This window comes from Bemisia tabaci, chromosome 3 (genome assembly GCF_918797505.1).
Source record: "Bemisia tabaci chromosome 3, PGI_BMITA_v3".
Classification (NCBI taxonomy): Eukaryota; Metazoa; Arthropoda; class Insecta; order Hemiptera; family Aleyrodidae; genus Bemisia; species Bemisia tabaci.
Window position 1 is genome coordinate 11,460,695 of NC_092795.1, and position 72,089 is coordinate 11,532,783.

At 39.8% G+C, this 72,089-nt stretch overlaps 1 protein-coding gene across 1 annotated transcript; it reads left to right on the forward strand.

The window, feature by feature from the left end:
• The first annotated feature begins 10,250 nt into the window (after nucleotides 1-10,250).
• Nucleotides 10,251-27,721, forward strand: LOC109044224 (uncharacterized). Its single transcript, XM_019061811.2, has 7 exons — nucleotides 10,251-10,535; nucleotides 16,310-16,430; nucleotides 19,285-19,704; nucleotides 21,109-21,353; nucleotides 22,170-22,508; nucleotides 23,574-24,071; nucleotides 26,424-27,721. Exons 1-7 carry the CDS (start codon nucleotides 10,428-10,430, stop codon nucleotides 26,907-26,909), a joined length of 2,217 nt encoding a protein of 738 aa, XP_018917356.2. The 5' UTR covers nucleotides 10,251-10,427; the 3' UTR covers nucleotides 26,910-27,721.
• Nucleotides 27,722-72,089: the final 44,368 nt, after the last annotated feature.

Sequence of the window (72,089 nt, forward strand, 5' to 3'; positions counted from 1 at the left end):
TACAGCATACGACCTCTTCCAGGCCGTGCCAAACACATTTAATTTAGATGCTTCAAAAATATTCCAGCAACTGTGCAAATATTTTACCAACTGTAAGTCATTGAAAAAAACAGGCAGAAAAAATCATATAAAAAGCCGGACATATTTTAATTTTAGCGTCAGAGTGAAAGTGTACCTATCCTCTTATCTTCAGTTTCCTATTCCCACCTTGACACACTAGTCGCCATGAAGTTTTACCTGCTTCCGCTGTGCACCCTGTTTTTGGTAAGACTCACGTGTACCTATACCTAAAATCAGCTTAGGAGAGAAGCTACGAACAAGATCATAATCAGAGGGAGAGATGGGCTAAGACTGCCCCCAACGCAGAATTTGAAACTGCGCAGCGAGGTTTTAGAGCTTAGGAATTTTAAGATTTTTTTTTTTTTTTTTTTTTTTTTTTTTTAAAGGAGTTTTATTTAAATATAACGTAACTACTACAAGTATTTTCTTGTCTGTATTTAAATGGCTTAAAACTAAAACTAAACGAATTGCATTAAATTTACAAGGTAACGTTCGATAACGCGACGATGATTACCTATCTAAAAAAACAGGAATTGTAAAATTCTCTGCCTTTTTTTTTTTTTAGAGATATTAAAACATGAAGGTTTTTAGTTTAATTGTTTCACATTCTTAGTTTCGCACTCCATTCACACTCTCATTCATACCTTACAGACTACTTACAAAGTAAATCTTGATGGGAGTTCAAAGGTCTTTCACCTTTTTAATCTTTTCGCTAATATTGTACTATCTAAGAGGTTTACCTACAACCTCTTCATTGACATGTTTTTCAAGACGACATTCATATCTCTCCGTTGTCTCAGCAATTACTTGTCTAACCGTGGGTACCTACCTCCAATTCTCTCCTTATGTCTTCGTTCCTGACGAATTTTAAGATATCATGGTTTTATTTGTTACCCATGCGGTGTCATTATGCCCCTCCCCAAAGGTAACTTAAGAGAGAGGGAGAGAGGGAGGAGGGATGGGCTTTTTAAAAGAAAAAAATTATAACTAAAAAATGGACTTAAGGCTGAAAAAAAACTACATCTGCCTCCGGTTTTGGTGATAATCTTATCAGATGAGGGCAGAAAGTTCAAAGCTCTAATTCCCATAGTTTCAGTGAAAAAATGATAGGTACATAAGTATTCTTTGGTGAGTAGGTATCATGTTTTGGAGAAGGTTTTTTTGCAACTATGCTGTCTTCTCTCAATTTGGTTATTTTTCTCTTCCTCTCTCTCATTCATCAATATATTCACTTTCTTATAATCGCTTTTTTTAATTACCTAACTAGGTATTTATCATCTTGAAAAATCATCCTCAAAACTTCTGAACATTTTCAATTTTAGGAACCTGTTTATTTTCAACATAAGGTACCTGATCGGAGCAGTTGAATCTGGAGACCATGAAAAATGTTTATAGAAAACCCACTTTTTTGAAATACATAACTAATTTAAAAGTTAGAAATATTTTCAGATCTTCAAAATTCTAACGAAACTAAAAATTTTCGGAATCTTTGAAGTCTTCATAATTTAAAATAGGTAAAATTCAAAACTTTGAAAATATTAAAACATATACTATATGTTAAAACTATTAAAACAAGAGAGAGGTGAAAATACGAAATCAATTTAAAACCTGAAATCAAATGGGTTTAAAGATTCAAAATTTTCCAAAAATATACGCAAAGTGTGGAAGAAAATCGAAATTTTTCATGCAGTTTTAAGTCTTGAAAACTTAGTTATAAGCAGTGATGTAGATCGTGTCTCCTGCTTGGTGCGGTGATGTTAACTTATGGTGAATCAATTTGAAGCACTGTCTCCAAACAGGAGAAAAATAGGGAATATCTTAGTCAAATTTGGCAATGTAGCATCGCGTCCATGATATTGGACTCCATGCTCAGCTATATGATATTCGGTTGCTCATCACGTCCAAAATCTTGGACTCCATGCTCACTTTAATTAGGGATAATTTTTTCGAAAAATCGAAGTGAGCATAGCGTCCAAAATTGTGGGACGCAGGTATTCTCCGACAATATAGGAGCATGGGGTCCAAAAATGTATTAAGACAATTTTGGTGAAATAAAGACAAAAAAATGTGTTCTCGAAAAAAATTGTGCATTGCTTAGGTTGGGTTAGGTAAGGTTAGGTTAGGTTAGGTTAGGTTAGTTTAGTTCAGGTTAGATTGGATAAGCGAAGTATACGATTTTCTATCATGATGAACTTTAAAACTAAGGGAGGTCTACTTGCTTTTGGACTCCATGCTCAAGCAAAGAAGTGAGACGTTTAGCGATGAGCATGGAGTCCAAGATCTTGGACGAGATGAGCAGGTAAGTATATCAAGGATGAGCATGGAGTCCAATATCTTGGACGCGATGCTACATAATCGTCAAATTTTACGATAAAAAATTAATAAAATGAAGGCAGGTTGGTTAAGGGTCACAATAAGGTCTCACAAGGGCCATGTTTTAATAAAATCTGCACGGTTCAGAAAGAGGGGAAATCAAGCCATTTTTTGCCGAGGCTCTTTAACTTTGGATTGATCTCAAAGAAATTGCTTTTGGCTCACTATTTGCTTTTACCATGTTTTCAGATGCTCTTCTGCACATTTAGTAACACTGATGCTGGCATTTTGGGTGAAAGTGAAAGAGAAGATCGCCGTACTTTCTTGTCGCGACGATATGGCGTAAGATTTTTATTTTGTTAATCCAATTTATACTATATTTTCTGTCAAAGAAGACCACTACCCAAAAAATCAACAAAGAAGAAAGGACGCAACAAAATAATAATTTTGTAATGCCAAACCATTTGTAAAAATTTGTTTCCACGGAATAGGTACAGCGTGGTGCACCTGTTATAAGTGCCACTATATTGAGGGCAAAACTTTCCCGCACTTTATTTTTACAACTAGGACAAATTTTCACTCTGAATTTGTGTTATTCTACTTTTCTTCAAAGACATAATCTTGCTGCTCATTTTTGGGTTGATTGTATATTTCCAAGAGGATAATCCAGATTAGAGAAATTCCAAAATAAAAAAAATGTGCTTGAATTTGTGTCTGAAGCTCACTGGTGGTGATTTCTCATTTAAGCTATACGTATTTATGATAAAATGAATTTCATACTTACATTTAGCCTTGCCAAAGATGTTTAAGAAATTGTATTACTTTTACGACCAAACCAATGTATTGGTTTGCATGAAAATTTGACTAAATATTCTTCGTGCCATGGCACTAATGAAATTCAGCAATGTCTTGGCACAAATCTATTTATTGATTCATTTGTAAAAAAATAAAATTCCTATACAAAGTTTCACAATACTGAGTATGAATAGTTCCTTTTATCCTAGAAACACCCCAATGGTCTGGAACATTCTGTACTTTCAATGTGTTTTTTCTATTAATTTTTTAACGATATTAGATTTAAATTGAGTGGCTCGGAAAACAAGGCGCAGTTTTTGCTATTTCAAGAAATACTAGTTTCAAGTTTCAAAATTACATGGGACCTTATGGTGGAAAGGAAGTTTGAACTCACCTTTTGATGCTTTGAAGTTAGACTTCAGCTCTGGAATTTTCACTGAATATACTTCAAGACTGGCTTTGGTTGAAATAATCAATATCTCAATTTTTTAAAAAACTGCACCTATGAGCCTTGTCCTCCAAGCCCCTCAATTATCTGGTCAGTTTAATAAATTGATAAATTGCATCGTTTGAATCGGAACAGCATTTGTTCACAGGGCTGGCCATCTGGTTGCCCAGAGGGTGCTTCTCTAACTGTCTTGGATCCTGTCGAGGGCTGACGAGGTGCGGATGCTGAGTCCCATATCAAGCATGCAAGTAGCAACTATGCACACCATAAATTAAAAGGATGTTTAATATAACAATTGAGTTGTACATTTTCACTCTTGGAAATTTTATGAAATAAAACTGATGAAATGATGATAGATTCTTTGTTTTTCATACAGCAACAAACCAGTGGCATGGCGCGCTTTGCGATATATCGATTTATCTGCTCTTTAAACCTATGGATAAGGATCGATTGTTGAAGTGTTCGCAACAAACACCTTAATAATCGATTCTTTATCACAGCTTTAAATGGTGAAATAGCGATAATCGATCATTCATGCCACTGCAAGAAACATTTAACAGCCATATTTTACAGTAACACTCAGTACAGTAACTCTCCTCAACACCTCAACGCGCGTTGATGACGCCGCAGGGAGTTTATTACATGATGGTCGCCAATTGGACGTATTCCTACCAAACAGAACTATGTGTTGGTGGGAGAGTATGGTGAGTTCGTTAGTTCCCAGGCTGTAAGAATGAATGGGAATAATAAAGCGCCAGTGACGTCAGCAGCAACGACGGAGACGACGATCCGATTTATCCGAGTCTTCAACTCACGAGCCTTGTCCACAACGCTCTTTTGCCATGCCCACGGCTTATGAGTTCCGCATAAAGTTCACTGGGAAAAAAACACATTGTATCTAGAGTCCAGACTCTTGAAAACATTGAGAAGAAAAAGTACTCTTGATTCAATCAGATTTAAGCTTAAATCAAAAGGAAATCTGCTCAAATTAAGAGGCTGGGTTCTTGATTTAAGCTTAAATCCGATTGAATCAAGAGTATTTTTTCTTGTCGATGTTTTTAAGAGTCTGGACTCTAGATCCAATGTGTTTTTTTTTTCCAGTGTTGGCACATAGTTCCGTTTGGTGAACTTTAAAATCCCCCATTTTCAGTTCACCGGTAGGAATCCCGCACATTATTTGCATTATTTCTTATCCAGCTCACCATGAGCACACCCTTTCTTTGCCACCCGCACATAGTTCTGTTCGTTAGGAACACTGGAAAAAAACACATTGGATCTAGAGTTCAGACTTTTGAAAACATTGACAAGAAAAAGTACTCTTGATTCAATCAGATTTAAGCTTAAATCAAAAGGAAATCTGCTCAAATTAAGAGGCTGGGTTCTTGATTTAAGCTTAAATCCGATTGAATCAAGAGTATTTTTTCTTGTCGATGTTTTTAAGAGTCTGGACTCTAGATCCAATGTGTTTTTTTTTCCAGTGTTGGCACATAGTTCCGTTTGGTGAACTTTAAAATCCCCCATTTTCAGTTCACCGGTAGGAATCCCGCACATTATTTGCATTATTTCTTATCCAGCTCACCATGAGCACACCCTATCTTTGCCACCCGCACATAGTTCTGTTCGTTAGGAACACTGGAAAAAAACACATTGGATCTAGAGTCCAGACTTTTGAAAACATTGACAAGAAAAAGTACTCTTGATTCAATCAGATTTAAGCTTAAATCAAAAGGAAATCTGCTCAAATTAAGAGGCTGGGTTCTTGATTTAAGCTTAAATCCGATTGAATCAAGAGTATTTTTTCTTGTCGATGTTTTTAAGAGTCTGGACTCTAGATCCAATGTGTTTTTTTTCCAGTGTTGGCACATAGTTCCGTTTGGTGAACTTTAAAATCCCCCATTTTCAGTTCACCGGTAGGAATCCCGCACATTATTTGCATTATTTCTTATCCAGCTCACCATGAGCACACCCTATCTTTGCCACCCGCACATAGTTCTGTTCGTTAGGAACACTGGAAAAAAACACATTGGATCTAGAGTCCAGACTTTTGAAAACATTGACAAGAAAAAGTACTCTTGATTCAATCAGATTTAAGCTTAAATCAAAAGGAAATCTGCTCAAATTAAGAGGCTGGGTTCTTGATTTAAGCTTAAATCCGATTGAATCAAGAGTATTTTTTCTTGTCGATGTTTTTAAGAGTCTGGACTCTAGATCCAATGTGTTTTTTTTTCCAGTGTTGGCACATAGTTCCGTTTGGTGAACTTTAAAATCCCCCATTTTCAGTTCACCGGTAGGAATCCCGCACATTATTTGCATTATTTCTTATCCAGCTCACCATGAGCACACCCTATCTTTGCCACCCGCACATAGTTCTGTTCGTTAGGAACACTGGAAAAAAGACACATTGGATCTAGAGTCCAGACTCTTAAAACCATCGACAAGAAGAAGTACTCTTGATTCAATCAGAATCTAGCTTAAATCAAGAACCAAGCTTCTTATTTTAAGCTAATTCCGTTTTGATTCAAGCAGAAATCCGATTGAATCAAGAGTATTTTTTCTTGTCAATGTTTTCAAGAGTCTGGACTCTAGATCCAATGTGTTTTTTTTTCCAGTGAATACGTCCAATTAAGCGTCGCTTAAATTCGGGAGAAAAGATAAATGAACGAGGCCCGATTACGTCTCTCAAATCTTCGGCTGTGATCCTCACGCAGCTCTTGGAGCATCACCACAAACAAGACAGACTGAGACAAACACAACATGGAAATAGAGCAAGGGAAAGGACACGTATTGATGACGGCGCAGAGATACAACTATTCGTGCTTGATGGATGCCCGTGTTGCATCTGCAAAATTGAAGGCGCGATGCCGCGAGGCTTGAACACGCAATACTCCGCTCTATACTCCCAATGAGGTGCCGTTCATATGCAGGAGAAAAGATAAGAAACAAGGTCCAATTACGTCTCTCCTATCTTTAGCTGCGTTAGCACTCGATTTTTTTCTTATTTTTCAATTTGATGTCTGATTCTGTTTTTTTGAGATGTATTTGTAGACCTATATCTAAAGCTCTTACATGCACTGACCGACCCTATAAAGCTCGCAGGCCACTTGTTTTTAGTGAGCCTCGGGTCGATTTGTCCGGGCTAAGGCATAATTTCATTCCACAAATAAAACCTCATACTTTTAAGCACTCATTTCCATTTAGAAACTTTTTAAGCAAAAGAACCTTCAATATTTTCGAATCCAATTTAACATAAAAAAAAACTTGCAAAGTTGGATTCTCACGCGCCTTCTCACAAGGGCCGGCCAAAACACGTCACACTCAGTGGCGTGGCGTGCTTTGCGATATAACGATTGATCGGCCATTTAAACCCATAAAAAGTATCGATAAACAGGGTGGTCGTAACGGACATCTTAATGATCGATTCTATACCACATGCTTCAAATGGGGGAATATCGGTAGATCGCAAAGCATGCCACGCCACTGGTCACACTGGATGACGGTCTGGGCTTGTCCACCTTGATTTTTAATCTCTATCCTTACAAGTTGTGAATTCTGTAAAAATTTGTCATAGGCAAATCCAGGGATGGCGTAGGCGGTGTACATCCCCCCCCCGGTTCGACTGATTGAGGAAGGCAGAAAGAGGAAGAAAAAAAGGAAAGAACGGAGTAAAGAAGAGGGAAAGATGCATGCATTTGGTAATCATTCATGATGAAATTGACTCAGACTGCATATCAGATGCTTCAAAAATTTAAAAATTTCCTGGTGACGGCACCGCCTAGACGCCTAGCCCCCTTTCACGCCTTTTCTCCGTTCGAGGTATGCCTGGATCCGCCTATGGAATTTAGCCGAGTCAATTTTAATACTTCCGCCCTTTTACTGCTCACATTTATTTATACTTTATTCAAAATCGAAAATTGTGTGAGAAGGGTCTTCACCGAGAACACATTGCTAAAGATCATTGGCAAGTAACACATAATCTGAGAACAGGTGTGCTGACCCGCGGAAAAAAACCCTTATTTCTCACGGTGATTACGAGAAAAAATCGGTGACACGCGTCAAGCCCCGTGACGAACTATGAGTCAGCATGTCATCGCCCCTCCTCCCCCTTCCCCGCACACTCGACAAAATACCGCAAACAATGCTGCGAGGTGCCTTCTGATACTGGTATTTCTTCAATTTAGATATTTATTGAGTCATCAATCAATGATTGGATATCCCGCAGAAGAGGATGTCGGGGACGTCTCATGAAGTAATGGGGGCAGAGCGTCGACGAAGAGATTTTATGATGTCAGTTGCCGCGGGGCGCACGGGGTCCCCCCCCCCCCCGTCCGCCCCCAAAAGAAGGAGGGAGAAAATGGAAGAAAGGAAGGAAAAGGGAACGGATGAAGAGGAGGGACGGACACTTATATTTGGTAATATTCATGACACAATTGTCTCAAACTGCATACTAGATGTGCTTTAAAATTCCGAAAAATTTCTAGGAGGCCCCTGGACCCTCTTCTGCCCCCTTCATTCGAAGGGTTTGGATTTTTTTGGCCAGATGTTGCTGAATAATCAGCACTTTTTTCAACTAGGTCTATGTAAAAAAGTCACATTTTATCGCAAAATCTAGCAACTATGGTTTGGATCCGCCTACAGACCGTTCATGAAGATACTTATGGCCCACAGAACTCACTTTTCAGTGATATCCATCGAGTTTTGTCGAGGAATTATAGACTTTAAATTTTCGACAGAGAATCCTGTTTTGTCCCACATAATAAGTTCCGAGTTTTTTTAAATCATTTTTGGAGTACAATGTTGCATTAGAATCTGTCACCATGATCGTCATGAGCATATTGAAATTTAGTACGGAGTTTTGTCTTGAAACTACGTTTTCGATTTGATATATGGACTTCTCAGTCGCAACAAATTAGGTTCATTCGTCATTTTCAACATTTTCTTTCACCAAAAATGTTCGCAGGAGATTCGTTTGTCCTCTCGACTGAATCGAACTACATTTTACAATACGGAACTACAATCTCTACTTCACTTGAGAACAACGTGTGTACGATTACTTTCCCTATTTACTTGCCGCTGATTTCTAACGAGGCTGCAAGTTTTTCAAAGATTTGGTCCGGTAACCCGAAGAAAAACCAACCCAAAACTATCAACTGCACGTTGAGGGTACTTTGTGTTCCACTTCCCATATTAACACAAAATAGGCACATTTTTCGCGAGTAGATTTGGTCGAAGTTTTTAACTTACTGCCAACCTCCGTTACAACTAAACGAAATTTTCTCCGGGCGACGGTGCGCCTACAACATTTAGTTTTCATGCTGGCAGCGTTGACGGCCCCATCTAAAATTCTCAACTCGCCTCGGGAGGTGGGTCAAAAAGTTGATGGATGCAAACGTTGGCAATAATCTATCCAGCAACTGTAGTTCTTGAGTTCAGCAGAGCGCGTTCTTCTCCATTGGTTTGCAACCTGCCGATCTGCGGGCTGATTATTGAAATTGATAGACAAAGCTATAGACAATTGAGACATATGGGGTATGGAGTGATCTTTTTAGTTGCAGTGGGTGGCTCCTATAGACAAAGGGAGAAAATTTTGGACTAACAATAGGTATTCTCGTGGACTGCCGTTAGTTAGTCTATTGCCTTCCTCCTTTGTCCATTGGAATTATCCACCTCCACCGATAGGATCCCTCCATATTCCTTTTGCCTTCTTTGTCTACAGATTTGTCTATCAATTTCATTCGTGAAAAGTCGACCGAATCCACTCGCCAAAATTTGCCCGGCTGCGCAGCAAGAATCAATGCAATCCACTTGGTTGTGCACTGAAAAAAAAATTCTCGGCGTTTTTACCAAGGTCCGTTGGCACCTTTACTTTTTCACTTTTTTACCAATTATGGGTAATTTTACCAAGATAGACTGGTAAGCTTCAGGTAAGAATACCACTTTTATTAGTAATCAATTCCCGGTAACTTTGCCATTTTATCTCGGTAATTCTACCACAGTCGTTAAAAATTATTGGCGTTTTTACCGAGGTCCAGTAAAATCACCGAGAAATTTCAATAATTTTACCGAGATTTCTCGTAAAATTACCATTCCATAAATGGTAATTTTACCAGGAAAACTGGATCAAATAGAACCCTGAATTCTTGGTAATTTTACCCTTTCTTAGTAAATACAGCGAGATTTTTTTTTTCAGTGCGCCTTATATCAGTTACTTTTTCTCACTGCGCAGCAAGGACCAATGGAATCCACTCGGTCGTGATTCCACCTGGAGCTGGAGATCCATTCCTCGAGGCTGGCAAGAGGAGCGGGGAGCTTGGAGCGGTTGGATCATTTCGGGCAGCCGGAGTTAAACGTCCTCTGTTCAATGAACAATGAGACCGCGTCGCGGGGAGACAAAGCAAGCTTGCCGTAGCCGACGTGATCGCGGAAGAGTTCCCTGGCCTCTCCGTCCTCCGGCCCCCCCGGGTCCCCTCCCCGGTGCCCGGATCAATGTGGCATAGATTCCGGGCGGATAAGCAGGAGTCTATTGAGTCGTTATCATTGCGACGGAATGTCACTTTCCTTTTCACCGATCTGGGTTTTCGCGGCGGCGGCCTGGCGCGTAACCCTCCCACTCTCTCGCTTTTCCAGGCGACTCTTTCATTCTGGTTCTGCGACCCGGCGGGAGCACCACCGCCGCGGACGCTCCCGGCTCCCCGCATTCGACGCGTGTCCGTCGCCGTCCCGCCCGTGTCCGCCGCCGTCCCGCCCGTGTCCATGGAGCCGTGAGCCCCCTCGGCGACGACTCGACGCTTCTCCGGCGGCGTCGCGACGCCCTATGATTGCCCCGAGTCTCGTGCGTGTTCCCATGGATTCCGCCCGTCAGCTCCTGCTCCGCAAGAGTCCTTGTCCCAGTGCCCACAGACCTCGCGTCATGCAACTCATGGTGAGTCCACATATCTCAGTCGATCCATTCTCCACCGGGAAAACGCTTTGGTGAGCATGCTCAGTGAGGTAGGTCAAGTGGCATCGCCTGGGTTTCCAGTGGGTGCCAGCCCTGCCCGGGATAGTGCCTAGGTTTGCGGGAGTGGGGCTGTCGGCTAGTTATTGAAGTTCAAAATCAGCGAACATTGTAATGCAATGTCTGAAGGTAGTAGCACTGAATAGATTGGAATTTGGAGTGGAGCCGAGTGCTAGAAATAATGTAAAATTTCTCTAAAAAACTTACATTTTATTGACAAACTTAGACCGAAGCTTTTCTAAGCGAACACTTCATCTTCAGGGTCACAAAATCGATATCACAAAGGCCATAATTTAAATTTCAAACATGGTGACAGATTTCATTGATGGTAACAATTGATAACAAGCTATAAGACCCTGACGATGAAGCGTTTGCTTAGAAAAGCTTCGGGTCTAAGTTTGTTAATAAAATTTAAGTTTTTTAAAGAAATTTTACATTATTTCTAGCACTCGGCTACACTCCAAATTCCAATTATTGAAGTTGACAGACAAAGCTATAGACAAAGAAGAAAAAAGGCAAATGAAGCGATAGACTAACAAACGACAACTTACAGCGCCCGTAGGTAGTCCATCGTGGCCCTCCCTTAGTCTATAACAACCACTCGTTTCAATCAAAAGGATCGCTCAATTATTCCTTTGTCTATCACTTTGTCTATCAATTTCAATGATCAGCCCGCAAAGGTACCAGCTCAAAATCTAGAAAATTTTACTTGGATCCAGCATTATCGTCGGTTTTTCCGCGTTTTTAAAGAAATTCACCGAGTGAGCCTCGCTCTGGGACTCATTTGGAAAAATCCAATTGTAAATTGGAATTAATTTTGCAACATGGAACTATAATTAATGATTTTTTTTTAAAATATGTTTAAAACCTAAGAAAACATTCGGTTACATGAAATAAACTACATTTTGAAATGTTTTAATTTTCATTTTCAACGGGCGAACCCAATTACAAAAAACACAGCAATGCAAAGGTAGACAGTAGAAGACAGTAATATGAAGACCAGTAGAATGAAAACAACATAAATTACAGAGAATAAGAAAACAAACAAGATGACAGAAATTAGTTGAAATCAGTCGAACACAAATGAAGCGTCCTTGGCCTGGCTCTTAAAATGGCAATTTAAAACAAAAAATGTTGGCTCAGTTTAAAAACAACGTGCATATGTACTGTAAGTTTTATTATGCACTAATGTGTTTTCACGGATGAGCCAGATATTGTAGTTCTTAATCGCAAAATAAAGTCCAAATATAATTAGGCTGACTCTAGGTAGTGATATCCACTTACGGAATACTAAGATGGGTAGGTGGGAGATTTTACCAAAAGGTGAAGAGAGGAGGGTCAAAGGGAGGCAAGGCATCAAGCAGAGTTACACTTTTCCCCCAGTTTTATAAAGTGTTTTCCTTCCCTTCTCCACTTCATTTCGGGGATTAAGGGGGGGAAAAATCAAAATCGAAGAGAAGTGTTCTTTTTTGGTTAACAAGAAAAATAATATTTCACAGCAACCCCTATCTAAACAGTAAGATCATGTTGTTTTTTTCATCTGTGTCATTTAAAAACGAGAAAAAGTCAGAGTTAGCATTACGTAAATTATTAGGATGGGTTTTAGCATCATGGAGTAGCACAAGGAAGTGAAAGAAGTCAAAATACCGTCGTTCAGAATGATCAGGGGCCTCTGTGGCAGAAGAAATTTACAGGGCTGCTCGAAGCAGTCCGGATTTCCCTCCCCAAAACCTGAAAAAGTCCAACCAAAAGAGGTAATTTTCTATAATTTTAAGAATTTTTTTCCTTCGGATACCCTCGTGAAAACAATCTACCTTAAACATACCCCTTAAAAAAGGTATGGTTCTGGATTTGCTTCTTGAAAATGATAAGGGCGCAAGAGGGATGTCGAGTTGTGAATTTTAGTGTGGCTTGATAGCTCCTCTGAGTTTTTCAGCCTCCCCTGGTAAAAATTGGCGATAAGAGCTGCGTTTCAAAATACCATAGGAATAATTCTTATAGCCGGCTAAAGAAGGCTACAGAAAATCATATAGCTGGCTGTAGAATGCGGAGAAAATCATACGGCCGGGCTATACGAAGCGATAAAAAATTATGCAGCCGGGTAACAGTTCCTATCGCCGGGCTTTACACTTTATCGCCTGGCTGTTGCTTTTTCGCCATCGATTATAAAAGGCTAGAAGAAATTTTGTAGAAATTTGTGTGCTTTGGATATCATTAAGTTTGATACGGAACCACCTTAATATTTACAAAACACATATTATATTTTCCTTTAATACATATTTTTTTTCATCAATTAAAATGAGAATAATCCATACAGGATGTGCAAACATTTCAAAATCATGAGTTGAATAACGCTGACTCCGCCAGATTAAATATTAGAGCCTAACACAAAGCGGAGCGGCGGCGCACTGGCGCCTACAAACCTAACAGGGATACTTCACGCATTGCGCAACGCGTGAAGTATCCCTGTTAGGTTTGTAGGCGCCAATGCGTGTTTCGCGCTGGCTGCCCGCCTGCCACGGCGCTTGAAGCAACTATTTCACACCAGAGGTATTGCACAGTATCATACGAAACTGAAGGCGCTCTAATATATTAGTAATGGCAGGCATCCATCAAAAGTACGGAGCTTTCCTCGCAAAATAAATCAAGATACTACGGCCCAAAAAGAGAGCAGTATTCCAAAAACTCACTAAGTCCTAGCATCCGTAATTAAGCAGTAACGTTTAGCATACACTTTGTCGCCTGGCTGTTGCTTAGTCGCCATCGGCTATAAAAGGCTATAAGAAATTGTGTAGCCGGCTATAGAAGCTATTGGAAATCTTACAGCCGGCTGTAGGTCTATGGTATTTTGGAACACAGATTCTAATGCCAATTTTTACCAGGGTGAGAAAATTAAATCAAATAGGCACCTGTGCTAAGTTAAGACTTCAAATTTGACCGCAAAACTAAGCACCACGCCGCAGTTTAGATCTTCAAGTTCTTGTCTTTAATTACTTTGAAGAGGATCGTATACTTGATAATCAATTGCATCGTTCTCATGTTACTCTTAACTTTTCAAATACATTTTTCCGTGAAACTTACAATTAATCTCACACGGGCATTGTTACTGCAGGAACATGTGAGTAGACTTATTGTAATACTGATTGGTTAGCCAAAAGGATATGTCTTTTCATTATCATCTGTCAGGTTACAATATGTAAAGGGTTCTGTACCTTATTTTTAAAGAGCTGCTGTGTTCCAGGTCAGCACTCAGTAGCGAAAATCCTTGTCTCGACTTTTGTATCCTGTTTACGCGCGTGTCCCTTGCAGCCCGAAAAAATGAACCCCCTCCCTTACAAATTTGCAAAAATATTTAGATTCCTGACACCCTTTCATTTTGTCTAGTAGAAATCGCGGTGGGGCAATCCAAAAAATACTTCCTCTATCCGCAAGCGGAGCAAGGAGGTAACAAGTTGATCGATATCACACACCGTGACAGTGCATATGCATACCTTAGGTTTACCTGCTTTAGTATCATTGGTGATGAAATATTTACACGGTAATGGAGATTTTGCATGTGTGAGGAACATGCGATTTGACTGATGATTCCTATGTAAAAGTTCGCGAGAAACACGATGGTGCCACTGGTTTTCGCTGAAATCATCTCCCAAGCTCAAAAAAAGCTCTCAAGTTGAGGCCAAAATGGAGGGGATATCCCGCCCTACCCTGAGAGTCCACCTCTACATCAAAACAAACTCTCCATGCAAAGATAGGGATCAAATACATTGACAGGGCTGCCACTTTATTTGGGGACTCTAAAACTGAAAACTCGGCAACCTTGCCAATGTATTTGCTCCCTATCTTTGCATGAAGAGTTTGTCTTAATGTAGAGGTGGACTCTCAGGATAGCATGGGATATCCCCTCCATTTTGGCCTCAACTTGAGAGCTTTTTTTGAGCTTGGTAGTTGATTTCAGAAAAAACCAGTGGCATCATCGTGTTTCTCGCGAACTTTAACATACGAATCAACAGTCAAATCGTAAATTCCTCACACATGCAACATCTCCATTGACGAAACCAAGGTGGAAGTAACCATATTACCACAATGAATCATGTTGATCATAGGTTTTTTCTTTTTTCCTTTCTTAAAGGTGATGCCTCTAACAGTATTAAACCTCACTTAATGGTAATCAATCAGATTATTTAACCATCAAACCACGATTAACCGACCATTTCAATGGCTCTGCTGAATGACGTCATAAAAGTGTATATGGAGACCCCTCCTGTCTTCGACGTATGGTAGATGACGTATGTGTGAAATTTCCACCGAATACGAAGCCTGCCCCCCTTCTCCGCTCAAAATCGACCTCTCTCTCATACAAGTAAAGAGAGAGAGGTCGATTCTGTTCCCCTCTCAAGATCATACTGAAGCCCCCCTCCCATTTCCCGCGAATTCTTCATAGATGAGAACAGATATCCCGCAGATTTTCCGCAGACCCCCATTCCACTTCCTACTTCCGCCCCAAAAATTCCGATCAGCTCGGTCACTCGAGCGCCACTGACCTTACATATTTCAAATCTGTCTGCTTCAGTCAAACATCGCACACTCCTGTGTGCAGTTCGCGGAAACAATATGTGATAATTTAGGCCGCTTTGTGCATTACCAAAAAGGAATATATACAAACGAAGGTATTTAATTTTTGAGGATTTCTGGTCGTTCAGATATCACTGGGGAATAAGACTTCATCTTTCACAGAATTTTTCCTTTTATTACCGGGATTTTCAGGTTTAGCCGACGATCTTCTTTACTACTATAAGGGGATTTCTATGATTTCCTGCCACAGTACAGTATTGATTCTCATTCTTGACCTCGTCGTGAAATTTTTGGAAAGAATTAGCCGTGCATTTGTTTATTTTTCCTTCTTTTTGTGATCTCAATATTTCTTGGACTCATTAATTCTTTATATACGCTGGAGTTATAAGCCTGTGCGCTTCTCTTATCTCGTTTTTGGAGGCATATTTACCGTGATGGAGGGTAAAAGGATGATTATCATGGTAGCACTTACCGATCCTCTATTTCTAAATATTAACATTTGAAAGAGTACTTTATAGACCTCGGCAGTACATCCTCTTCTATCGACTTAAGTCGGCCGACTTTAGCTTTGACGTAATCAATTAAAACTTACGTACTTTGCTTGAAATTGGGGACTGTAGCATACTTGTGGTAAAAATGCCAAACCAGGTGTCTTCATTTACAATGTTGCAGATTTTCCGTTGTATTTTACTTTCTTGAAAAATAATTGGATTGCATTTTGCAATGAGGATCTACTATTTCTGACTCATTTTAGAAACAATATAAGTGCCACTAGTTTTCCTAAACAGATGAGTGCCTCTACAGATGATTCCAAAACTGTAGTTACTTATTGGAAAATGCATTCCAACTAATCATTGTTGTGGGCAAAAAGTGTGTGCGGTTTTTCTTTTCCCTTTCAAGGATATTCTAGAAAAATGTGCGAAAATATTCAGTTGTACTCTCTCATAAAAAAAAAATTTACGCTTTGAAACAGCGCGATCGACATCCACGTTCTCGTAGTTTTACAGTTGATATTGACACTTATACATAGTTGCATTAAATTGAAGTAGTTTTAAGTGCTTTTCCTGCATTTACACGCAGAGGAAACATACGTTCTTGCTTCTTTTGGGCATTATTTTTGTTCCCAGATGCGAGTTGTCTCCCTCGTGTGTTTATTGATGGTCCCAGTTCATACTTTAACACGAAAGAGAGGGGAAGGAAAGCAAGAACTAAACATGAGGCTCAAAGGGACCGCATCGACGACCACTGGTGAGACGAATTTCATTTCAAATTATTTTCATTGCGCAAATCGTGCTCTGCGTGACATTTTAAAGAGGATGTTTTACGTGAATTTTTAAAATCAGAATGTTTAAATTCACAACTTGTCTAGTTGAAATTTGCCATTGATATTTCGGACTCCAGATAGGTTTTGTTTTTCCCTGCACCTGCCAAACAACTAAAGTCCTCTCTTTGCAGACTCAATGGAGACTTTGCATAAAATTATACTATTGTTTCATCTGAAAGTGCCGATGAGTGAGTTCAGTTTGCAGTATTTTTCATGATGTTTCACTGAAATGGGGAATTGTAGAAAAGTGAATTTGAAAAAGAGAAAATGTGCCGCCTTGTGGCACATGGCAGCATGTTTTCGTGTAAACAGTGGGCGCCGCTTATTGTGGTCAACTTGGGCCGGGCCACTTTGATCACATTAAACGGCTGATTATAAAAAGCGAAAAAAAAAAAGTGAAGTTACTCACGATGATTTTGTCCCGACTGTTGACCGTCCCTTGTTCAGCACGCCTTCGTTTTCTCTTAAGAACAATCTTCAATTCCCAGTCTTTTAGCTAAAGACTCGGCTTTTTGGCCGGTGGTAACTTCTGCGCAGCATCCCGCTGATTTTTATTCAAAAGTTTGTCGTAATCCTGTAGAATTTGTTTCTTTTCTGCCGTGGTTAAGTCTCTTCGACGTTTCCTTGAGTCCGCCTCCATAGCTTCAGTCAAAAAATAAAACTTTAAAAACGGCAATAAAACTTTAAAATGGGGAAACACTGAACTGTACGGACGCGATGCGAGTCTAATAACCGCGCGGAAGGCACTGATTAGGTGTGTCTGTCAACAAAAATAAGCTCTCACACCAGGTAAGTGCTGATAAGGCTCCGGATTCCCGATCACAATATGCGGCCGGCGAACACAATACGCGGCGGATTTCGTATGGAATTGGATGTTGCCGGTCCGTTCCGCGAGAAATGATTCCATTATGCGGCCGATTCTATTAACCACGTTTCTAATAAGCGGCGCCCACTGTATTTTAGCAGATTAGGTTATTTTGTCATAATTCCTCCAATAACTGTTCAATTCAGAACTGATGATTGTCCTCATGCTCAGTTTCCTTGGTAGTTTCATTATAAACATGAAATTTAAACAATTTTAAACACCTGAAAATTCTACAACACTATTGAATTACTTGTCTTTACTATCATTAATGAAAAAACAACTTAATCCGCCCGTAACGATAATACAAAATCAACTTAAAATGGGAATAAGGCTGCAAAATAAAACACTGAATAAAAAACCGGGACTTTTTGTAGTACTCACCCTTGCATTTTCAATCGGACCTACAAAAAGAGCAAATTAAAAAGGAACAAACTAATACTGAGTCTTGCCGCTGTTATTATGATGAGACTCAAAATAAAACAATAGTCTCACAATAGCAGCGGTGAGACTCAGTATTTGTTTTTTTAGACTCAAAATAACACAATGGTCTCAAAATAACAGCAGTGAGACCCAGTATTAGTTTGTTTCTATTTAATTAGTTCTACTTATATGCAGGTGGAAAATACAGATGTACGTACTGCTAAACTGCCGTGCTAAGGAAGAACGCCGTATTGACATTCGAGAGTTGTCAAATTTCTCCGGATAAAACATGTATTTTTGAGGAAACTTTCGCATATTTTCCCTTGAAATTCTCAGACACCTCAATTGGAGTTACAAACGTAATCCCCTGGTAAATCCAAAGAGAGATATTCACAAATACTCCTACAAATTCGTGATTTTTCGATGGAAATTTAGCAACGCCTGGTGGCTCATACGGCGTTCTTTCTTATCAAGGCAGTAATCGTCCCGGCTTTTAATTTTATGTTTTCACCGAAAAAAAAGATGCCGTAGTAGCATCCCGGATTTTACGGTTGTTAAAAAAATGCGCAACAACTCTTGGATGTTGCTATTAACACTCTGGCAGTCAACGTAGCATGATAGGCTGTAAAAGTAACATCCTAGGATGTTACTTTGACAGCCAGAGTGGTAATGACAACATCCAAGAGTTGTCGCACATTTTTTTAACATCCAGGATGTTACTACAGTACCTCTTTTTTTTCGGTGTATTTTGCGGCCTTAGCCCCATTTCTTGTTAATTTTTTACTATCATTCCCCATAATGGAGATGTTGCATGTGTGAGGGATTTGCAATTTGACCATTGATTCTTGTATAAAAGTTCGTGAGAAACACAATGGTGCCACTGGTTTTCTCTGAAATCGTCTCCCAAGCTCAAAAAAAGCTTTCAAAGTGAGGCCAAAATGGAGGGGATATCCCACCCTACCCTGAGAGTCCACCTCTACATCAAAACAATCTCTCCGTGCAAAGATAGGGAGCAAATACATTGACAGGGCTGCCGTGTTTTCAATTTTGGAGTCTCCAAATAAAGTGGCAGCCCTGTCAATGTATTTGCTCCCTATCTTTGTACGAAGAGTTTGTCTTGATGTAGACGTGGACTCTCAGGGTAGTGTGGGATATCCCCTCCATTTTGGTCTCAACTTGAGAGCTTTTTATGAGCTTGGGAGTTGATTTCAGAGAAAACCAGTGGCACCATACCATCGTACCATCGTGTTTCTGGAGGAACGTGTGGAGGAACGTCTGGAGGCATCGTGTTCATCGTGGAGAGGTGAACTCTCAGGGTAGGGTAGGATATCCCCTCCATTTTGGCCTCACTTTGAAAGCTTTTTTTGAGCTTAGGAGATAATTTCAGAGAAAAGCAGTGGCACGATCGTGTTTCTCGCGAACTTTTACATAAGAATCAATGGTCAAACCGCAAATCCCTCACACATGCAACATCTCCATTCCACTAATTTCAGTCGCATCCGTGGAAAAACTCCTATCCAACGAGTCCTCGCCGTTGGTGAATCAAACGACAGGGGCGGAATCCCAACTGGAGTTCCAGATCAACCCCACGAAGCCCCCGTCGGAGGCGATCTCGGGTGCGAGCAGCAACGTCAAGTCCCGTCTCTCCGACTTCGACAAGCTGAGCATGTCCGTGGAACAGAGCATCGAGGAGGTGAAGAACCCGCTGCACGAGAAGCAGGGATACTTCCCCAACATCCTGTCCCCCTCGACCTACGTCCAGATGCAGCCGGTCAAAAGCTCCCACGTCAAGCGCCAGAAAGCCCACGAGTCCAAGGGAGGATCCATGCCGCGACCAGCCCCGGATCAACAGTATTTTCCGTCGCCTGAGCCCGCTCCACCCGACATCAACCCTTTCCAGCCTGAAATCAAAGGTACTTTTATCAAATTAACTGGAAAAAAAGAAAGAAAGAAAAAAACTCCGGCCGTGGAAACCGTACTTACGGGCTATATAGACATATCGTCAACGGTCCGAAATTTCCGAGTGCTGGAGCCGTCAGCCCTCAGAGGACCCAAAAAAATGAAAAGATTTTCATACCCAACTCCCAGTTGTCCAATCTCCCTATGGCCGGGAGCGATTGGACCAATAAGAATCGTATAAATAAACTAGCCTATGTTTATTTCAAACTTCACGACAAGACTTAAATTCTGGGGGATGGGCCGCGTGGCGGTCCATCCCCCGGAGGACGCTGATACCTGACTCTCATCTGTCCAATCTCCCTATGACCGAGAGCAATTGGGCCAATAAAAATCGTATGAAAAAAAATCATCATTTATTTCAAACTTCATGCTAAGACTTAAACGAAACGGAACGAACAGAGAGGAGGGTTCCGTCGCTTTTGGATTGTAGTCTGTAGGAAAGGAGCGTACCTTCAATTGGACGTATTTCTGCCAAACGGAACTATGTGCATTAAGACATGAGCCCTAAGACCCATAAGATTACATGTATATCAGGGCTCACGTCATAATGCACATAGTTCCGTTTGACAGAAATGCGTCCAATTCACTCACTTTACCCTACCGACATACCAAGATTCAACATTCCCCGCTTTGTTCGATTGAGTACAGGGGAGAATTTCAAGAGCTCCCTATGATCCAAAACGCAAGAATAGGAAGAAATAAGTCGTAGAATGACTGAAAGATCACGAAAGTTTCGTAACTGATGTTTTTCGAGTCAGTAATCTCGAATCTTCTGTCAAATTGCCTACATTTTAACATTCTGATCTATTAAGTGTGGGCAAGTTTATGGCATGCTGCGGCGCGGCGTGCTGCCAGCTTGAAACGCGCACCAACGCCTACAAACCTAAGGGGATACCTCAAGCATTGCGCAATGCGTGAAGTAGCCCGTTAGGTTTGTAGGCGTCAGTGCGCGTTTCGCGCCGACAGCACTCCTTGGCGTTCCCGGCGGGCGAGTGGTGAACGATTTCTAGCGGGGAGAGCTCCCTGGCGGAGATACTCGTATATTGTATAATTTTGTTTTAATTTTTTTTTTAAATTTTCAATTTTTAAAATTACACACTGGTCGGGTGAAGTAATTAGTGAACTCTCAACGCTAGATGAAGTGTAATAATGAACGGCGGGTCGTGCGCCTTGCGCGCTGCAGACGGTGTTAGGTGGCTCATTAAATTCTCCCCTTAGTTCTGTCGCGCTGATTCGTTCAATTTTTCGCTAAATTTGAAATTCCCATAATTTTTCAGTGAGTTCTTTTTTTTTAAATAATCATTGGATTAAATCATGATTTTTTTCGTAGACTTATACTGTTACACTCTCTTTTCCAGAGAACGTCAGATACGTGTACCCATCAAATCAAGGACCGATGACTTACCATTATCAGCCACAAAATAATGGTGGATATTCGTGGGGCTACGCCCCGCAACCCGTCCCTATCGATATTAACCCTTTCCAGATGAAGAAAATCCCCCGAATGGTCTCGTCGAAGAGGAGACCCAACCCTATGAACATGCAGCACAAAGAAATAGCCAAGGAGGAAGCGTCCCTTAAGGTTCCGAACTTCTACAACGAGGTATGATGTATAAAGTATTCACCCCCTTCCTTTCAGAATATTACAATAAATGTTTTTAAAAATGAATTAAGGAAGGTGGAATAAAATGTATAAGAATTTATTAAAATACAACAGATAAGTATATTCACAATGAAAGTTTATAGAGACTGTCGACCTACGAAGGCTGTGCTTTATGTCAAATGGAGTCTTGTTATTTTAAAAGACAATGAAAATGTTGAATTTGGTTAAGTTGAGGAAAATATCGGATTTGATATTTCGGCAGAAAATTACCTCTCGTGTTCTAAACACAAGTTACGAGTAGTTTTAATCATTTTTATGCCAATATAGGCCGTAAAGTATCATCATAGCCCGATAATTCCGTGCCCTAAGCACGATGGATTTAAAGTTGAGCAATGAAGATCTTACTCTCGGAACGTAGGCTTTTACTGCTCGCAAGTTCCTAACTACCATAACTCCCGTTTTGTCTGACATTTCTGGTCGTTTTTCGTCATAAAATGTTCAAAAATTACTCATCTATTCTTCGGTATCAATAATTGGACTGCATTTTGCAATTTGGAACTATAAATTCTGGCTCATCTGAAAAAAACGCTTATGTGCATAGAGAAACTAATGGCACATACGTTGTTTTTAAACCAGGCCAGACTTTATAGTTCCGAACTGCAAAATGCAGTCCAATTCAACTCTGATCAATTCGAGACGAAGGTTATTTCTCCCGTGGTTGATCAAAATTAGTAAACATTAAAACAAGGGAAAATATTCAAATTGGTAATCAGTGCCAAATTAAAATTAAACTGATTGTGAGCTGTGAAATTAAAGGTAGGAGAGAACTTTGAGAGCGGGAGCTTCGAGCACAAATACGCCGACCCGGAGGACGCAGAGGAAACAGAGGGGAACCCTGAGCAGGGAGAATCCCTGGAGGAGGTGGAGGACGAGAAAGAGCCTACGTACCCGGCGCAGAAGATAAAGACCATCAAGGAGGTGTACAGGACTCCGATCGTCGAAGAGATAGACTACGCGAAACACCCCAAAAAGAAGAAAAAACCGCCGGCCTACGTCGAGAACACCGTCCGCCACCATGAATTCAGCATCAAAAACACCTACCCCGCCAACCCGCAAGAGGAACTCAAACCCTCCGAGATTCCGTCTTTGGAACAGGTAATTATGAAGATTCCAATCAATGCACTTATTAAGAAATTTTGATTTCCTCCACTACCCGCTATTATCTCACCCTCCCCCTTCCCTTGACCGACATGTTTCAATGTAGATTTTACAATAAAATAATGCTGGGTTAAAGTAGCTTTCCACTACCGTAAAATGTACATTTGAAACATGTCGGACGTATATTTTAACAATTTAACTGTTAAAACAGCAATCCATTTCGTCCGCGCAATATCTAGCGCAGGGTAGAAAAATTTCATGAAAAATAAAATCTTGAAATTTCACGTGAAATATTTCATGACATTTCAGAAATTTATGAAAGATACTAAAAAATACCAGTTCTTTTTCATGTTTCGCAAAGTGTAAAAATTGTGAGAGTGTTTGAGTTTATTAAAAGAGTGTTTGAGTGCGGGTTGCATACTCTATAGCCCCTGAAAAATATATTTCACAGCCTCATGAAATTTCATGAAATATTTTGCTGATATTTCCAATCTTTCATTTCTTTCTTACGTTTCATGCCACCCTGTATCTGGTGCCCCTCCATCCCTATTATCCCCATTCCCCTGCGTAGAAGCACAAGAGTGAGACTTTAAGGCTGTGGGATCGCCGTACTCCACCACCCTCAGCGCCCTCTTAAAATGTCGACGCATATACATATAGGTCAAGAGGGAGGCGGCCGCCCTTCTCTAAAAAATTTCAAGAATATCCTTTCTCACTTTCTTCTCAAAAAGATCTATAATGTTGGTATTTGATTCTGGAATAAATTTAATGCTGCAATCACACGCTGAATGTGGCTTAAATGTGGAAGTCATCGGCCCGATGCCTGAATTTTGCGCGTGACACGCTAAATTCAGCAACGATTCTCAACAACCATCGGACTAATGTTGAACTTGTCCGAGCTATTCGAATAGATTTGATACACATCTGGATGAAAATAACTCGAATTTGCGAAATGTCAGCCGTTGGGCGATGACTGTTGACTTCCACATTCAGCTGCTATATTCAGCGTGCGATTGCGGCATTACATTCTTTTCTTACGTGCATACATTTTCCTTGGTGCAGGTCACGAAATTCGTGCCGCAGGGCCCTCTCCTCCGAGCGCCTTCCACGGGAGTATCAGCCAGCGTGCGGCTGACTCCCTTCTACACGATCTACCCGCGGAGCGTGGTGACGTTCCGCCCGGTGAGTCCCCACTACCGGCCCCGGTCAAAGGGGGTGACGATCTTCGTGCGCAACGGCCTGCCGCCCTTGCGACTCACCCGGCAGCCCCCGCCGACCTCTGTGACGGTCCATCGGCACCAGCACCGGCACGTGGCGCCCCCCTCGGCGCCCCTCTGCGCCCCCTGCTCCGCCCCGCTCAAGCAGAAGCAGAAGCACGCCTACCCGACGATCCAGGTCCGCCCGCTGAGCCACAAGGAGGCCGCCAAGCTCTTGAGGAGCACGCAGAAGTACAAGTCGCCCAAGAAGCAGGTCGGGTGTGTCACGAGTGTCCCCTATCTCAACGGGCGCTATCGCATCAACCCCCTGTACCACTATGATTACAACTACCCGCAGATCAAGGTATTCGCCATGATAATAATTTCGCTATCTTGAATATAGATGTTGCGTGTGTGAGGGATTTGCGATTTGACTGACTTATGTGACTTAAACTTGAAAACTTATGTGAAAGTTCGCGAGAAACACGATGGTGCCACTGGTTTTCTCTGAAATCATCTCCCAAGCTCAAAAAAGCTTTCAAGTTGGGGCCAAAATGGAGGGGATATCCCACCCTACCCTGAGAGTCCACCTCTACATCAAGACAAACTCTCCATGCAAAGATAGGGAGCAAATACATTAGCAGGGTTGCCATTTTTTAGTTTTAGAGTCCCAAAATAAAGTGGCAGCCCTGTCAATGTATTTGCTCCCTATCTTTGCATGGAGAGTTTGTCTTGATGTAGAGGTGGACTCTCAGGATAGCGTGGGATATCCCCTCCATTTTGGCCTCAACTTGAGAGCTTTTTTTTGAGCTTGGGAGTTGATTTCAGAGAAAACCAGTGGCACCATCGTGTTTCTCGCGAAATTTTACATACGAATCAACAGTCAAATCGCAAATTCCTCACACACGCAACATCTCAATTACGTCACAGAAAAGCTATATCGACGATGTAAGTCGGCAATCACATAACTGGGTTTGCGACGTCGCAGACTTCCTATTATACTTTATTTATTAAACGGAGAACTACTCAACGGCAATTCTTTAAAACTGCCGTGATTTTTCTTCTCTTCTCGTCTCTCAAGGACTGATGTCAATTTGTTCTCCTTTAAAAAAATAACATACAGGCGGAGATTTTCAGATACCGCAAATGAATTATGTGATTGCCAACTTACGCCGTCGATATATTGATGGTCAAAGTGCGAAACCAAGTATCTTCATTTGCGAAGTTGCAAACTTCCTGTCATACTTCATGTTCTCTTTCGTATTTTATGGTGTTGTATTTATATAGGTTTTCATTCGGAAAACTAATCAAGGTAATCCCTTGAAAACCCCCTTGATTTTTTTGTCCTGCAAGCAAAATAACCTGAATAAATGAGAAGGTATAAATTTGGCTTTTTCTCACCAAAAAAGTAAAATGGGAGTGAAATTTTTAAATTTTGAAATGGGGATACGTGGGGACCATCGATGAATCGGTTTATTCTAATTGTTAGCATTGAAGATGGTTACATCATTGTTATTGTTTGGATCCAAATGAATTCAAAGGGAAGTCCTGGTTGTAAAGTCACCACTGATATAGTCATTTTGTCCTGATTTAACTAAAATCAGCCTAATTACATCCCTTCGCTGCCTAACTTATCTGATATTTTGTAATTTTTAAAAACAGAAAACTAAGCAACATTGAAACTTGAAATTGTGTATTATTATTCATTATCTAGAGTAAATATAAAGAAAATTCGAAGACCTTATACTTAAGGTCTTATAGTTCAGGTGCTTACTACATAGTGGGACTTTGTGTTCTATTTTCCATATTACAGAGGCGGATCCAACAATTTGACAACACAGGACTTCCTCCATTTAAACCTATGCCAAATAATCGATTCTTGTCGAAGCACTTGGTCCCTCCAAGAATCAATACATTTCCATAGGTTTCAATGGAGAAAAGACAATTTTGCCAATTTACTGAATCCGCCAATGCCATATTAACATAAAATCTCGGTTAACACAGGATTTCCTCCAATTAAACCTATGCCAAATACGATTATTTGGCATAGGTGCCAGGTGCTTCGACAAGAACAGATGTTCTTGTCGAAGCACCTGGTCCCCCAAGAATCGATACATTTCCATAGGTTTCAATGGAGAAAAGACAATGTTGCCAATGGAGATGTTGCATGTGTGAGGAATTTGCAATTTGACTATTGATTCTTATGTAAAAGTTCGCGAGAAACACAATGGTGCCACTGGTTTTCTCTGAAATTGTCTCCCAAGCTCAAAAAAAGCTCTCAAAGTGAGGCCAAAATGGAGGGGAGACCCTACCCTGAGAGTCCACCTCTACATCAAAACAATCTCTCCGTGCAAAGATAGGGAGCAAATACATTGACAGGGCTGCCACTTTATTTGGGGACTCCAAAACTGAAAACACGGCAACCCTGCTAATGTATTTGCTACCTATCTTCGCTTGGAGAGTTTGTTTTGATGCAGAGGTGGACTCTCAGGGTAGGGTGGGATATCCCCTCCATATTGGCCTCACTTTGAGAGCTTTTTTTGAGCTTGGGAGATAATTTCAGAGAAAACCAGTGGCACCATCGTGTTTCTCGCGAACTTTCACATAAGAATCAATGGTCAAATCGCAAATCCCTCACACATGCAACATCTCCATTCACTGGATCCGCCAACGCCACATTAACACAAAATCTCGGTTACTTCTTTTGACTCTCCAGGTGCCGAAAGGGTTCTCGACGTACCCGGTCTACTTCCCGCGGTTCCCGTCGGCGCTCCCCCTGAAGAGCCCCTACAAGTTCGTGGAGCCCTCGATCTACGCGAAGCAGCACTTCTACACGGACTACGCGCGGGCCCCGCTGCTGGAGGCGAAGACCCCGACGGCCGACTACCAGGTGCAGGAGTCGGAGGAGGAGGCGCCGGAGCGGCCGACGGCCGGCGGCGGGGCGGGGGGCGCGGGGTCCCAGGAGGAGTACGGCGGGAGCGAGGAGGAGGACGACGCCATCCGGAATCAGATCGAGTCGGACTACCAGACGACCAAGTACCACGACGACCAGCACTTCAAGCCCGAGGACGAGAGCCGCACCCGGGAGGTCTACACCGACTACGGCCCCGACGAAGAGGAGTCCAAGATCAAGACGTCCAAGTTCCAGACCAGGAGGCCGAGGAGCAACTACGCTTACTCCCATCAGATCCATTACTATTGAGGGGTCACCTGGCCGCAGAGGCGGAGAGAGACCCTCTGTTCGCCGAAAAAAAAGGTGATCCTGATTTGAATAGAGTCCCTTTATACCCAGAGTTAAGACAACTCACTTTTGGCTACCTTTTGGTTGGGCTGAAAGTGGCCTAAAAAAATCCAATTCTGATTGGTTCTCGCTCATGGAGTCACAAACGAGTGCACCAAGATGGCGGTGACTCGAATGTGAACAAAAATAATTATAATATTACCTAATTGTGGTTTATCAAGGGTAAATTGTTATTTCCATCGGTCCGAAATGAAAATAGATTAAGAAATCATTCACAAACCTATCTCATTTTCTTTTTAATTGATCAATTTTGTTGATGTTGTTGTTTTTGGATGTCAGACATCGCAGGATTCCTTATTCTTATCCCTCAATATCGTTCGTTTCGGTGCACTCGTTTGTGCCTCCATGGCCAGCCATGGCCGGCTGCCAGTCAGCTGATGATCGAGTTGTCTTAACTCTGGTATAAAGGGACTCTAGATTTGAATAAGTGAGAACGAAAACACACCAACTCGAAAAATGAAAATGATCGAGACACACGCGAAACTCCACAGTAGTTGAGGAAGTTAGCACAAGGGAAGGATTTGTGGTGCCGAAAGACAAGTATTTAAGGACGCATTTAAGGTCCAAGTTGGAACAGATGCGTTAACTTCAATGAGCTTTATGAAAAATTACTCTCTTTGATGAAATTTGAGTATTTTTGAGTTACCGAGTTGGTGTGTTTTCGTTCTCACTGCTTCATTTAACATTCTGGAAGTAAAAAAGTGTTAATTTAGCGGTATTAAGATGTAAAACTAGCGGCGGTTAATCCAGCGTTTTGTGAGTTCTTGCACACTTTTTTACACCCAGAATGTTGAATCAGCATTACTTTTTTGGTGTTGGTATCATAGAAATGATGGGAAGTTTTTACTTTCGGGACTCCAAAATTCAGTTGTTGACCTAGCTACCAGGTGGATGTTTAACGATGTGATGATCATTTAATTTTGTAAACAAACCGAAGGATGGGAAACTTGTTCAGCTCATTACGTCACCCGAGGCTCATTATCAACTTAGTACGACTCAAAAGTCGAAAAAAGTTTGATGACTGTTGCTCCCTTGTAATCGTCTTGAAGAAAGTGTTGAATCCTTGAAAATAAAAATTTCACCTGGCGCTAAGAGGTTAGATGAGAGACTCTCTTTGTCTCGCTACGCGGCAGTAAGGATATTTTCAAAGACACTCCTTCAGGCCTTTTTCACACGAGCAACAATTCGCGGAACCTTCAGCTACGCATCAATGTTTGTCGGTCTTTACGGGACGTTTTTCCGCTATTTGTCGCAGAGAAAAGTCGCACTTAAGCGTCCAGCCCACTGTCAAACTGAGGCACTCAAACTGGCATTAATTCTTCAATTTCTCAGCCATTTATGCACGAAATTCCTTGAAAATTTCAAGATCTGATCTGTGATGTGTCTAAAACACATCGGCTACCTTCAAAGATCGTCGACCCGAGGATCTTTGAAAGGCAGCAGTCAACAACTGCACCGATGTGCCAGTTTGTGGGCTTTAGTTTGTTGGTGGGCTGGGCGCTTTAGGAGTGCGACAAATACTGACCTACATATCAACTTAATAGTAATCACAGGACCAAAAAGGGTCCTTGCAAAGCTCCAAGACCAGCTGAGAGAAGAAGAACAAGTGAGAGCAAATTGTGTCATATTTTGTTCTTCACTCGATTATTAGTGATTGTTTAATTTGAATAATTAGTTAAATTGTTAATGGTTTCACCATGGAATGCAATCCTGTGTGTGCCTTCAAATGCTGTGATGGCATTTTTCATCGTAAAATGATGAGTCTCTAACGGCTGCATCAGATAGGTAATCAAGTTCCTAATAAATATGGCGTTTTTAATATAGATCCTGTAAGCCTTCAAAATTCCGAGGATTATGATTCCTTTGTGCTCATATTTTATAACTAAGCCAAATATTTACGCGAGCTTTCGTGCTTTTAACCATATGAAAAGTTATGAAACCATTCGTTGATTATCTTCATACTTTGTTACATGTTTTGGTAAATATTTGATCTAGTTTCCTTGTATAATTTAGCTCTTAGTAATTAAATTATTGTTATTCTCACAGTAAAGCTCAATTTAAATGTTAAATATTAAGAAATAATAATTTTGATATAACTTTAGAGCGAATAATTTCAAAGTCATTTTCTTATCATTGTACAATATTTTCAGATTTGAACCGATTTTTGCAAATTGAAACACTTTGTAATCGTAGATCATCTTTTCCGTGCCATGGACAGCCTAGTTTTGTGTTTGAAGGTGGACCGGAAAAATTAGAAGGCTTCCATGGATAAACAAAATGCTTTGTATCTATGAATTATCTCTAGATAAGTAGGCAAATATAAAACATGTGATATAAGAGCAATAGCAGAGGACATTTATAACTAGAGAAAGTTTTGGGAAAGAAACCCGCATATATCTGTTAAAGCACTGTGAGATTATACGTTACTTAAAATTTAAGTCAGATGCTTTTTTTCTTATTTTCGTTTTGAGATGTCCCAACATGAAAAATACTTTCATTGTTTTATGTTAAAAGATAATAATAAAATTAGTCATTTTTCAAATGACCAGCCAGTCGGTCAAATTTTGCAAATATGAGCGAGGTTTTGCGTATTTTTGACCGAGACCTCTCAATTTGTCCTTTCATTGAACTTTGAATTGTTCAAGATACAAATGAATCTTACGTGTTACTGATTCATGAGTATTAAATATACTTACCTCATTCATTTGCAACAGTATAGAAATGATTATTTTAACTATTGGCATTCGACGTAACAGCTCAAATCAGAGAACACACTGAGGCTACGTGAAACGCCTTCAAATTCTTTGAGGCAACCGGCGCTGCACTGACCGCGTAGGCACCGAAGCTGATCGTATTGTTGCACAATACTTGGACGGAGACGTTCTGGACGACTTGTTCTTTGCAAACGAATTGAAATGAGCGACTGTAATTTAAAATAACTACGTAATAGATGCAATCGGATTGACTTGTTGACAGTTCACTTCTTTTATGCGGTTCTCGAAAATTGAATTCCGACTTGTCTCAATTTAATCCTGATACAAGGGGAAAAAAGAATAATCGATACATTGCCGGAACCAGGAGAGAGAGGAAGATGGGGGAAAGAAATGAAGAAGGAGAATGGATGTAGAAGGTAAAAAGGAGAAGTAGCATTTTTAAAGGACAAGGGCAAAAGTACAATATAGATATGACCACAGGAATCAGATGAATTTATTTTTTGATCGAAAAGTTGCTCAATCTACCGCTTCAAAATTAACGTAGGGTGTCTCAAATGTGACCTGATGAGCAAAGCTCGACGTCTCTTAAATATAATAAAAAGAGAAAAATGTTAGAAGTCGGCAATGGAGAAATCGCAAGAAATACATCACTCGTTATGGTGCCCAATGCTCCCTTAGAGCAGTAGGCTGACATCGCTTACGGGAGTTGTGATAACCATTGATACTTTTGTTTTTCTTGGGAAATAAATATTCATCAAAAACTCTGCCGTGATAGCGAAGAGAGCCGTAAGTGCAAAATTTTCGAAATCGAGTTTTCTTCAAAATTCGTCTAAACACTTTTAGATGAAATTACTGAGACAGCTAAAACAGCAAAATTCATCCTAATTTAATGAAAACAAGACGTATGAGAAAGCCGTAAGTGCACAAAAAATAACATAGATTTTTTCAAGACAGCCGCAGGTGCATGAGACAATGAAACCAGCCAATGAAAACAGTGCTTTCCAGTAAGGTGCCGCCCTCTTCTGCCAATTTCTAACCTGAAAATGTGTTTATTGTGCGTCCAAAACGCAACCACGAAAGCATGCAGAAGATAGCACTTACGGCTGTCTTGCCTAACAATAACCTATCATGAAAATGAATAGGCCCTTTTATGTAATGGAAATATAAAATTAGTCGATTTTTAATCATCCATACGATTTCTAGGAGTCTTCCGGACGATTAGTGGCAATTTGACAAAGAACGGAGGCTTCTTTCAATAAAATGTTCTTGTCAGAAGCTTCTGAGCCTGCTTTCTCAAAACTTCATTTTTGCACTTTACGGCTCTCTTCGCTATCACGGCAGAACTCACAGACGGTAACTTAACTCTGTCCATTCAAAACCTCGTATCTGCATCGTATTTTGAGCAAATGGGTTGATTTGGCTTTGAAACCATCAGGAATGTTGTTTGGTGACCAATAATCACTCTTTTAGCTGCGCCTGGCAAATTTGAATGATTAGGCTGTCGGAAGTTGCAAAAATTAGCGCAGAGAGTGTTTGAAGTTGTAATCATTCTTCAAAAGCGCCAACAAGTCGATGGTTGAGCTTTTGGTGGTTCACTGTTGCTTATAAATTAAGGTATGAAGTAATAAATTACAAACCATTATGTTGCCATTTTATTCTTTTTATTACCCTTAGAAGAATAAAATGGCAACATAATGGTTTGTAATTTATTACTTCATACCTTAATTTATATTTTATTATTTGTTGCTTTTCCAAACATGTATAAGCACTGTTGCTTAGGTAAAGATGCATCTTGTTCCATAATGACAAGCAGAAAAACGGATTTTTAAAGTCTGAAGAACGTTGTCGAGTATGTACACGGATGAAAAAACTTCGTGCGTGGGACCCAAAGTTTAGGTCATATGGATCTCTTAAGTTTTCGGATTGAGCATCCGAACACTTATGGTCCAGCTGCTGAGGATTGGATCACACATCTGAAACTTCAGTTCTTACATTTGAAGCACTTCGGTTCTCACATCCGAAAAACTTCGGTTCTCACATCTAAAGTACTTCAGATGTAAGAACTGAAGTTTCAGATGTGTGATCCAAACCTCGACAGCTAGACCTTAAGTGTTCAGATGCTCAATCTGAAAATTTCAGAGATCCATATGATCTAAACTTCGGGACCCACGCACGAGGAATTTTTCGCCGTATAGTGAGCTACAATCAGCAACGAACGACAATTGCTGCAGACACAACTGAAGGCGAATTGCTTGAGCATATAAAACGCCTTCGGAGAGTCAAGTTTATGTTATGAGCTGAACTCAGCACGCACAACATATTCGTAACAACAATTGCTGTAGATGCAGCAGAGGGAGATTGTTCAGTTAAATAAAAGAGTATGATGTGAACTCTGCATGCAACGAGAGGGTATATATTCGATCGACATGGATCGATCAAAAAATAAAAACGCGAATCGGTCGACGTGCAGCCGAGGCAATGTCTCCCGGGACGGATTCCGGCAATAACCGTGCAGACAGACTAACGTGAGGATATTATGTTTAGTCAGGTCGGCTCGATCTCGGCCCCGCCCCTTGCTCTTAATTTAAAATTCACCTTTCTTACTTGCTACTTGTTTTATTTCATGTTTCTAATGGACTTTTCTGTTCATCATGCACAAATGGTGGAACGTGCAATATTTTTCCAGTTATGTAAAAATCAGCAGCTTGTAAAAAAAAATCTTTGTTTAATGGTTTCTGTAAATAAATGTTAAAAAAAAAAAAAAGAATCGGTCGACGTAAACCGACCGACACTGATTCAATTATAAATAAAAAACCGGATTGATTTAACAATAAGTAGAAAACTTGCATTTACTATGAAAATTTCAAATTACGATAACTCGAAAATAGGACCAGTGATTTTTCGCGATTTTAAGTCTACACGTAAGTTCCATAGATTCACCCCTTCCAAACAGTTTTTGGGCACATTTTTTTTTTTTTTTTTTTTTTTTTTTTTTTTTTTTTTTGCTTAAAGACGACTGTGATGTCTTCTCAGGGAATTTTTGACGACTATCCCAAATAACACTGACCCGACCATTTCCTGTAGAGGAGTTAGTAAGCGGGTGAAAATTGAAGAATGAAGAAAAAGTATTTCTTAACTTCGAAAATATACAAATGAAATAGACGGTTCTTCAAAAATTGTCAAACTCAATGAATTTAAATACGGATCAATTTGGAGCGACTTAGGACTTTGCGTATAAGAGAGTCAAGAGCATCTAAGTGTTAAAGTATCCAGTTAGTGCGATGAAGAAATCTGAACTCAATCTGTACATCCATTTAGTGTAAAACGTCCTCATTTAATATAACTCGCACATTTAAGCACAATATAACAGTTATTTTCATCAGAGCTTAGGATCTATTTAGACTGTTATTCGGGCAATTCTACGGAAACTGTCCAATTTGACCTCCAAAAAACTAAAAATTGATGATTATTTTGGATCGAGGGTTTGTTTTCTTAGTTCAGTATGGTATTCAGCTTTAAAAAATAATACGCATACCTTTATTTCGTGACAAATTTAAACAAAAAAGGCGAGTATACTCAATGGCAATGAGACACAATCTCGAAAGTCGATACACGTAAAATACGTGGTAAGAGTTATAAAATGGACACAAATCTTTTTCAGAATATCACCCGCTTTAAAAATAAAAAGCGTGAAGATCGAGACACAGAAGGTTCAATTTAGTGAATATGCATTTTTTGAAAACATCAAATACATTATCCGTCATTTCACAAAGAAAAACGCCTGTGTCGGTCGTGACGTCCAAACTTCATGCATACACGTCTTATATTTCGGCTGAAAGTGCATTTTTTGAAAACATCAAATACATTATTTAATAAACTACAAGTGTTTCTGATGAAATTAGTGCAAACATCAGAAAAATGCATCACACAAAAAAATGTAAACATTGCAACCTACCAATCATGAAAGTGACGTTCGTGACATTATAAGCAGTAAAAGCCGAAAATGAAGCTTAATACATCGACTTAAACAATTTTAACTGTGATAATTCGTTTAAAACACTTATTTTCCACAAGTATGTATGAAATGTGAGAGATTTTCTATCGCATATTTTAAATTTTTAATAATAAGACGTTCATGATTGGAATTGGACACCTATTGTAGAATGCCCATTTTCGAAGTGTTAAAACTCCTTCAATTTATATTGATACAAAATGTTATACTTCTCCGCGGACTTCTACTCACTCCTGTAACTTGTTCCTGTCGAGTCTTGGTCGCGCGTTGACGTCATATGAATCGTGCTCGCCCTTTTGCAATCGACAAGCTGATTACTGAAATTGATAGACAAAGCTATAGACAAAGATGACAAAGGGAAACTGGAGCAATCATGTCGGTTGAAAAGGGTGGTTGTTGTAGACTAAGGAGGAAAATGATGGAATAATTTTAGGGTCACTAGTGGGTTGCCATTAGTTAGTTCGGTACAGTGAAGGTCCTACCTAGTGAAGGTGTATGTGAATTCTTTAGTCTCTTGACGACAGAATTGCGATCTCAAAATTCGTGAAAAATAAAGAATGACTGGAAAAATGGAACCAATCGAACCAATCGATGAGATTTATCTCATGTCGTTTTGACAAAAAATATACACCATCGAATCACCTTGAATGAAAAGATTCCCAGGTTTTGACATTATTCATTTATTATTTCTATTGTCGCTCGTCGCTATAATCCACAATTCGGAAGAAAAATGGGGAAATACCAGACAAGCTCGTTTCCACACCACCTTAGGAGAGCCTGATCAGGTACTGCTCCCGGAGGTAGAGCTTTCGGCGCGTTTTTTTTAACGTGGTATCGCCAAGAGCCCTAATCCACGGGGGAGGGAAGAGGGGAGAGGAAGGGAAGAGGGGAGAGGAAGGAAAGGGAGAGGGGAGAGGAAGGGAAGAGGGGAGAGGAAGGGAGGGAGAGAGGAGAGGGACGGAAGAGAGGAGAGGGAAGGAAGAGAGAAGAGGAAAGGAGGAGAGAAGAGGAAAGGAGGAGAGAAAACAAGATAAAACACTTACCAACGCTGCCGTAGCTCCATCCACTGCTCCATGTCGTTTTTGACACTGCTAAAAAAAAGCTGTGCCCGCTGAAGACGGGAGTAGTGCCCTCCACAATTGATTAACGTGAAGAATCAAAACGGTATCTTACCTTCGGTTGCGGGAACCAGCGTCCAGCAGCAGCAGCACCTGTAACAGAGAATAAAAAAAAGAAAAAAAAGGAAAGAAAAAAAAAAAAAAAATTCGACGATCCCGGTACGATGGCACCCAGCAGCAGCACCTGAAACAGAGAATACAAAAAAGAAAAAAAAGGAAAGAAAAAAAAAAAAAAATTCGACGATCCCGGTACGATGGCGTCCAGCAGCAGCACCTGAAACAGAGAATACAAAAAAGAAAAAAAAGGAAAGAAAAAAAAAATCGACGATCCCGGTACGATGGCGTCCAGCAGCAGCAGCGACCTCCCCCAACCCCGGCTTCCGGCGTCCGGCGTCCAGGTTCCTTTCCCACCTCCTCCCTTTTTTTTTTTCTTTTTTTTTTCTGTTCGTGGCTTGCTGAGATCCTCCGGGGCGCAACGCCCCGGAGCCGCCGTCGCCGGCAGGGGCGCCCGCTGGGACCCCATAAGGGTCCGCTGGGCGCCCCCACCCCCGACCCCCCGCGAGGGGGGTCAAAAGCCCCCCCTTGCGGGGGGGCAAAGTGACCCCCCTCGCGGGGGGTCGGGGCAGGGGACGCCCAACGGACCCACGGGGTCCCGGCGGGCGCCCCTGCCGGCGACGGCGGACCCCGGGACGTAACGCCCCGGAGGATCTCAGCAAGCCAGTCGCAGAAAAAAAAAAAAAAAAAAAAAATCCTACTCCTCCCCCCGTGATCCTATTCCGCGGCCCCTCCCCCCTTGGGAACCCTACTCCGCGAACCTACATGAATCCCACGGACCCCCCTCTCCCCGGGAAAACCCCCCTTGGGAAACCCTATGCCGCGACCGCGCAACGAACCCAACGAACCCCACGGACCCCCCTAATTCCCCGGGAGCCTCCCCCTGGGAAACCTTACACCACGAACTTCCCAACCCCGCGGACCCCCCTTTCCCCGGGAACCTCCTCCCTTAGCGAGCCACCCCCTCCCACCGAGCCCGTTTCTTCAGCAGCTTCTTCTGTAACAAACAAAAACATCAAGAATTATTAGTATGATTAGTAACAAGGGACAAGACTGGCTATACTGGACTTCTAATTATTAGGCCCTCATTATATAGTTCAAGAAACTGTTCCATCAGCATTTATTAGAGACGTATTTATCCTAAAAGGAATCATGTACATGGGATTCGCATGAAGTTCGTGAAGTTCGAAGCATGAAACATTGTTCCTTTTAGCATAAATATGTCCAATACTATCTTGTCAAAATTTTTGTCAGGGCAACATGCCATAATTGGACGTATTTCTGTCAAACGGAACTATGTGCTTTAAGACATGAGTCCTGAGATCTATAAGCAGATGTGCATAACAGGGCTCACGTCATAATGCACATAGTTCCGTTTGTTAGAAATACGTCCAATTAATGAAATTTACGTCTTAATTTCCCAATATTTAATTTGAATTGCAGTTACATACTGTCTTTGGACTGCACCATGTAGCTTCAACTACAATTTTGCATTCTAAAAAAAAACTAACTTTTCTGGTTCTTTTGAAAATCACCTATTTGTGTGTAAATTTGCAGTTACCTACATACTGTCTTTGGACTACACCATGTAGCTCCGCCACTACAATTTTGCATTCAGTTGTAGTAACTTAACTGCATAACGCAAAAAAAACTAACTTTTCTGGTTCTTTTAAAAATCGCCTATTTGTGGGTAAATTTGTGGAACATATGTGTTTTTTACGGTGAACCGGAAAGATAATTCCTTTTTGCGTTATGCAGTTTACTTACTTTCAGTTGGATGCAATATTGTTTGATATTAATACATGAGAACCATACGCAGAACTGGAAGGGAATGTAAATATTTTTAAAAAACTGCAGATGGCATTCAAGGTCAAGTGCTGCACAATAGTTTTAAAATAATTATTTTTAAAGATTTTAAAAATGTAATCAATTAAGAATGGATTGAATAATTTAACTATTAAATTTTACTTTTGATAAATCATACTATTTAAATTTTACGCAACAAATACACATTCTGGAGGGCACTACTTCCGTCCTCAGTGCGGAACATTTTCTTTGCTTTTTGCAGACCTGAAACAAACTAAGAATAAAAAAAAGAAATGATTAGTTGGAGCTTAACCTAATTTAAAAATGGAAACTTTAGCGGGAAAATTTCATTGTTGATGCCAAATTTACTCGTCGAATTCGATAGTTTCCAATATTCTTTGTAATGATATTAATTAATTATGTGAAGTTGAATGCAATTTTTCTATATTTTTGTCATGTTTTCTTTTTTCTTCGTTTTTGATTCCATGAGCAATCAATCAGGAATTTTAATGTATTTTTAGATAGTTATGTCAAAATCTCTGTTAATTTTATACCATTAATGATAATTTGCAATTAAAGAAAATCTGTTCAATTACAAAATTTTCACATCCCCCATGCTGTCGTGCTAAGGAATAACACCGTATGAACATTCGAGAGTTGCCAAATTTCCCGAGACAAAAAGTATATTTCTGAGGAAAGATATGAATTATTTCCTCGAATTTTTCAGGAATTTTTGGTGAAATTGCGAACAAAATTATTTGTAAGATTCAAAGAAAAATATTCATAAATTTACCGAGAAATTCGTGTTTTGTCACAGAAAATTTGGCAACGCCTGAAGATTCATACGGCGGGGCGTTTTTATTCAGCACGCCATTATGAAGGGGCATATAGCTTTTAAGAGAGCGTGATGAGTGACATCATCACTCGCATTGATGCACACAGTGGTTTTATGTATTTTAGTTCCGCAAATCACTGAAAAAGGATTGCAGCGGTTGGCATTCAGAATTCATACTGTAAAGGAGCATTTTTGGTAGACCTGAAACAAAGAAAAAATAAAAAAAAGAATGATTAGTCAACGCTTAACCTAACTTGAAAATAAAAACTTAAGCCAAAAAATTGTTTTGTTCACTCTGAATGGCCTCGTCAAAATTGATACTTTCTAAAATTACTGTAATCATCTAGTAGTAAAAATTCTGGAATTCATTAATATCATTCGGAAAATAATGCAATATTGTTCTCTACTTTTGTAATTTTTTCTTCAGCTATGGATTCCATGAGCAATTATTCAGTGTATTCTTCAGTTGTAGATTAATTAAAACTGTACGGGTAATTTTTGGTGAATTACACAACATTTCTGTTGATTTTTACAACATTACAAAAAATTGAACATTTAAAAAGGTCCATCCAATTACCAAATACTTACGTCCTATTGTAAAGGAGTACCATTAAAGTGAGACTGCAAGGTACATAGCAATAAGGCGAGTTTCTTCATCATTCAAATTAATGCGCATCACCGTGATTCGACTATATTGGTACCTTTAAATCACAGATTTTCCTCGATGGTAGGACTTGGACAATTGTAAAAAATGAAGTGAAACAGCTTTCATTACGCTCGTTTTTTGCCGATCTGAAAAAAAATAAACAAAAATAAATCATTTCAGATAAATAGAGTAAAATAAAAGTAAAATGAAATGAAGTTGAACAGTTTTCAAAGTGCTCGTCTCCTACCAGTCGGTAAAAGAGCAAAATCAATGTGAGGTATTCAAAACAAAATACCAATATAAGACAATGTGAAACTGTTTTCAGGTGTTCGTTTCTTGCCGATCTGAAAAAGAACAAAAAGAAAGATTAATATAATTACCATGGAGATGAAAATTAGCATGAATTTTGAGAGAAAAATAAAAATGCTGCAAAGCAATTTTACTTACGATTAATACGCTGAATGTAGCTTCCACTCTGACCCTGTCTCTTGTCACTTAGGAAGTTAGTATGAAGCGTTTAAAAATCCAATTCAAGAAAATAAGTTGAAACCTTTGCACTTGGTGCTAGAAGCGCTTTCATAGACTTAGTTTCTTGCCGATCTGAAAAAAAAGAAAAATCAAGAAAGCAAAGCTAGTGAAGGAGCATCTAATGTTAATTGGACGTGTTTCTGCGAAACGGAGCTATGTGTATTGTGAGCCCTGTTATGCATATATTCTAATGAGTCTTAGGGCTCATGTCTTAATGCACATAGCTGCATTTGGCAGAAATGCGTCCAATTAAAAGTGCAGCTCATGCGCAATTTTTTTATTTATTACAAATTTAGCAGGAAGTAGTATATGGATGGCCTATTGTGAGTTTCAAATCGTTGTTGATGTCTAATTCTTCTTTGCAAAAACCAATCAGCATTTTTTCAGGAAATTTTTGAGAATTAAATTTTTCATGAAATTTTTGAGAATTATCTTCTCTTTTTTGAAAATATTCATTGAGAATGAATGGAAGATACGTTGGCTAATTTTCTCGGAAAAAGTAAAACACTATTGAATATTTAGGAATTTTCAAACGATGTAATAATGCTACGCATTCATTAACTACAGCCATTTAATTTGATAGCATTCTCAATGCAAAAATATGATCTGAAGAGGAGAAAAACATTACTCTTAGTCTAGGAATATTGAAAAAATAGTATAAATCATTATTGATTTCATTGATAATTTCTTTCTTTGAAGAATTAAAGTACTCTACTGATTCATAATATTTTGAAATAAGTACGACCGTGAAATAGGAAAGGAAAATAATAGGATGAACCTAATAAAATTTAAACTTAAAAAAATAAAATATTCAAGGATAATTTACGATAACTTTACGATTCAAAAGTAGAGATTGAAAATAGAAAAATTAAATTTTTAAAATTTGAAAAATACAAATTTCAAAAATAAAAATTTCAAAAACTAAATAAAAAAGTCAGAATTTGAAAAATAAAATATTCAAAAATTAAAAATTTTAAGACTCAAAAGTGGAAATTGAAAATAGAATAAATAAATTTGAAAATTTGAAAAATAAAAAGTTTCAAAAATGAAAAGTATACGGTTTAAATATAATGAAGATAGAAGGTATGATAAAGCTATTATCTGCTATACTCACATACTAGGAGCTTAACTCATGTTGCGATTGTGCTTGCTAATTGCACTGCACCATTACACTACTGTACCACTAATCCACTACACCAATTATCCACTACACCACTAAACCGCTGACCCACTTCCCCTGAGACCTGATCACCCATTAAGCCACTTCGCTCACTGAATCCACACTGATTGAACTTTAGGGGTGGGGTTGCTCTTTTATATGCTCGGTCTATAGCCCCCACAAGCAACCCTCCAACCTCCCCCCCCCCCCCCCTGCTGACCACTCTTGCAATTAGGATGTCATTTAGAAACTATTTCCTTGTTTTCCAAAGCCGGGAAATCCGAACTTTCTGGAACAAAGGTAGGAAGGGACATTCCTTCGTAAACACCATTAGCCAGGAGTGCGCAAGAGCCTTTTGTTTTATTGAGACGACGGCACCTCACGTGTCCAAAACAATGAAAGGGAACTGCTCTGCGAGAATTTCTTTATTTTCGGTCCATCATATCCCCGTGCTAAGGGAGAAGAACGCCGTATGGACATTCAAGCGTTGCCAAACATTCCTCTATAAAATACCAATTTATTTTTTAGAGAAATTTTTTCCTTGAAATATTCAGGTGTAGCGTTCTTTGACAATCATATGTGGATCCAAGGGGGGGGGGGGGGCGTAGGAGTTCTACGCCCCATCCCCGTTCGCTCGATTGTAGTGATATTAAAATTAATGATTGGCTTAAGTACGTCTAGAAGACACGATCGTCACACAACATCCGATGCGGTGCGACGGTCGTGACTGTGACGGTCGTGACAAATTTTAAACAAAAACGGCGGGTGTACTCAACAGCAATGAGGTACAATATCGGAAGTTCGTAAACTTGCAATTAGTATTAAGAACTATGAAGTGGGCATAAAGATTTTTCAGAATATCACACGCTTCATAAAATAAAGGGTGTGACGGTCGTGACGCAAAAAAAGGTTAAATCGTGGTACAATTTTCAAAATGACTTTGGGCGATTGCTGCACAAGCTTGCACCATAGGAACACTTCATTTCACTTGTTCACTTTCGAATCACTTTCGCAACGATTTAAGCGCTCCTAGCGACCATTTTGACAAGCAAAACATCTAGGACGGTCGAGACGAGAAACTTAATGACAGCATATTTTCGAAATATTTTGGGTGGATGACAAATTTTTTTCGTAATCAAATGCATTGTTTACTCAACTGCAAGTATCTCTGAAAAAAATTAGTGCAAAAATCAGAAAAATTTATCAGACCAGAAAAAAGTTATGAGGTTGTAAACATTGCAACCTTCTAATCATGACAGTGACGGTCGTGACATTTTAAGCAGTAAAATCTGAAAATGAAGCTTAATCCATCAATTTACACAATTGTAATGGTTATAATTCGTTAAAAACACTCATTTTCCATCAGATTTGGTGAAATGTGAGACTTTTTATCAGACATTTTACAAATAAAACGATCATGACTGGAAATGGACATGTTTTCGTAAAATTGCCCACCCGTGACTTAGTCACGGGTGGGCAATGCGTGCGTCACGGGTTTCTGCTATTATATGATTTATAGAGAGCACTGAAACTGTAGCAAATGCGACGCAAAATACATTTTACATCGGGTGAGAGATAAAACATCTATTAATTGGAAATAAGATTTCAGTATCCTTTTCAGCATGTATGATGTAGGGATACAAATTATAATTCTTTCTAGCCTCTACTCCTGTTGTTGTAGAAACACAAGGGCTAAAAAAAGCAATTCCTTGATTAAAAGGAAGGATCAAGATCAAGAGGTTAAGGTAAAGTCACAAGCGAAACTTGACGGCGCGACCACGCACAGGGCATCATTCAGTGAAGTTAAAATAGTATTGCGTGCTGTATCACTAGGATTTGAAGGAGTTTTAACTCTTCGTTAGTATCAATAGTGAGGTCTCTGAAGTATATGAAAGTAGCTAAGAAAAGTGAATATAACTATCTTACCTGGGTTAGATGTTTGCTCTATTTTATATTAGATATAGTCCTCCGCCCATTACGTGTATTAATGAGATAAATGGGGAAAAAATGAAAAAAAAAAAAGAAAAAAAAAAAACACTAAGACGTGGCACGAACTGTATGTACTGGTACGCATTTGAGTTCAAAATAAATTAAATTTTGACTCTAATTATAATTTTTGGAACTTCTTAGCTTTGTTTTCCCCGCGAAACGGTGTGCGCCTAGCACCATTTCTCCACCTTGTTAAGGAGATAAATAAATCCGTTAATTGAGCTATACTTTTCTAAATGATTAAAAAAGTCCAATAATGAAGTGTACTTTGATCAAACTTGAATTCAAAGTCTCTTATTTTGCGTTTTATATTTCGACAAAGACCACAGGACCATTAATTATAGTTGCTCAAAATCTTTTATTTTGATTTGTCTTTCTCATTAGAGGGACACGTTCATCTTTCACGAAATCTTGTTGTTCTCATCAGATGTATGGTTTGGTATGAATATCCTTAGGAAATAAATTACTTATTATTGAATTCAATAATTGAACTTGTTCGACAATGAGCGATGTCACTGCATTTTCAGTTAGATAATAAACGCAGAAGAAACGTATTTTCTATAATTGAAATACAAAATTTCAAGTATGTTAAAACATTGTAATTTGACCCCGTGAACTTTTGGCATTTTTTCATGACCTCATAGCTATAAAGAAATTTGCGCATGCCTCGAGTTCGCTCCTGATTTAAGAAAGTAAATTTTACTACATTTTGCAATGAGGAATTACAATTTCTAGCCCGCCCATAAAAGCACGTATTTGCATAGGATATACAAATAGCGCAGAAGTTGTTTTTAAAATCATCCAGAAATAGGACGGTTCTTAATTGCACGATGAAGTCCATTAGTCAGGGCACCAAACGGAAGCAATGGGAAATTCCAACATTTTATTAACATTTATCAATTATTAATTTTCCAACATTTTTAAATTGCGGCATCTGATAATCTATGTTACCATCATCAACCAGGAATGGGTTTTACAGATATGCTGAAACGAAAAACACCCGCAGAAAATTTAAATCAAACCAGAGTTTTGACAAGAGAGTTTTAGTCAAAAAAAAAAAAATAAATAAAAAAAATGTTTTCACTTATTTTGCGGCTTAAATTGTGGGATTTATATTGACATATTTATGCTAAAAGGACTTCTGTCGTATACACAAACCCTATGGACATAGTTCGACCTTTTAGCATTTTATACGTCTCCAAATGTATCTCAATGGCCTCTGGTAACTCAAAAATAAAGTTATTCACCTTACAGCCTTTTCAATCGAAAAGGAAAATTCCATTTTTTACTACTCAACAAGACAAAAAATATTTCGCCTAAAATGTTTCTTTTTCCGCGAAGGTCCATACATATAATGCGTATGAATAGGTAAAATCCAAAATTACAATAAAATATACATTTTCATATATCTCCGGAGAGGAACTGTAAATATTTGTTTTAATTTCAACGAATGATAGAGTTGGAACAGTATAAGAGAAATACGGAGCTATAGTGGAGAGGAAAACGCAGTGCGATGAAGGATAGACGAGGGGACGTAACTACAATTCAGGGTTGCCTAATTTCTTTTCACGATTTTCATTTTTTCTCAAAGACAATTTCGATGTTGCATGTGTGAGGAATTTGCGATTTGACTGTCGATTCCTTTGTAGAAGTTCGCGAGAAACACGATGGTGCCACTGGTTTTCTTTGAAATCATCTCCTAAGCTCAAAAAAAGCTCTCAAGTTGAGGCCAAAATGGAGGGGATATCCCACGCTATCCTGAGAGTCCACCTCTACATCAAGACAAACTCTCCATGCAAAGATAGGGAGCTAATACATTAGCAGGGATGCCGTGCTTTCAGTCCTAGAGTCCCCAACAGTGGCGTGGCGTGACTATATCCGGTAGGCGTTCGGTAGGAGTGTTAACTTTAGGGGGGGGGGGGTCAGAAAGGTTCACTCCCCTTCCTTAAAGGGGGGTTCGGGGGGCCTCCCCCGGAAACTTTATAAAACATGAAGCCGCAAGAACACGATTTTAACCCTTTCTGGTGAAAATTGTGTCGGTAAATTGTCATTGAAATTTTGTTCTTTTTACCGATCGGTTTTCTGAAATTTATTTTGTTAAATGATAACGTATTTTCGCAACACGCACCTGCAGAGAGAGGTGGGAGAGGGAGACTGGGAAACTGGGAGATGCGGCCCGCAGGCGCAAGGGGGGAGGCGGAGGGCGAATCGCGGCATAGAGGAAATTCGGCGGTTCGAAAACCCCTGCGGACCACTGCTATAGGAAACAGCTGGACTGATGAGCGGCTCTCCTCTCTCGTTCTTTTCCCCTCCCTTTTCTCTCTGCTGTGTTCCCTCCGCGAGCACGGTCCGCATTTGTCTCCGAACCCAATGCTCACGCTCCGCTCTGCGCCGCGCACCGGTGCCTCTCCTCTCTCGTGTACCCTTTGCCCCTTCATCATTGCACCCAGGTTCTCTGTCCTCACCGTACGCAGATCATCCAGGTTCGGTAGCCGGTGCGGACCACGCGTCAAAGGATTTTCTCTCTCCGCCGCGCCACATGCCGCTGTCGGAAGCCAAGCGCCCGATACTTATTTGCGATCTACTATTCTGTATTCCTCGAGTTATTATATATTGCTTCCCACATTCTTAGCCATAATTTATTAATTGTTTCAAAATATTTTAGGGTGTTCGGCGAACACTGCGAACCTATGGACGCCACGCCACTGGTCCCCAAATAAAGTAGCAGCCCTGTCAATGTATTTGCCCCCTATCTTTGCATGCGGAGAGTTTGTCTTGATGTAGAGATGGACTCTCAGGATAGCGTGGGATATCCCCTCCATTTTGGCCTCAACTAGAGAGCTTTTTTTGAGCTTGGAAGTTTATTTCAGAGAAAACCAGTGGCACCATCATGTTTCTAGCGAACTTTTACTTAAGAATCAATAGTCAAATCGCAAATCCCTCACACATGCAACATCTCCATTAGAATTTTTGTATTAAAAATGTCACCGATTTTTCCTTCCACAATCATCGAAAATCAGCAAAATTGTGGACAGAAATTTCCCTCGTCATTTTGGCGTAAGATAAGATTCTTCTGTATTAAGATTCTACACTCTTCGAATGGAGATACGTTTCTTCATCTCGGAAACGACAGATTATGGAAAAATTGGTTTATCTTTGAGTTTCACTTAAAAATGAAAAAGTAGGAAAGGAAGAATAAAATCATAATCTACTTTCTTAATCGAGATCGTCGGGGACTGTCTGAGAGGCAGACGCAGAAATCCGTTCATAATTCATGAAGCCGTAAACAAGGAAGCGACTTAATGAGATGCAAGTTTCGTCAGCCGCAACACCTTGCGAAGTTTAATCATTCATATTTAATTGACTCATCGAAGAGAACTAAAGGCTCCGCGGAAAGAAACGGGGGAGAGCGAAGACGCCATGAAAAAGTGTCCCAGCTCCCCAGGGAAGCGGCCGCTCCCTTGATTTTAGCATCTTATCAATTTTACTCAGCTCCTAGACACTTGAATATTTAATCCGGGTCACTTTTGGTGCATAATTTTAATTTAGATTCATTTCCACGCCACTCTCATTTTTTTCTGCAGCATCAACGATGCTGCGTCGCACTGTGGAGTGTATCGGTGGAAGGAGACGGAAAATGGTGCGGAAACTTTAGATTTACTCATTTGTTCGTCAACACGAAACGTAAAAGTTTAGAAGTGCTTACGTAGTTTTCTTGTATTCCCTTTTAAAAGTACCACTCATGAATTTATAAATTTGACGGAATAAACGTTAATATTCTGTAAAAGTGAAAAACGATCTGCGCGACCTATCCAAATGGCTTGTTCGAGTGGGCAGGAGTTCGATGGATTGGATGTGTTCTACGTAAAATTTTGATTAAGAAACATGTATCAGAATGCTGAAATTCGTACCTTGTCTAGTGGACAAAAATGCACATCTAACCTTAAAATTAAAAAAATGGTGAAGTTTTCTCTCTGTCCTGCAAAATCGTCAGTTTGCAGATCGGCGGTTTGCTCGTTAGTCATCCATATGCAAGGTAGAGCTAATGTCACATGCGTTGCTTCAAAAGTAAACCAAACATTATAATTCCATAAAACAAGGAGCAGCCCTTCTGACCCACATCTTATGCAAAAAAACTTATCAGTCGGTGTTATCAAGTGATCTCGGGCGGGAGGGGCAGGGTGCGCTTTCTTCGGAGCCCGCGACGGCAGCGGAACTTGGGTGGTTTCTGCAAAGCACGGTTCAATTAGGGACGTGAGCACTGCGACAGCTCATCCGGGCTTCTGCTCGTCTCGTTATACGCGACCTGAGTTCCGCCGGGGCTCCGATCACTCGCCTTTTAATTAAATCCCTCTCAGCTTGAGATCCTAATTATATTTTCATAATGGCTCTCAAATTCGAAACCTCTTTTAATTATCGGTCGATTCTACAACCCCCCCTCCCACCCTCCGCCACTTCATCTCCCACTAACCACCGCGCCTGTACCTTGCCCTTTTTCTTGCCAAATATTGTCCTTCATCTCAACATCCTCCATCAGTTTCCTGCAGTTACCGTCAAGAACCACTCCGCTTTGGAAAAAAACACATTGGATCTAGAGTCAAGACTCTTGAAAACATTGACAAGAAAAAATACTCTTGATTCAATCAGATTTAAGCTTAAATCAAAAGGAAAACCGCTCAAATTAAGAGGCTTGGTTCTTGATTCAAGCAAAAATCCGATTGAATCAAGAGTATTTTTTCTTGTCGATGTTTTTAAGAGTCTGGACTCGAGATCCAATGTGTTTTTTACCAGTGCGCATGTCGTTGTTGGATTTTGGGTCAAGGCACTTTCTTTTTATTTTTTTATCTTTTTCGTTTTTTAGTTTTCTGAAATGCCATAGGTGTTCTTTGGGGGTGCTGCGGTAAAACAGGCCTCCTAACAAGTTGCGAAGTATAGTGTCACGCGATATATTTTTTCGCCAACCTTTCACGAGTAAAGCTAATCGCAAAATGGAGGGTCTGAATGTGAATTTCTTTTTGCGAAATTAAGAAGAAACTCTGCGATAAGCAGATCCGTTTTTTCGTTGGAAAGAAAAGAAAAGATTTTTAGGAGAAAACATGTACCTTTTTTTCTCTAACTCAAACCTCGCAAAGTGGCCTAATGAGCTTTAGATTCATTTTTCAAAAAGAAGCTTTTAGATTTGCAAATTTTGGTTCTTTTCCTGAATGTCTCGACAGGCCATAAGGTCAATCTACCATTCGCAGATACGCCGCCTGGGCGCGCCGAAAACGCACTTTTCTGACGGATAGCAAAATAAAAAGAGAAAAAAAAATTACGACCGAGAATATATGCGGAAATTTTTTTAAATGAACGGAAGTAGAGAGAGTTAGGAGTAAAGAAAGGTGCTTTTACGCATGATAGTGGTGAACAGAGGTCCAAGAAACACGATATGGATATAAAGGGAGAGAAAGGATGCGCGTTTACGACGGCGCAGAGATACAACTATTCGTACTTGATGGACGTCCGTGCTGCATCTGAAAAATTGAAGGCGCGATGACGCGAAGCGTGAGCTCTCAATGCTCTGCTGTATGCTGTCAATGAGGTTTCGCTCGGATTCGGGAGAAAAGTTAAAAAAGAGGCCCAAACACATCTCTCCTACCTTTGGCTGTGTCACTCACGCAGTGCTTGAAGCACCATTACGAATAGGACAAACGGAAACAAACACAATATGGAAATAAAGCTAGGGAAAGGATGCACGTTTACGACGGCGCAGAGATACAACTATTCGTACTTGATAGACGTCCGTGCTGCATCTGAAAAATTGAAGGCGCGATGACGCGAAGCGTGCGCTCTCAATGCTCTGCTATATGTTGTCAATGAGGTGTCGCTCAGATTCGGGAGAAAAGTTAAAAAAGAGACCCGAATGCGTCTTTCTTGTCTTGGGCTGTCTTGCTCCTCGCTCTTTCTTCTTTTCTCAGGTTCTTGTCTGATTCTTTTTTAGGGTGGATTTGCAGACCCACACCCACATCTTATGCTCGTGTAAACCGCAGCACTGGTTCGGTTCTTTTGGAAAAAAATGGTGCTTGGATGCTTCTAGTGGCTTCAATTTTTTATGATTTCTTTAATTTCAGAAGCCTGTCGGTTAATATACGTTCAATTTTGCAATTTTTACTCCGTACGATTAATAAACTTTGAACCTGAAAATAGCGTAAACTCGTGATGCTTTGCCAACATTTTCTGGATCCCTCTCTATGTGGGAGGTGCCCTACTAGGAAATATCACATTACGCCCCTTTAACCAGCCAAGGGTCTACGTCCACAGTTGCGAGCCAGTCCGACCCAGTGACTCGACTCTTTTTGCAATCAGGAAAGAAGGACCTATTGAATTTTTTTTTTTTTTTTTTTTTTTTTTTTAAAATCATTATTATTGCAATTGTGACGCTCTAGATCAAAAATAAAAACTTAAAAGGAAAAAAGATTAAAAATCAAGAAAATTAAAAGATTGAAAAGAGATTAAAAATTAGATTTAAGATTCATTAAAATTAAAATTTCAAAAAGAGTATTTGTCTTATTAGATATTAAAAAGTAACTTTGCTACAAGCAGATCCGTCGATTCCATATGAAAACGTGGCTCTTTTCTGATAAATTCGATTCAAGAAGAATCGTTGTGGTAAAATAGAGGTAAATCACAGTGTGCCAAAGTAGATCTCTGTCGTGCTAAGGAAAAATCGCCGTGTGAACATTCGAGAGTTGTCAAATTTCCCCCGATAAAATGATTATGGTCGCGGAAAGTTGTGAACTCTTTTCCTTGAAATTTTCAGGAAATTTCTGTAAAATTGCGGAAAGAATTATCTACAAACCTGGACGAGAAACAATCATAAATTCACCAAGAAATTCGAATTTTATCAAAGGAAATTTAGCAACGCTTGAAGGTTCTTACGGCGTTCTTCCTTATCACGGCAGCTAGCGACAGCTTTGAAAACGGGATCGTTTCGTCTCAAGGTGGGTCCCGGCGAGTCCGTTGGGCGATCGGGAAAAATCCCTTTTGTTGTCTGGGCTTGTGTGGGCGTCCGGTGAAAGACCGCGCACCATGTTCCCGTGTTCCCGAGATCCCGTGTATTTGCACTTTTTCCTACGGGAGCGCCTCGCCGAGCAGGTGGCCATTGTTAACCGCGCCTGCCGAGAGATTATCCCTTGTTAACGCTTAACTGAAAGCGAGCTCGAAAATGAAGCTCCCCGGCTTTGAAATGAGATATTCTGCCGTGCTAAGGAAGAACGCCGTATGAACACTCGAGCGTTGCCAAGTTTCCTGCAGTAAAATTCTCATTTTTGAGCAAAGTTATAAATATTTTTCCCTGGCATTTTCGGGAACTTTAGTGAAAATTGCAAACAACATTATCTGAAAATTTGGAAGAAAAATATTCATAAGTTTACCAGGAAATTCGTGTTTTATTAATGGAAATTTGGCAACGCCTGGAGGTTTATACGGCGTTATTCCTTAGCGCGGTAGTATTGCCGTCTTTGCGCTGCGCATTGTGCGAGGTTCTCCTTTCGAGGTTATGAGACTTTTTTGCCGTCCTTCCAACCGCGAGATGTAAACTCAAAGCCCATCTCTGTCCATGTCTGTTCGATTGAGGGAAGTACATTGCCGTGTTAAGGAAAAACGCGGTATGAACCTTCAGGCGTTGTAAAGTTTCCTTTGATAAAATACCAATTTTCTAGTAAACTTATGAATGTTTTTCGTCCAATTCTTCAGATAATTTTGCTCACAATTTCGACCTTTAAATTCCTGAAAATTTCAAGGAAAAAAATTCAAAATTTTCCGCATAAATAAACTGTTTGATGAAGGAAACTTGACAAATCTCAAAGGTTCTTATGGCGTTCTTCCTTAACATGGCAGTACGGCCGTAAGGATTTTTTTTTAGAATTGAGATATAAATGCTGGGCGCATCATGCAACGCACGAAAAATTGTCGGGCATGCGCATAGTTTTAATTTGTTGGTAACACATTTTTTTCATCCCTTTCAAAACTTTTCGCAGCGAATGGTTTAAATGTACGCAGCAAAAATCATCAGGTCTCAATCGCATTCAGAGTTTTGAAAACATTAAATAACCTTCTTTCAAAAGTGTAGGATTGGTGAAAAATCGTTTTACCTCAAACGGGAGAACGTATCCGCATTACAACCATACAAAGGGGGTCAATCAAACGAGCTTCCTCATTTTATACAGCTTCTATATTTTTGCAGCTTCTTCGTTTAGTCGACGGTGACACAGACAAAATGCATATCTCAGTTGCGCTGTTTCTAAATCTGCTCCTATTTATTTTTTTTAAAATGAGACCCAACCAACGTCATAGCTTATAGTTTTTACAAAATATCCTTTACAAAGAGAAGAACAATTATCAAAGTTTTGAAAAAATGACGATTAGTACGAGGGTCATCCAAAAAGTAAGTTTCCCTACCTTGTATCTTCCGAACGAAAAGAGACAAATCAAATCGATAAAAAGGCACATATTAGGCATACTCTAAGATTTAAAACAAGCTCAAGTTTTTGAAAATCGGTCAAGGGGTTCGCGAGTAAACTTAATTTAACTGAGACAACCTCCTGTCGCCGCGTGCCCACCTCCGGGGTCAGGATGCGCGGAGAGTCGATTATAGAAGACTCGGGTTATCGCCTCTACACATCACATCAACAAGGAATTTTAATGTTTTCATTGAGTAACTACCTTACTAGTAGTTAGTAGTAGTTACCTTACTTTTTGAAGTAGTCTGCACATCTTCTTTGACATTTTTGGTATCATTACAGCAGCTTCTTGACGCCCTCCGCGTAGAAGATCTCGTCTTGGCTCCGAAACTAGTCATTGACAGCGATCTGCACTCCCAAATCAGTTGCTTTGCGTAGGGAAATTTTCCCCCAATCCTTCAAATTTTCGTACTTTAGCTTCATGTGACTTTCATTTGTTTCCGAGCGGAAAAACTTCCACGATGGAAGCGATTTTCAACCGATTCAGAGGTACAGATCGCTGTCAATGACTGGTCTCAGAGTCAAGGCGAAAGCTTCTACGCGGAAGGCATCAAGAAGCTGCTATGATGATACCAGAAATATCAAAAAAGATGTGGAGACTATGTCAAAAAGGAAGGTAAGGCCTACTCAATGAAAACATGAAAATTCGTTGTTGATGTGATGTATAGAGGCGATAACCCGAGTCTTCTATAATCGACTCTCCGCGCATCCTGACCCCGGAGGTGGGCACGCGGCGACAGGAGGTTGTCTCAGTAAAATTACGTTTACTTGCGAACCCCTTGACCGATTTTCAAAAACTTGAGCTTGTTTTAAAGCTTAAAGTATGCCTAATATGTGCCTTTTTACCGATTTGATTTATCTCTTTTCGTTCGGAAGATACAAGGTAGGGAAACTTACTTTTTGGATGACCCTCGTAGTTTTCTATGTAGAAAATAAAGTGTGACAGGGAGTCTGCAACGCAATATAGCGAGGTACGCATTTTTGCAGTTTCACCATCGACATATTGTCTTTCTTGTGTCATTTCGTATCTTATCCTTGTTTCAGCAATCAATCGTCTTGTCTAACCGTGGGCACCAACTTGCAATTTTCAATGAAAAACCAAGGAGCAAACATAATAAAAGTGGTTGAATTTTTTTTTAAACCATTGAGTCTTGGTTAGACATGAAACTTCAGGCCTACTTTTCTCTGATGAAAGATGAAACTTGATGTAACCGCTTTTATTAATGAAAATCCCTCTAGAAAGCACCGTAGATACATCTACACTTTATAATCATATTTGACCCGTTTTCCTTAAGTCCCCTTTATCCCAATATCCAATATTTCATCAATGAACTAACAGAAAGAAACCAACAAAACTATAACCGCAATTAGACACGCTATAAAGGGCAAAAATCCGCCCAGACCCTAGACCCCATCATTATTGCAAGAGCGCCCCTGATATTTCCGGATCCTCCGTCAGTAGCGAGAGAACGAATACAAAAACCACCTACCTTAACGGCATTGTAACTGAAGCTACGTTGTTTTCGCCCAGGAGGGGTCGATTGTTGAATCGTTATCGTGCGAGCTTGATCGATAAACCCACATCTTAGCAATGATATGCATCGATCAATCGATATGTATCGATTCGGCGGGTGAGCGGGAGGCGGGTGAGCGGAAGGGCATGGAGTAAGCAAGCTCCATTAACGATCGGTGCACCCATCGAAGCAGATGTAGCAAATTGATGCATATGTTGCAAAGGCGATGAATGGGAACGGCATCCTTTCAACCGCGCCGCTAAGAAAAGGAGAAGAAAAACAAACAAAAAACTGCATTGAAAACCCATCGCCCCCGTCTTCCATTCAATCTCCCGCTCAATAGAATCCTAATCCGCCCAGGTATATCGATTAAGGTACAACGATTGATCGATTAATCGACATGTCGAAATGTAGCAGTTGAGTAATCAGGCATAGTGAGTTTAATGCCCGAGTAAATGGTAAATTACGTTCTACCGTGTAAATTTGCACAATTTTATCAGGTGTATTGGTATTTGAAAAATTTAACGAGTTTTAATCATTGCAGAGACATTGATCAATACAAGCCTGAGATTGCGAACGATTTTGCTCCTGAAAATTCAATTGCAAGTGTTAACTGGATAGTATATTATGACTTTTCAAAGAAAACAAAGTCATACACCTTAAGAGAGATTATTATGTCTCCCTCGTTCCGACCAAAATTGCCATCTTACACTTTCTTTTGAGCACATTGAAAAGATAACACCAAAAGTAATCCCGATCTCAGGCATCAATCGACCATTGGTTAGCGAGTTTGAGGTTCGGCACCTTAATCGATTATCGATAATTTACCTTTTTAAAATGAAATCATCGATTTGCACCCGGTGAGGATTAGCCGTGCCCAATTTACCACCGATATGTAATAGGAGACCCCCGCTTAGGCTAATTACGGTTTACGGTTTCGAATCGAAGGTTCGCGTGGATCTCGATTTGTTTGTCTGACAGCTTGGTTTCTTTGTCTGTATGTTTGCTTGTCCATTCATAGCGTCGGTTTTGGGTGAATGGCGGGATTTTGTCAATCGCATGCTGATGTTATAGCTCGCTGTCCGGAGCCTGAAGGAAACAGAGGGGGTCACATGTCAAAGTGGGTGAGTGTTCAATCCATTTGCATTTCAAACTCTGTAGCCAGGCTTATGAACAAACATAGTTATGAGGAGCAAAAAAAAGGGAAAAAAAGAAATGGGATTCTCTTTATATTTTCGACCACATTTTTTGCTTCTTAGTGTTATTCGACACTTCTTTTAAGTGGCTCACATAAGTTATGAATATTTTTCATTGAAATTTTCAGAGACTTTGGATCAAATCACGAAAAAATATATCTAAAAATTTGGAAGAAGAAGACTCACAAATTTTCCCAAAAATTGCTGATTTGTAAAATGAAGTTTGGCAACGTCTGGAGGCTCATACGTCGTTTCTCCTTAGCACGGCAGAATACAGCTTTTTGCAAACGATCACATGGGATACGCATCCATACGCTAATTATAAAAAAAATCCATTCGACCTTGCATACTACTGTGCTAAGGAAGAACGCCGTATAAACCTTCAGACGTTGCCAAATTTCCATTAATTAAACACGAATTTCCTGGTAAACGTATGAACATTTTTCTTCCAAATTTTCAGATGATGTTGTTTGCAATTTTACCTTAAGTTCCAAAAAATTACAAGGACGAATATTTATAAAATTGCTCAAAAATAAACATTTCATCGACGGAAACTTCGCAACTCGAATGTTCATACGGCGTTCTTCCTTAGCACGACAGTATAACTCCTACATATTTTTCTCGTATAGTGAGCTCGTTAACGAACTGAACTTAAGGCCCACGAAGACGAGGTACCTTATAATACAAACAAGCTGGCGAGGTTAAACAATTTTTTTACAAATTCTATTCCTCCTTTGCGTAAAAAGGACGAAATTTCGAGTTGCGGAGCGCTGCTCTGTGTGTCTTTGAAGCTCGGGCGCATCCGAGACTAACCCTTATCATTGCGATGCAGTGACGGCCCCGGTGGTGGCGCACGGAGGGTGGCGGGGGCAGGCGGGGGGCTAGCCTTTGAACTCCTCCATCGGTTAAGGAAAACGCGAAAGAGACACGAGGCGGGGGCGGGGGCGGGATAGGGGGAAGAGGAGGGGACAAGGATGCAAACTTAGTCAAAAAATAATGAAGCTCCGCGCAGAATCCGTGCAGGTTCCTGTAAAGTTTGGGTCCCACAAAGCACATACCGCAGCGATGTTGCCTCACGGTGTGAATTTGGACCGAGTTTATCAGAAAGAAACCAATCCGGAATCTAGAAGAAAAATAGACAGGGAAAGGCGGACGCGAGGCTGACAAAACACACAATCAAATTTTGTGAGAACTTTTTCTTACCGATTTTTCTAAAATCGTTGTTGATACTTCTTACACTTCGGTCGTTTCAACGAATACAGACGAGACATAACAACGAATACCAGGGTTATCAGTCACATCACGAACGCGAACGCGGGTACCGAACTACTCGCGATTGCAAAAACGCATAATAATTTTAGTTTTTAGACATTTTTTTGAACAGCCGACGAAGAGCGGTCGCTCGAAACGGCCGTAGTGTAAGAAGTATCGACAACAATTTTAGAAAAATCGGTAAGAAAAAGTTTTCATGAACTTTGATTAAGTATGGCCGATGAAGTTAACAGAAGAAGTGAAAACACACAATAATTTTTAAAAATCACGGGACGTTTCGACCGGTCTCCTGGTCATTATCAACCGTCAAAAAATAATTTAAAAATCTAAAAAAAAAGAAAAGCTAAAAACAATGTTACCGGGCCCTGTTCATAGTGGCTAGAAGAAAAAAGTTTTTCGAAAAAATTGTGTTAAGAAAGTTTTTGAGTTCCACGAGCCGTATGTTTTTTTCCTGCCAAAAACTGTAAGTTGAAGAAAAGAAATTAATTTCGTGAAGAGAGGGATTCAAGTTCATTTTCTACATTGAGCCTCGTGCAGGAATGAAACTTCAAACCTCTTTTTCTCAGTTTCAATTAAATGTGGGTTGGTTTCCTAAATGTAGGTTGATTGATAGACTAAACAATAGAAAAAGATGAAGGGGGACAAGACCGATGATATTGGTTGAATCGGATGGTAGCCACACTGGAAAAAGTTATGGGATTCATAGAAATACTGTCCGTTCCGGGCTTAGAGTTCCTTATGCTTGAGCCGGAATCTTCAACTGCTCCTGGTGCTACATACGGAACTTGCGGTGTTTCAGCGTGGAAAGAGGAAAGTATACCTACATAGTTCGTAAGCACGGCTATTTCACAGCCCGAGTTTTTTTTCGGTGTGATATTTATTTGGACTCCATGCTCACCCTCATAGTGCTTGACTGCTCATTACGCACAAGATTTTGGACCTCTGTACTGTACTGAACTGTAGATTCTGCCTCATCTGAAAAAACACTTATGTGTATAGGGAAACCAATGGCACAAACGTTGTTTTTAAACCGGGCCAGAATTTATAGTTCCAAATTGCAAAATGCAGTCCAAAGGCAATCATACCAAGGGTGAGCATCCAGTCCAATATCTTAGACGCGATGCTACATAATCGTCTCCCGTGGGTTGCCTTCGAGGTCCAATTAATTCAACCACCCACTTCGACCAAGAGGATCCTTTGCAACGTCATATGGATTGCATTTTGCAAAAAGGAACCACCAGCATTGCAATGATGCTAAGATTGTGCAACTTCATCTTTTGAAATAAAATTTCGGAAATCGTGAAAAAATATGAAATGTAGATGGTAATTTTTGTCTTAAATTTACAGTTTTTAGCGGGTTAAATAGAAACTATTAATGGATAATCGGGGTTTTCCTCCTAGACAAAAGAAGTTGCACAATCTTAGCAACATTGCAATGCTAGTGGTTCCTTTTTGCAAAATGCAATCCATATGATCTATTGTAAAAACTCCCACAAGAACCTATGTTATTGATGTCACGATGAGAATAGTTCCACCGACTGCTCCATCTACCGTGATAGCGAAGAGAGCAGTAATAAGTGCATTTTCTGGATGAGCCGTGGTTAGCATATGATTTGTATTGTATTTTGCAAAAAGGAACCAGAAGCATTGCAATGACGCCAAGATTGTGCAAATTCATCCTTTGCAGTAAAATAACTGAAATCATGAAGAAATATGAAATTTACATGGTATTTTTTGTCTTAGATTCACAGTTTTCAGCGAGTAACATAGAAATTGTTAATGGGTAATTTGGTTATTTTCCAGGACAAAAAGAGTCGCACAATCTTAGCAAAATTGCAACGCTCGTGGTTCCTGTTTGCAAGATGCAATTCATTTAACGTGTCTCAAGGTTCATCCCAGCATGCACTCACTGCTCTCTTCACTATTACGGCAGCCATGTGGGCCTGTGGGGCACACTTGTTAATAGGTCACCACCAATCTATAGTTTTGATATCATTGCTTCTAAGCCATGATTTTAAATACTCGGATTTTAACATTAAATTCGGCAACTTTGGATAGAAGGGGTAGCGGGGTGGGATCGGGCTCGGAAGACACATAAAATCTCGCCACCGTAATACGCCGAGACAGATATTTCACAGAGCTGCTGAAAAGTTCAATTTATTTAGTTTACAAGACCCCTCCTCCTGCCTCCGATTCCCACTCGAAGTTCCCTGCAACTGAAACGCGTTTAGCGCGCCACATCACAAATTTCGCGCGCCCCAACTACCTTCTCTTTTCTTTCCTTCTATTCTTTTTTTCCGAGGGAGCTTCTTCGCGGGAGGGGAGGGAAACGGGGTCAAGAGGGGCGTCTGAACCCGACGCGCGCGGCGCCATGCGGCTCGGAAAAGTTCCGAGCCCCCTCGCCCCTCCCCCCACCGAAACACACCTCGTCGTTCTTCTGAAGTAAGAACGTAACGCAATTTATTCGTGAGTACCCGAACGCGTGGGTTTACATGCATAGAAAGGCTCATTTCAAAATGTAGTCATGCTCTTACGGCCGTAGGGATGTCATGATGGAAAAAGGTCGTAAGTTCATTTCCACTTGATTGCCCGAAAACTTGGAGAAAAAATTGGATTTCAAAATTTAGTCAAGCTCTTACGACCGTGGGGAAACGTTATGATGGAAAAAGGTCGTAAGTCTATTTCCACTCGAGTCCTCGAAAACTTAAAGTGATACGGATGACAATACTTGTTTGAGATATGACAATGTTTTGCGATAACGAAACAAATTTTTTGGCTCATCTATAAAAGAACCTAAATGCTGGAAGAAGAATAAAACAAAGATGAGGAAGAAGAATAAAAGGAAGATGAGGGAGAATAAATCAAGCGAGATGCGGATGAAAAATAAGAGAAAGACGAGGAAAAAGAATGAAAGAAAGATGAGGAAAAGGAAGACGAGGAATAGAGGGAAGCACTTATTTGCGCAGGTACATTCATAGCACATACGTGGTTTCGAAAATGAGTTTAAACGATCATAACTTCATTGCAAATGCAGTCCAAAGAAAGTTACGCATTTTTGTCGGAAAAACAACGACTTTATGGAAAGGGTCGGGAATCGCGGTGTCAAATAGTTTCACTGCTCGCTGTGACGTTTTATTAATTTAAAACATTGGAAATCTGTACACGGAAAGTTTTGAAGAAAGAAACCTATGTGCTGCACGGCCCTTCTAAGGAAGAGCGTAATGTAGATGAAAAATTGATTTCAGAGAAAATCGACTTTATCTTAACCATCTAGGCGGCTTCTTGACCGGTCCTATTTTCATACTCACTTGTCTTACGTTTATTTTTCAATTTTTGGCATGATTTTGACATGCCATTGTTCCTGAGAGCGTAGAGAAGGAATTAAAATTGAAACAACACAGTCTATTTTTTTCTCTACATACTGTGTACTACTTTCTTTGCGAGGCACCCTGGTAAAAATTGGCAGTAAAATCTGTGTTCCAAAATACCATGGACCTACAGCCGGCTGTAAGATTTCCAATGGCTTCTATAGCCGGCAACACAATTTCTTATAGCCTTTCATAGCCGATGGCGATTAAGCAACAGCCTGGCGATAAAGGTATGCTAAACGTTACTAATTACGGATGCTAGGACTTAGTGAGTTTTTGGACAACCACTCTCTTTTTGGGCCGTAGTATCTTGATTTACTTTGCGAGGAAAGCTCCGTACTTTTGGAGGATGCCTGCCATTCCTAATATGTTGGAGCGCCTTCAATTTCGTATGATATTGTGCAATACCTCTGGTGTGAAATAGTTGCTTCAAGCGCCGTGGTACGCTGCGGCGCGGCGGGTGGGCAGCCAGCGCGAAACGCGCATTGGCGCCTACAAACCTAACAGAGATACTTCACGCATTGCGCAATGCGTGAATTAGGTTTGTAGGCGCCAGTGCACCGCCGCTCCGCTTTGAGTTAGGCTCTAATATTTAGTTTCGTGGAGTCAGCGTTTTTCAATCCATGACTTTAAAATGTTTGCACACTCTGTATGGATTATTCTCATTTTAATTGATGAAAAAAAATATGTAGTAAAGGGAAATATAATGTGCGTTTTGTAAGTATTAAGGTGATTCCGTATACAAACTTAAGGATTTACAAAGCACACGAATTTCTACACAATTTCTCATAGCTTTTTATAGCCGATGGCGAAAAAGCAACAGCCAGGCGGTAAAGTGTAAAGTGTTCGGCAATAGGAACTATAGCCCGGCTGGATAATTTTTTATCGCTTCGTGTAGCCCGGCCGTAGATTTTTCCCACATTCTACAGCCAGCTATATGATTTTCTATCACCTTCTTTGGTCGGCTATAAGAACTCCTATGGTATTTTGAAACGCAGCTCCTATCGCCAATTTTTACCAGGGCAAGATAGCCTCGTGAAATATGCTACGTAGGAGTGCGTATGAAATCGACGTACAACGAAAAACCGGGGACAGGGTGCACTCCAAAAATTCACTCGGAATTCCATTGAATGTCGAAATCACTTAAATGTTTCAATGACCCTGTAGATAGACCCGTTCCTAGGAATGATGTCAGTCTCTTGCCTTCATTTGATGAGCGAGGCAACACAAGCTCTTCGGATCAACTTTTGTGGTATCTGAATAGCAAGTAAACTGATTCGCCTTCAAATATTAATGCAGGCAAAACGAGCTCCCAGGATCAACATTAGTGGTATCTAGATACCATGACCGTGTCCTTATATTTGGTCTATTTATTTATCATTCAGAACCGACAAATGGACTGCGTTTAAGAGAGAGGAACCAAGCCACAGCAGATGATGCCAAATTTAACTGGGCAATTTAATCTTTTACGAAAAAATGTTTGTGCGGATTCTTTTGAAAATTTTAAGGAATTTGCTTTGCACTAGGGAGAAAGTGCACTGAAATTTACACAAAAATCCGCACAACCGTTTTCATGTAAACGATTAAATTGCCCAATTAAATTTGGCAATGGCTGATGTGGCTTGGTTCCTTTCTGTTTAACGCGGTCCAAATGGACTACATTTTGCAATTAGGAACTATAAATACTGACCCGGTTTAAAAACAACGTATGTGTCATTAGTTTCCCTATGCACATAAGTGTTTTTCCAGAAGAGCCAGAACTTATAGTTCCAAATGTCCAAATGGAGGAGGAGAAGAAGCATTTGTCTGCATATGAACATACACATACGTTGTTTCTAAAATGAGTCTAAAACACTCGGTTTTCCTCATTGCAAAATGTGGTCCAGCTGATGCACTTTATATCGATCGGCTGTACCAAATCGGTCTTGTAAATGCTATGGGTACTCTTAAAATGTGCGATTGTTTCCTCTGAGAAGAGTTCTCTCTAGTTTGCATTGAGGTATATTGCTTTTATTCAAACCTCTGTGAACCTATGTTGACCTATTTTTCGTTCCCCCGCTTTGCTCAACCCACAAATCCTGTCCATTCAACGCAACCTTTATTCTTGCATGTGAGCCGCGCAGTCTTTTCTTTACTTTAACTCTTAGCGCCGTACCCGTACCTGTTCTTTGATAATACTCCAGGCGTAAGGATACAGCATTCAGATAAGATGGACGTATTTCTACCAAACGGAGCTATGTGCATTAAGCCATGAGCCCCGAGACCCATGAGAATACATGGGTAACAGGGCTCACGTCACAATGCACATAGTTCCGTTTGGCAGAAATACGTCTAGATGATGCTATGCTAGTCAAATAAAAAGTAGCCGTGTTGCCCACTGGGGCAGTCAACCTAACCCCCTCTGCCAAAATACTGAAAACCCTCGTCGGAGAAACGATTTGAGGAAAAGAAAGTTGAAAGCCCCTGAGAATATCAAAAAAAGCGAGTCATCTAAAAATGAGATTTTAAATACATTTTGAAAAGCACGGCACTTAGACGTAGCCTTACTTTAGTTGCGAGGCGTGATGGACAGGATACATAAGTGCAATTCCTTGGACAAAATTGAGACATTCAACTAAAACTACAGTAGGACTCTGGATTATCCGGATTAATTGGTGCCGGGCCCGATACGGATGAAAAAGAAATCTGGATAATAATAGTAAACACAAACACCACCAACCAACACCACAGTATTCTTATTATGTATACATCATGCACATACCAACACGAATTTAAAAGGTTAACGCCTAACTGAACGACTCAATGGTGATTGTGAATGGTAGCCGACAACGATAAATGAGCTTGTTCAGCAATTCGTAATTCTTGCATTTTTGGAAACTAGAGAGTGCACAGAGTTCACAGGAATTTTCCCCGATTTTTTTGAGCAATATTAACCCACGAAATACGAGTCCAAAAGTCCGTATTTTGGGCTCCCATTTAAACGCGCGCCGCTTGGCCCATCTCAAAATGGCGCCCATTTTCTCCGTCCGGCGGTGGCCACACTTTTGACCCGGCGTGCCGGCGAGGTACCTCTGCATGCCTCTGCCGTGTGTGGGTCGTATAAACAAACGAAGATTGATAACACAAATGATCCAAACAACTCGAAATCTCTTAATTTTAATTAATTTAAATCCATTTTCGACTTCAACCAAGCATTTGGCAATAATATTCATCGTATTTTACAACCAGGAGCCACGGCCTATCGGCTCATTTTAAGGTGCATTCTGAAAATCAGTCTTACAAGTCCAGTGTCCAAACCCAGACTTTCTTCTTTTACTTTTTTTGACCATTCTCTTTTCATTTTCGCCTCAAATCAAATGTTTTGCAGTTTCTTTGTCTTAAGTATGTGGTCCTGAATTCATTCAAGAGTTAGAAGTTCACCATTTATTTAGTATTATAGCCTTTTAACCTCTCAAGCTTTACCGATATGATCTCATGTAGTTCGAGGTTTCTTTGGCCCAAACCAAGTGATTACACATCTGATGTGTGTCTTATGGCTCTTCAAATTCGCAGTTTAGAACTAAATCAGAGACTACAGTTACTTAATCCAGTTCTGCTCTCTTGTTCAATGTTTGTCATAAGTGTTTGTTCGTGTCTGTTCTTTATAAGTGACCACTGTAGTGCATATCTTATACACAGTTATGCTATCGGTACAGGTATTATTTCTTGTTTTCTACAGTCAGGACTTTCTCTTAAGCGCAATAATTTACCAAAGAAATTCACCTAGTTGCGTAAATAATTTGGTGTATAGATATTCTGTTAATGTCTCCTTGCGGTGATTCAAAGTTTCTGAGATCTATCACAAGTGGATTTTGCATTTAGACGGTCACTCTTGTCTGATAAAATTACTGCTCTAGCAGCTTCAAATTTATACTTTGATCTCTGATTCATCACTAAATGACACTCATGCGGTGTCATTTATCTTTAATCAGTTCAAAGCTATTTCGACAATGAATCATCAAAGGTCCGATCGAAGAAGGAATTTTCTGGTGAGTGCTGCGGCTGAACCGACATCACAACTCAACTTTCAAAAGCATCAACTTATAAAAATTTATCAGGAAGTGGTAATGGTAAGTGGAAATCATGGTAGTGCTCGCTTCTTTCATGAGCAAATTGTGCGCTCAAAATTTCAAAATCTACTCACCTGCATGTTTATTTGAAGAGGAATACGACATGATATGTAGCAGGCTACACTTCATCTATGAATAATACGTAAATTTGTCTTGAGAGCATTCTTAGGAAACTTCCACAATTTTTAGTTTTGTTCCTGAGAGAAAATTTGGAGACGACTCTGCTGGTATTCCCAGGGTTTTTTCAGAAATTTTGTACTTCATAGGTATCATCAAATACTTAAGTATCAACAGATATTGTACAAGACAGAAAATTTATTTGAGGATTCCTGCTAGTATGTTGTGTTTCCTGCAGAAACAAGGCTCATCATATTTCATGGAATGAAGTAATCAAAAACTACTTACTTACCTACAGCTTGGTCAGTTTCATGTCTTCCTAGAGTGAAGAAAATATTTTTTTTTTCTCTCTATTTAAGAATTCAGGGTGAATCAAACCTGTCCAACAAACATTTTAATAAAATCCCTTTGTTCAAAAACACCTAAGAATCATTTCAATGGTAAAGTTGCCAACGATTCTTGTTAAAAGTCCGAAAGTCGGCTGGTTTACTGAATTTCTCAGGTACAGATGGATGGAAGGATTTTGAAAAGACATAGAATTACATCCTCCCATAAGAATAAGTCAGGAACATGGTTAAGGTTATCTGGGGATGACATTTGTAACATTTCGTTGCATGATTTTATAATCGAAGAGAAACAGAAAGTCTGAAACTTTGTAAATCTACGTTAGTGGTTTTCTAGTTAGGCTATGACATTGATATGCTCGTTTTGTTATCAATTAATCTCCACAAAGGTAAGCATACTTACAAAAACTGTACCACAAGAGATGCGAATGTAACTTGTGATACCTAAGTGACTTTACAAATCTTACCTGTTAAACTACCAGCTGCCCGATTATTGAAACTATGTCAGCCCGACATGAAAAGACATAGCCCTATCATATCCATGCAATATATTCGAATTTGATGTCTTGTCAGGTTGCTCTAAGCCTTCAATAATCGGCCTGCTGATTAGTTGCAAAATATTTCCACTTCCAGACGAATGATCATGTCTTGGTTGATGCTTTCGATAGTAGAGTTGTGATGTCGGTTCAGCCGCAGCACTCACCAGAAAATTCCTTCTTCGATCGGACCTTTGATGATTCATTGTCGAAATAGCTTTGAACTGATTAAAGATAAATGACACCGCATGAGTGTCATTTAGTGATGAATCAGAGATCAAAGTATAAATTTGAAGCTGCTAGAGCAGTAATTTTATCAGACAAGAGTGACCGTCTAAATGCAAAATCCACTTGTGATAGATCTCAGAAACTTTGAATCACCGCAAGGAGACATTAACAGAATATCTATACACCAAATTATTTACGCAACTAGGTGAATTTCTTTGGTAAATTATTGCGCTTAAGAGAAAGTCCTGACTGTAGAAAACAAGAAATAATACCTGTACCGATAGCATAACTGTGTATAAGATATGCACTACAGTGGTCACTTATAAAGAACAGACACGAACAAACACTTATGACAAACATTGAACAAGAGAGCAGAACTGGATTAAGTAACTGTAGTCTCTGATTTAGTTCTAAACTGCGAATTTGAAGAGCCATAAGACACACATCAGATGTGTAATCACTTGGTTTGGGCCAAAGAAACCTCGAACTACATGAGATCATATCGGTAAAGCTTGAGAGGTTAAAAGGCTATAATACTAAATAAATGGTGAACTTCTAACTCTTGAATGAATTCAGGACCACATACTTAAGACAAAGAAACTGCAAAACATTTGATTTGAGGCGAAAATGAAAAGAGAATGGTCAAAAAAAGTAAAAGAAGAAAGTCTGGGTTTGGACACTGGACTTGTAAGACTGATTTTCAGAATGCACCTTAAAATGAGCCGATAGGCCGTGGCTCCTGGTTGTAAAATACGATGAATATTATTGCCAAATGCTTGGTTGAAGTCGAAAATGGATTTAAATTAATTAAAATTAAGAGATTTCGAGTTGTTTGGATCATTTGTGTTATCAATCTTCGTTTGTTTATACGACCCACACACGGCAGAGGCATGCAGAGGTACCTCGCCGGCACGCCGGGTCAAAAGTGTGGCCACCGCCGGACGGAGAAAATGGGCGCCATTTTGAGATGGGCCAAGCGGCGCGCGTTTAAATGGGAGCCCAAAATACGGACTTTTGGACTCGTATTTCGTGGGTTAATATTGCTCAAAAAAATCGGGGAAAATTCCTGTGAACTCTGTGCACTCTCTAGTTTCCAAAAATGCAAGAATTACGAATTGCTGAACAAGCTCATTACAATACAACGATTAAAGCGCGCAATGCGTGAAGTATTCATGCAGTCTTGTAGCCGCTAATGTGCATTTTAGGCTGACTAACTGACTGCACTGCGTTTGGCGTAATGCGAGAAGTATTTATGCAATCTAGTAGGCGCTAATGCGTTCCACGCCGACCTCACTGTTTGGCGCAATGCGTGAAGTATTCCTTCAGCCTTGCAGGCGCCAATATGCCTTGCGACCGCTTCTCTGCGGATCCGCTCACTTATCAGAATACGTACGTAGTTACATGGTTGCAAAATCGATCCTATAATCCGAAGCCGGATAATCCAGAGTCTACTGTATTTGTAAAATATATTCTGTGAAAAATTCACAACTAAAATCCAATTTTTAAACATCATAATTAGGATAGACTTATGAACGAAGATCTTTCAAGGACTGCTGATCTTGTTGCGAGCTCTAAACACTACCGGGCGACATAGGAGAGAAGCTTAGAAAACGCGGAATTCCTCGGTATTCATTAGTGCTACTGGTGAAGGGGATGCAACAGCCTCGAAACGCGTCTAGCATCACTCTTTATTCTATTGAGGTAAATTGAGTTTTTTAACACAACATATTTCTTTTAAATCATAAACTGAGCTTTATGCTGATTTTTAGCGCACGTTGGCTAAAAAATTCCAACTTACTGAATACAGATATTGACTTCCTTTTGCTAGAAACTTCGATGGGGGAACGCCACAAGTTAAATTGTGATAAAAATATTAAAAAAAATATTCTGTCACTCACTTGCGGTAATCTTTTCAATTCTTTTTGAATCTTTCTTTGAAAAGATTACCGCAAGTGATCTTTTGGAATCTTTTAAAAAGATCACCGCAAGTGAGCAACGGAAAAACTTTTTAAATTTTTTTATCACATTTCATTTGCTGGTTATTATTTTATCAAAAAGAGAGCCAATTCCTCGAAAATGTAATAAGAAAACTCCGGCGGGGGAGGAGGGGGGGGGTTAAGAGAAGGCTCGTCTCAAAGCCGGGCCAATTTGTCGTGCTCTTGCGCGGATCTCATCAAATCGGGTCGTATTTTAACAAACACTCGCATTTCACGTTTAATTAACTTCAATGCTGGTCCTGATTGAGCCTCCGAGAAGATTTAAAAGCTGGGAAAGAAAAACCGAGGGCACTCTCATATTTCAGGTTTAATTAACTGCGAGGCATTTCATTAAGCCCTCCGGCTCCAAGCGAGATAAGTAAATAAACACGTAAGGAGGATGCGAACCCTTGTTCAAATCCTTGTCAAAAAAATTCGCTACCAGCCTTGATGAATTATCAGCTCGGAGAACATCTTTTTCAGAGGCTTCCGCTGTTCTCGACCGGCCGGTGGACCGCAGATTTTCATATAATTGCTAATGAAGCCTCTGGTGGGTTGATAAAAATTTCGTGAGTAATGGCTCATAAAAGTCGAAACTTATATTGAGGGACTGAAAATTCAGTTTTGTGGTCAGTTTTTGTAAAAAGTACTTTATTACAGTTTTTGCTCAGAATCACCTACACCTCATTTATTATTTTCTTAAACTGTCCTTCACCGTCTTGTTAGAGGCAGCAAGTGGCGAGGCGTAAATGATCGATTATCGATATTTCCGTATTTGAAGCTAAGGTAAAGAATCGATTTTCAAGGTGTTCGTTGCGAACACCCTGTTTACCGATCCCTTTCCATACGTTTAAATGGTAGATCAATCGATGTATCACAAACCACGTCATGCCACTGGAGGCAGCGATTGAGAGCAGCACATACGCAAAAAAAAATCGGCGAGTTCGTAGTCGACGGTCTTGGGAAAGCAAAAAAAATGAAGAATAATCATAAAGAAAGTAAATAACTGAAATAATTGACACATTACCGAGATGCGATTTTGAATTTCGTCTTTGATTAAAAGTGAGGATGTAGTTTTCATAAACTGATTTTCATTTTCTGCATAATGATGTATTATTATCCGGGGAAACGCTTGTCCTGAATACGATGGAGCACTCTTCGTCGAGACTACTTTTTGGATATTCGCACTATCATAAAATTTGAATGATTTTTCTTCTTTGTTTTCTGTTCCAAAATGTTCTAAAAACTGCTCTGCGATCTGGTATCATAATAACACAAATTTAAGTTTTTTTAGGCCCTGTCTCTACGGGATGTTTTGTAGGATTTTTCCAAAGTTTGAATCGCAGAAATGAAACTTCTAGGCTTTTGCCCCGTAAAACAAAACAACAAAATTGCATCTCCTTCTCTCCGAGTCGCTCTTAGGACTACGCAAGAACTCTACTTGGTACAGTGATTAGAATTGACGAACTCAATATTTTTCGCGCATCTGAAAAAAAAAAGTTGATTTGACATTCTGGATGTAAAGAAAGTGTGCGAGAACTCATGAATTTTGAATTACTCGCTACAGCAGTTACACTATCAAGGCCAAGATGTAAAACTAACTGCTGTGGCGGGTAACTCAGCATGTTATAACATCTCGCACACTTGTTTACATCAAGAATGTAAAAACAATTTCCCTCTTTTTCGGTGCAACTTCGCAAGTGAGATTTTTCCATGGGATATATCCCACGAAACGTCCCGGTCAGACTAGGCCTTAAGTCATTGTTTCCCAGACGAAGGAAGGTAACTCCATTTAAAGGTTGCAAAATTGACTCGAATAATCCAATTTTTTACAAGAATGTAATTACGCGATTCTTGTCCAAATACGTCTGATTTTTGCGTGAGATCAGACAAAAAATCAGGGAAATTTTTCGTTAGAAATGCAAAATACCTCCTTGGTAAAAATACGATCTATGAGGGAAAATTTTGCAACATTGAAATCTAGTTGCGTTCTTTCGTGCGGGAAACGACGAGCTGTGTCTTCTATCCCGCTGACGATCACAAGCATACAATCTCTTCTGCGGGCTGATTGTTGAAAATGGTAGACAAAGCTATAGACTAAGAAAACAAAACGGATATGGATGGATCTGATTGGAGGAAGCAGCTGGTTCCATTCGACAATGGAGGAGGGCAATAGCCTAACTGACGGCAATCCACGGAAAACCCTATAGTTAGTCCATCATTTTCTCGCATTTGTCTATAGGAACCACCCATTGCAACCAATGAGATCGCTCCATACTATAGTCCATACTCCTCATGTCTTCTTAGTCCATCGCTTTGTCTATATGTCGCAGGCAATTAGCAATCGCCGTCGGTTTGCAAGCGGTTCAAGTGTATTTTAGATAAGCCCAATAACACGCATCGGTGTAGTGAAGGTTTGATGGGTAAGAATCTTCAAAATCATGATCTCGGCTTGAAGCGCCTTCATTTTTTGCGATACCCTACGCTTTGTCATGGATTTAGTTTAGTTGCCTGTCTGATCTAAACCCAAGACAACGGATTTCACCTCGTGCGCTCCTAAGTGTGTCTTTATTCACTGGAAAAAAAACACATTGGATCTGGAGTCCAGACTCTTGAAACTTGATTCAATCAGATTTAAGCGTAAATCAAAAGGAAATCCGCTCAAATTAAGAGGCTTGGTTCTGGATTTAAGCAAAAATCCGATTAATTCAAGAGTATTTTTTCTTTTCGATGTTTTTATGAGTCTGGACTCTAGATCCAATGTGTTTTTTCCAGTGTACCATGTTTTTACGGGAAAAAATAGTGTCTTTTTAAATTCAAGGCAAAATAATCAGTTCTCTAATCTCGTTCCTAAATTTCTGAATTTTATGATTTTCTAACTATTCACCTGTGGCTTGTGAATTGCCGGCGATCGCTAATTGCCTGCGACAATATACATTTCAACAATCGGCCCGCTGAAGTTTCACTGGAAAAAAAAAAACACATTGGATCTAGAGTCCGGACTTTTGAAAACATGGACAAGAAAAAATACTCTTGATTCAATTGGATAGCTTAAATCAAGAACCAAGCCTCTTAATTTGAGCGGATTTCCTTTTGATTTAAGCAAAAATCTGATTGAATCAAGAGTATTTTTTCTTGTCAATGTTTTCAAGGGTCTGTACTTTAGATCCAATGTGTTTTTTTTCCCAGTGTTGTTCTGTTTTGTGTTGAGACGTTGTCATTGCCTGACTGATCTGACAACGGACGAGAGGAGTTGGGCCGAGGATCCGAAACTGTCGGAGCGGGCAACCGCAAAGGAAGTGGGCCGAGACACGAGACTTAAACACCGAATGAGCTTCGGCCCATGTTCCTCCTCTTCCTAGGGGAGGGGATCGAGTCCCGAGGGTGGAGAGAGCTCTCAAAACACAAACAAAGAGATACTAATTATAAAAGGCGAGCAGCTAAGCTACCATTTAAAATAATTTACTTATTCAAATTGAAATAACTCCTTTTCGAGTGTGTGTCAAGAAAACTTTGAGTTGTAAGCTTTGTTGCCAGCCCGCGAGGGAGCATTACTACATATACTTTTTGATTCTGATGACGGACAGTGTAAGAATGCATCTCTGTACAAGGTAATGTGATGCATCGTCACCTCCCGGCCAAAGTATCACAAGCGCCATATGCGACGTTTTATAATTTCCGCCGCCATTGTATTTTTTTACAGAAAAATTGTTGGTTGAATATGTTTGAAAATATCACTGGATTTTATCGGCAGCACAAAGAAAGTTCAAATTTTTTCTGTTTCAATATTTCCTCGTCCTCGTCAAAAGTCCTTGCAAATGTAGCCCTCCACAGGAAAACGTATTTCAGTCAATAAAAGCTCAAATTTGAGTTAATCATAATAGACCACAGAGGAGTATACGACGGTTCAAAACCATAAGACGCCCGAAAATGTCAAACCAAATCAGTATTAAGGGGGTTTTACTTCACAGTTCCATATAATACATTTTTAAGAGGTCTTTTTAAAATTTTAATTCGAACAAATAATTTCTGGGTTACAATGCACCTCTTTTGTGATGGAAATGAACTAAACCCATAATCGGAACTTATTTTCAGACCTTAGGGAGAGGTATCTGTTGGAATTTACAAATTTGATTTTTCAACACATTTTAACAGAAATCGCATCACTGAAAAATTCGCTTTGGTGACTAGTGCTCCTTTTCTCGTGCGAGGAACGTTGGAAATTTTACCGAAAAATTTTAAAATTCACTTGAAAATAAAATAATTGCATTCGTATTTCACACTCAAATTACTCTCAATCCTCGCCTCTCGCTAGCTATGAAACTTAAATTAGCGAAGTTAAACGGTCATTGAAAACAAAAGTATCATTCCGTCACATAGATAAAAGAGTCAGGGATGTTGTGTCAAAAGTATCACGCGGGATGAAAATCATTGAATATAACTTACTGTTTTCTTTTATTGTGAATTTTCTATTCTATTTTTCCTGATATTTTTTATTCAACATAGCACTATTTATTTTTCTATGGAGCATTATGATTTTAGTTTGAACTCTCCCCGGTACGCGTTCCATTCACATAGATTAAAAATAAGAAACATATGTTAAATAATAAATAAATGTTTTTTTTCACTCATCTCTGCGTATGATGATAACTATGGCTGCAAGATACCAAGAATACATCAGTTGTTTTCATAAAACAAACAAACATGGATGTTGGTTAGGGCCGGGTTCGCTCAGAGTTACAACTGACCCTCAATGTTAGATTTTTGTTCGAACCTTCTTGACCACTTCGATACTCCAAACCTGCAGGTCGATTGTTGGGTCGTTATATAGTGCTTATCGAACGATCTTAATCGATGTATCCTTATCATAGCCATGATATTTATCGATCAAGGCCATTCAATAACGGTTCAAAAATCGATCAGTCTTCGATGAAATGTTCTTTCGATGAAATTGATTGTGAGACAAAACTGACACGGTTATCGATATTAGTGACTCAATCGATATATCGTGCATCAGTGGCAAAGTTTACGACTTAATTGCCACCATGGTAGACTCGACTTCTACACAACTGACGCTCAATGGGCTAGATCACAGGATGCATGCAACTGGCACAAAGCAGTCCGAACTGACACTGGAAATGTAAAATTTAGACATAAAGAGGAACTCTCCACGATCAATGAGTAACTTATATAGCTCACGAAAAATTCACTAACAGATTTTATTCACAATGCTACTTAACGTCACAAACCTGATCACATTTAATATTAGGTAAACACATTTTTTTAAAGAATGAATACAAAGCTGTGAAACGATGCAATCGAGCAAATAATGCATCATCCATTTGCAATGTAAGTACTGTTTGGTGTAATAAATTTTGTAAGAAACAAAATAGTGCCACTGGTTTTTTCTGAAACGAACTCCCAAGCCCAAAAAATTCTGAAATTCAAAACCGTACCTATGGAAGGGGATCCTCCACATTTCTGAACTCTCATGCATAAATAGAGGGAGAGAGAGTGTGTATTAGAGGGTTTGCCATAGCTTTAGCCTTGGAGTTTCTGAACAAAGTATGAGAACCCTGCTAATTTATTTCCTCCCTATATGTGAATTGAAAGTTTATCTGGATACACAGGTGGACTCTCAGCATACGGTAGGAGGCACCCTTCAAAACGGGTTTAACTTTGACATTTTTTTTCTGAGCTTCATGCAAAAAACTATTCAATGCTGATGACAGAACCTCCTATTCACAGGGCTTCTGAACTTTCTTTGCTATATTTACAGAACTGTTCTGATGTGAGAACAGAACTTCTGTCGTGAGCTCAGATTACGAAGACTCTGTTCTTATGATGGAGAATTTTGTAGCTGTAACAAAGCAAGTGCAGGAGCCCTGTGAACAGAACTATTTTTTCAGTGTTGGAGCTCGTTTCAGTAAAAAATAGTGGCACTTTCGTGTTCCTCGCAAAATTTTACGTATGTCAAACAATTTGAACCGTGAATTTGTGACGCATGCGAGAGTTAAATTGTCGAAAAAAAAATTGTGAAAATTGCTTAACTGCTTCGATAACTGTGGTTAGCAATTTTTGCTCGTGAATTAGCAACAACTCTTCTATATTAAATAAGGGGAAAAAATCATCCAAGCACCGAAATAAAAAAGTCAGTTAAAAAATAAATAAATCTCATGGTATCCGGATTCAGATTGCCACAATGCCACTGCGGCACTGTGGGCAGGGAGCAGGCTCAAAAGTAAAGTTAAAATGAGAAAAACCAACAAAAAGACAAGAGAGAAGTGCGGGGGCAGGATAGGCGTGGAGCAAGTGGAGGGGGCGGGGTGGGGGGTATTGGGTTAATTAAAAACAGGTGGCAGTGGTGGCTGTTTAGGTAGCTAAATGGTGAACATCGCCCAGCTACATCGACAGACACGAAATTAATGACCGACCAGGGTTGCCAGGGGTTCTAAAACTGTGCTGGTGGTCGATGATCGGAAAGAATTGTGCCCGGTCTGAGGACTTTTATGCAAATGCAACCATCCTGAGTGACACCCCATTACAACAGTGACCATTAGCACCAACCCAAGCCTCAAATTCAGCAGCTAGTGTCCATTACAAAGCCTGATTTTTCTCTTGGTGAGGCGAATGGACCACACTTAGCAGGAGTTTAAACCGGAATCAAATTCGAAAAAAAAAAAAAAAAAAAAAAATAGGAGTAGTTTTGTGTCAAACGTTTTCATGCCGAAGACGCGAAGCCGAGAAAAAATATTTTTTCAATTGAAAACAAAGGTTAAAATTTTCCGTAGAGGAGAAAAAGAGACTTGGACCCTCTCGATTCCAACTTAATGTGATTTTTTTCCCCATCATGTTGAACTCAGTTTCGATATAGAAAGCCCTTTTTAAAGTTCATGCCGCATTTTTTAAAAAAAAAGTCTAGATGGGATATTAGTTCAAAGGCTGTACATTGGTTTAAAATGGTATACATACGATTACAGGGATGCTACTTACCACGACAAGGAAAGAATACTGCAATTTTTTTTTTCGTGGAATTTAAAAGACATAATTACGTTTTCT

What these genes read in the sequence shown, in the direction of transcription:
- LOC109044224 (XM_019061811.2), top strand. Translation starts at nt 10,428, where the DNA reads ATGATTGCCCCGAGTCTCGTGCGTGTTCCCATGGATTCCGCCCGTCAG. An exon ending in TTTCCAGCCTGAAATCAAAG is followed by an intron (nt 19,705 to 21,108) that starts GTACTTTTATCA and finishes TCTCTTTTCCAG; the next exon opens with AGAACGTCAGATACGTGTAC. An exon ending in ACAACTACCCGCAGATCAAG is followed by an intron (nt 24,072 to 26,423) that starts GTATTCGCCATG and finishes TTGACTCTCCAG; the next exon opens with GTGCCGAAAGGGTTCTCGAC.